This window comes from Rhamphochromis longiceps, linkage group LG23 (assembly GCF_057381845.1).
Source record: "Rhamphochromis longiceps isolate RC_006_pf linkage group LG23, R_longiceps_female_GT1.1, whole genome shotgun sequence".
Taxonomy (NCBI): domain Eukaryota; kingdom Metazoa; phylum Chordata; class Actinopteri; order Cichliformes; family Cichlidae; genus Rhamphochromis; species Rhamphochromis longiceps.
The window spans coordinates 25,849,630-25,921,718 of NC_140578.1; the positions used below are offsets into that span (position 1 = coordinate 25,849,630).

General features: G+C 41.0%; 2 protein-coding genes across 4 annotated transcripts; one reads left to right on the plus strand and one right to left on the minus strand.

The window, feature by feature from the left end:
- Nucleotides 1-3,334: 3,334 nt before the first annotated feature.
- LOC146642066 (von Willebrand factor D and EGF domain-containing protein) lies at nt 3,335-43,037 on the minus strand. Of its 3 annotated transcripts, none has more exons than XM_085397613.1 (34): nt 42,529-43,037; nt 38,142-38,326; nt 37,696-37,924; nt 37,366-37,431; nt 37,006-37,238; nt 33,757-33,846; nt 33,528-33,669; nt 32,875-33,092; nt 31,793-31,866; nt 31,412-31,688; nt 31,042-31,244; nt 30,016-30,920; nt 29,729-29,865; nt 29,486-29,647; nt 29,274-29,378; nt 27,214-27,328; nt 25,331-25,602; nt 24,987-25,206; nt 24,661-24,798; nt 19,147-19,617; nt 17,789-17,959; nt 14,467-14,792; nt 13,884-14,376; nt 11,543-11,638; nt 11,372-11,467; nt 10,404-10,499; nt 9,979-10,074; nt 9,800-9,895; nt 9,291-9,386; nt 8,989-9,084; nt 8,015-8,110; nt 6,858-6,955; nt 5,389-5,740; nt 3,335-3,974 (listed from the first exon to the last, which is right to left on the minus strand). In XM_085397613.1, exons 1-33 carry the CDS (start codon nt 42,629-42,631, stop codon nt 5,720-5,722), a joined length of 6,222 nt encoding a protein of 2,073 aa, XP_085253739.1. In that variant the 5' UTR covers nt 42,632-43,037; the 3' UTR covers nt 3,335-3,974; nt 5,389-5,719. The 3 variants fall into 3 exon arrangements, with proteins under 3 accessions (XP_085253739.1, XP_085253738.1, XP_085253740.1); XM_085397612.1 differs by having other exon boundaries at nt 13,884-14,379; nt 42,529-43,036; XM_085397614.1 differs by lacking the exons at nt 3,335-3,974; nt 5,389-5,740; nt 6,858-6,955; ... (2 more) ...; nt 9,291-9,386; nt 9,800-9,895 and having other exon boundaries at nt 10,006-10,144; nt 13,884-14,379.
- A 7,665-nt stretch (nt 43,038-50,702) lies between these two features.
- kynu (kynureninase) lies at nt 50,703-63,436 on the plus strand. The gene is made up of 14 exons (XM_085399061.1): nt 50,703-50,838; nt 52,683-52,877; nt 52,961-53,081; nt 53,157-53,239; nt 55,288-55,349; nt 55,465-55,536; nt 57,654-57,728; nt 58,014-58,160; nt 59,360-59,458; nt 60,649-60,722; nt 61,018-61,070; nt 61,316-61,401; nt 62,259-62,489; nt 62,984-63,436. The coding sequence occupies exons 2-14, from the start codon at nt 52,709-52,711 to the stop codon at nt 63,116-63,118; spliced, it is 1,407 nt and encodes a 468-aa protein (XP_085255187.1). The 5' UTR covers nt 50,703-50,838; nt 52,683-52,708; the 3' UTR covers nt 63,119-63,436.
- The last annotated feature ends 8,653 nt before the right edge of the window (nt 63,437-72,089 follow it).

Consider the following 72,089-nt stretch of genomic DNA (forward strand, 5'->3'; position numbering starts at 1 on the left):
TTGGACCAAAAGTATTTGGTGCATTCATCACTCCATCAGACCTGTTGCCACTGATTTTAAGTCCAGTTCTTGCGTGATAGTTTTTCAAGCTTGCTGCTTCTTCTTTTGTCCAGTTTCCTCAATTTCTTTAAGGACACACTGCACACCATGATGAGATATGCCAGGTTTTCAGCTCATAGCTCTTTGGGAATCACTTTGTTGGTGCAAAAATACTATTTTATGTCAATCTGTCTTATCTTTGTCATTTTCATAGAATTGTCTAAAGAAATAAAAACAAGTTATGTGTTTTTATGAGGCTGTTAGTAACAAGGTGCCTAAAGAAACACATTAAATGTGGTTCTGCCTCTTTTACAGATTTGATCCACTATGGAGCGTTTTCTCTTCCTTCCTTCTTTTTCATGGATGAATTATCAATGTTAATATTTACTGAAAGGAAACCATTTCACAGTGATTCAGTCTGGACCTCTTTGACTTTGAACTTTACTGTGTGTGTGTGTGTGTATTCACTGGCAGCTCTCCTGGCTTGGCTGTCGGCTCCGAGCTTCACTGAGTGAACAGTCCAGGTGTTTTCCTCCCTGTCCGTCCCGTCCCTTCCCGCTGTCTGTGCCCACCACGATGGACACACACACACACACCTCCTCCTCCACCTTGCCGAGTGCCATCTTTGGCGGTGGATATAAATATCTGTGAACACACTTGTGTGTGTGTGTGTTGCTGAAAAACCTCTCAGCCTATCACTTTCATTCAGATTAGACTTGAAAGGGGAAGTGAGTTTGGGCTTATTGATGAAATTTAATCTTAACATAAACATTTAAATTTCTCAGATTTTTTTGTTTTTGTTTTAAATAATCTTGATATATTTGTATTGTTGTCACCAGAGGGCAGTTAACTCCCAATCATCATTTCCACTCTTTTTGGGGGGGGGTTTTGGAGAGCGCAAATAACCTCCACAGATATGTGTGAGGCCCTGTTGCCACAGGAGGCCAAACAGGATTTAAATGAACATACTGGACTTAAAAGCCCCCCATAACCTTTTTTAAAAAAAAGTTAATATGGAACAATTGACTCAAAACAGCAGAAAAGTCAGCTGGCTCTTTTGCCTTTGGCTGAGAGAGGGAAGGAGAGGAATCCTAATTGGTGTTGAGCTAATGCAACCTCATTAATCTCTTAATCCTCCTTTCCTCGCAGCCTTTGTTGCCCCGACCTGCTGGCTGTGAACTTGTCTGGCCCCTGCAGCAAAGTCAAATGCCTCTCTGCTGCTGCTCTCAGCCAAAGTACTTATTGTAAAACCTTATCTTTAAGAATAGTTTAAAAGTTTACATAATTAACTAAACAATCAGCAAAATGTGAAGGAACAACTGGAGAGTTTATTTCCAAAGTGTTTATGTGCTGTGTTGTAGAGATAAAAACTAAAGGTGAACTAGGGCTGGGCTGTACATTCATGTAATACCATCTTGTACCAGAAGATGGTGCAGTGAGTCAGCAAACCCTTATTTTGCCAGACACCCTTTTCAGACGTTCTTATTTGCAATGACAGTCTGCCAGAAGTTAAGCAGCAGGTAAAATGCTGCCCCCGTGGTTAAAAAAATAAAAGAAAGAAAATGAAATCTTGAATTCAACAAAGCTTAATTACAGAAGGTACCTGTAAGGAAATTAACAAATTAAAAGCATCATCAAGTTAAAAATACACCAGATCAGTGACGTAGCTAAGGGGAGGGCCTCAGGTGCCCCCTCTAAATTCCTTCTGGAAGTCATTTTTTCTGGGAAACAGCCTTTTTCTCTTCCATGCACCATAGTAAATACAACTGTAGACTTATTTACTCTTAAACTCATATAAATATGGAGCCATCCATTTTGTTACATGTCACACCTAATGAATTTTTATGGAAGCAGGAAGTCTGTCCACAGTCTGAAAATTCAGCAACTTGTAATGATTTAATCACATATAAGTGATTTAGTTTGGTATTAATACCCCCCCCCCCCCAAGTTCCTGTGCCACCCCATCTAAAAATTCCTGGAGACAGCCCTGCTTCCATATATATGCAGGTTTTTAGGAAGGACAACAAGCGGTACCTCTAAAGGAGCTTTATTTTCTTACAAAACAGCCAGTAGCCAATGCTTTGATAAGAAATAACAGATTATACACTGATTAAGAAATGTACAACAGCAAATATGTGACAATATAAAACAACAAAGTAAATAAATAAATACTCTTACTGAGGTTTGGATTCACGGTGAAAAGGACAAACCCTGAAGATTTACTGTAAACTGCTGTAAATGAGTGAAAGAACCCAATGAGTCAGCACAGTTAAACTCTGAGGACGTGTTAATGTGTTAGGGTGACAAAATATCTTTTAGTGTTGGGACTGCAAATAATGTTGAACCTCAGGTGAGGATTTTTCCTTCTGAAGTGTAGGTTTTGTAGGTTTTAGATGTTAATCAAGTCTGGAAAATAGTTTCCCTCTGCAGCTTAAGAGCAATTTCTCATCGGTGTGACCAATTCCCCAAAACAAACAAACATAAAACAGGGGTCCGTTCTTCGTACCTCGCTTACTACATCCAAGATCAAATCATCGTGCTAACTTTGAGCTCGCTATTCCGGTTCTCCGAACACACCTGTTGTTGACGATTAGTATAGCTGGATGAAGTAATGTGAGATCACTGGGTGGCTTAACAGGGGCTACGCATCGATAGTAGAAACATTGATCGGCAACCCTTTGATTGGTCGGCGAAAATGTCGAAGGAGCGCGCTCAGTATTTTTCGGCAGCAGAGCAAGAACTCGATTGAGGGATTTCAGGAGTTTCAGAGTTTAATTAAAACGCAAGGGAACACTGCAAAGGCTGCAAAAGCAAGGAGGGAGGGCTGGCAGAAAGTTGCTGACAAATTAAACTCATAAGTAATTTATTAATAATAATAATAATAATAATAATAATAATAATAATAATGGATTGGATTTATATAGCGCTTTTCAAGGCACCCAAAGCGCTTTACGATGCCACTATTCATTCACTCTCACATTCACACACTGGTGGAAGCAGCTACAGTTGTAGCCACAGCTGCCCTGGGGCAGACTGACAGAAGCCAGGCTGCCATATCGCGCCATCGGCCCCTCTGGCCAACACCAGTAGGCGGTAGGGTAAATTTATTATATTACACCATATTATATTATATTATATTATATTATATTATATTATATTATATTATATTATATCATATTATATTATATTACATTATATCCTCTTTCACATTAGAGCCACAACAGGACCCACTAGAACATGGGAACAAGTAAAAGTGAAATATAAGAATATTCTACAGAATGGTAATATTTATCACTTATATTGCTTTTCGTCTCTTGGAAAGAGACCCTGAAATAATCTGTTTGTTTGTTTATAACAGCAACCAAGAAAAGGGCAGCGCACAAAAAGACAGGTGGTGGTCCTGCACCCCCTCGTCAACAAGTTGGTTAAGTGAATAATACCCTCACGGGAAAATCGACATCTCTCTATGAGCACACTGTCGCGCTGAGCTAAAGGATCCTGTCTGTCCCGCAATATACGCTGGATTCTGAAAACTCTCCTTATCAATCTTGCACCTTCCGCAATGGGTGGCTCGCGTATACGGACAGGACATGGCTGCGACAGGCTTCCCAAATCCACCTTCGCTTTTATAGCCGTGGTCTCTCATCTTGATTACATGAAGTAATTTACTATTACTACTCTAAAATACGAATTACATCTGAAATAATCAATTACATGAAATAGAATGATTAATAGTACATTTCCCTTTTTGTTAGGAAATGACCTGTATGTATCTGTATGGAATCAATAAAAGGATCAAATACTGCATTAACTTTAGTTACATTGATAATATTTATTTATGGTGAAACAGTGGTAAAATATCGCTGTTGCTTTCGTATACATGAAGCGGACATACCTGAGTGGCCGCGATCTAATCTTGTTTACATAAAGTAAGCCTGCTCCCGAGCAGGGGCCCGTTCTTCGTACGTCGCTTACTACATCCAAGATCAAATGACACATCCAAGATCAAATCATCGCGCTAACCGTGAGCTCGCTAATCCGGTTCCCCGAACACACCTGCTGTTGACGATTAGTACAGCTGGACGCAGTAATGTGACATCACTGGGTGTCGTAAAAGGGGCCACGCATCGATAGTAGAAACATTGATCGGCAACCCTCTGATTGGTCGGCGAAAATGTCGACGGAGCGCGCTCGGCTCGGTATTTTTCGGCAGCAGAGCAAGAACTCCTGAGTGAGGGATTTCAGGAGTTTCAGAGTTTAATCAGAACGCAAGGGAACACTGCAAAGGCTGCAAAAGCAAGGAGAGAGGGCTGGCAGGAAGTTGCTGACAAATTAAACTCGTAAGTAATTTAATAATAACAATAATAATGGAGTGGATTTATATAGCGCTTTTCAAGGCACCCAAAGCGCTTTACAATGCCACTATTCAGTCACTCTCACATTCACACACTGGTGGAGGCAGCTACAGTTGTAGCCACAGCTGCCCTGGGGCAGACTGACAGAAGCCAGGCTGCCATATCGCGCCATCGGCCCCTCTGGCCAACACCAGTAGGCGGTAGGGTAGATTTATTATATTACACTATATTATCCAATATTATATTACATTATATTATAATATGTTATATTTTATCCTCTTTCACATTAGAGCCACGACAGGACCCACTAGAACATGGGAACAGGTAAAAGTGAAATATAAGAATATCCTACAGAATGGTAATATTTATCACTTATATTGCTTTTAGTCTCTTGGAAAGAGACCCTGGAATAATCTGTTTGTTTATAACAGCAACCAAGAAAAGGGCAGAGGAAAAAAAGACAGGTGGTGGTCCTGCACCCCCTCGTCAACAAGTTGGTTAAGTGAATAATACCCTCACGGGAAAATCGATATCTCTCTATGAGCACACTGTCGCGCTGAGCTAAAGGATCCTGTCTATCCCGCAATATACGCTGAATTCTGAGGACTCTCCTTATCAATCTTGCACCTTCCGCAATGGGTGGCTCGCGTATACGGACAGGACATGGCTGCGACAGGCTTCCCAAATCCACCTTCGCTTTTATAGCCGTGGTCTCTCATCTTGATTACACGAAGTAATTTACAATTGCTACTCTGAAATATGAATTACATCTGTAATAATCACATACATGTAATAGAATGTTAATAGTACATTTCCCTTTTTTAGGAAATGACCTGTGTGAAATCAATAAATGGATCAGGTGCTGCATTGTCTTTAGTTACATTGATGTTATTTATTTATGGTGAAACAGTGGTGGAATATCGCTGTTGCTTTCGTATGATGACGCGGACATACCTGCGTGGCCGCGATCTAATCCTGTTTACATAAAGTAAACCTGCTCCCGAGCAGGTTTACGCTTACGGCTCTGTTGCTATGACAGCAAGTCCCGGATGAGCTTCGGGGAACCGAACGATCCAAGATCACGCGAAATCGTCAACAATCAAATCCAGCTAACCTACTTAGCGAAGTACGAAGAACGGACCCCAGGTTGTCCACGTGTTAGCTTAGCTTAGCACAAAAACGAGGGATAAGCTGCCTTTTTCTCCGTCTTGTATGTCGGCATCACTAGTTTCCATGCTAAGCTCAGCTGATGGTGACCTTTGGAGTCTGATTACGTCTTGGTGCTTTCCAGATCACCTGAGGGTTTTACCGCCGGCTGTTTGGTGTCAGCCTCGTGTGATAGGCAGCTGGAAAAAACAAAACAAATAAAAACATGAGGCTGGATAACTACACAGATCATCACTGAGAAGCAAAAAGACACAAACAGCAGAAATTTAACCTTATTTTGTATCTTTTAGTTGGTGTTTTATCTCCCTACACTTGATTATTTTCACTTTTTGTACTTTTTTTGTCTTTGTTTTGTTTTAACTTCTATTTTCTGCCATTTTATCTGCATCGTCTCTGTTAAGACTTTTAGCATTCCTCTGTTTTTTTATATCTTGTATATCTTTTCTATACTGTAAATAATATTGTTTTAACTTTTGAATATTTCATTTTAATTCACCGTGGCACTTTGAATGCCTTAGTTTTACTTTTTCACTAATAGTCCAATAATCACACCGTGACGCCTCTGCCTTTGTAAATGGAGGGACAGTAACTGCGTGTGCATATGTAAGCGTGTAAAACCTGAAGATAGTCAGATTAACAGTATTTTGTCTCTGTCATTCTGCAATTCATCTGATGTAAATGTGAAAAAAGGCACATAACTTTGACGTTGGATGACGAACTCTGTATTCCTCGTCCACACGTAATTTTTATTTTTTCTTGTAAAACAAAGGGGGGCCCAGCAAAAAAACTTTGGGAACCACTGGCCTAACCTAACACTCCTGCTCATCCTCCAAACCTCCGTAACTCCTGACTTCCTCTTTAAAGATTCGCATGCAGAACTTTTGTGTCTTTCTCTGCTGAAATTCCTGCACTTTGTCTGTCCTCCAGCTGGTGCAAAACAAACAAAACAGCTTCAGTTACTGGGAAGTTTGAAAAATAATAACAATGATACATGACATGTGATTGTAACGTGAGGCTGGACTGTGGCAATGAACTGCAGCTTGTAAAATCCAAACATATAGAGCAGCATTTGGCTTCAATACATCATCGTCTGTAAGTGGCCAGTTCATGAGGACGGACTCATGTGTTTCTGTTTTTCTTCATGTGAGTCTTCTGTCTCTCATCTGCGAATCTGACAGTCTGGAAAAAGTGACGTTCCTCCAAACAAGGAGTAACAAATAAGAGGCCAAGACACAGAAAACACTTAACAAGTAGATGCTCTCCTCTTTAAACTGAGGCTCCATGTTCAGTTCTTACCCTCCTGGCGCAGAACGACCCAGAGAATCCATTCTGGCAGGCGCAGACATTCGGCCGGATGCAGCGACTGCCGTACAGACACTTCTGCTCACAGAGAGCTGAGACACAACAGCAACAGATACACAGTTAGAAGATCAAATAAATCAGTCCTGCTACAACGTTCTCTGTAAGATCCCAGCTGAAGTTTATCATTCAAGGCACAAAGAAAACATTTCTGAAACAAAATGAGATTTAAAAAAAGCTCTTACTTTATATTTAGTGGGCCTGTGAGAGAAACATATCTGTACTAACATGGACTGCCACGTCATTTGACAGAAATGAAAATGATCAACCTACTGAATTCAAAGACACCCTGAAAATCAGAGTGAAGAAATGATGCAGTGGGCTGATCCCGTTTCTTGGAATTTCATTGCAACAACTCAAAACTGTTCTCTGTAGTTTTTATGCAAGACTGAACCTTGGATGGTGTCCCAGTCTGAGGTGCAACCTTGTGGTGTCAGATGGACCAAAACATAATGTCCAAGAGGAGTTCTGTTGAGTGTGACAACGAATCAATGGTATCGATGCCTACGTCCTCCATGCATCCTGCCTGTTCTCACCACATGATGCTGGGCTTTGTCGCGCACCAGGAGCAACCCGGGACTCACTGCGCCATTATATGGTCTGACAGTCAGTCCAAGGATTTCATGGCAGTCAGGGTACGGTTGTGTAGCCTGCAGTGGTCTGTGGGATATTCCTCCCCAGACCATGACTGACCCACCACCAAGCTGTTCATGCTGAACGATGTTACAGGCAGCCTAACGTCCTGCACTATAACACATCAGACCCTAAACTAAAGTAACTGTTTGTGTCCTGGGATCTCCTACATGATCCTGGACACAGCAAACTTTCTGACAATGGCATGTATTGATGTGGCGTCCTGGAGGAGTTGGACTACCTGTGCAACCTCTTTAGGGTCCAGGTCCAGCCTCAGTGTCACTACTGCTACCAGAAATGACACTGAGGCTAGCCAAAGGCAAAAGTAGTAAAAAAAAAAGCAGAGTAGGAAGGAAAAGCTGTGAGTGTCCTTCACCTGTAAGGCCTTTCCTGTTTTGGAGGTTGTCTTATTGTTGTCCCTCTAGTGTACCTATGAGTGTGTGTTTGGTTTTGATACTCACAGATCTGACACAGCGTGCCATGCCACCCTGGGGCGCAGTGGCAGGTGTTTGGACCGACGCACTCGCCTCCATTCAGACACTTCTGCAGACAGCTGGCTGAGAGGACACACGATGACAGAAAGCTCTGAACATCATCATCATCATCAAATATTTGTTCTGTTTTTCATTCACTTAATACATAATGTCAATTAACAAATTGACATCTACATTTTTAAATAGCTGAGGTGCAGGGCTGTGCTCACACCCGACATGTCAATCACAGCACACAGCCACGGCTCTCACAGCTGGAGTCCAACTGAAGGATGTGTCATGTGGTCTTTGTGGTCACAGAAGTCCACACAGAGCCCCGCCTTCACTCTGATGACACATTTAAATCACTTCGACCGGAGTAGGACTTGAGGGTAACAACAGTTCTCCTAAGAAAGCTTGAGCAAGTCAGCAGGTAACACTTATCTGTAATTAATCTCTTCTTCTTTTGAACTTCTGTCTCTTAGGTAACTGTTACCACTCTGCGAGGGTCAAAGGTCAGTCAAGTGAAACTCTGCAGGCACTACACCTGATGGTTTCCACATGTGAAGCACCTCTGCGGAGGTGTTGCCAGGTCAGTCTGAGAAACTCGCTGCGTGCTCAGGAGGTCGGCACGAAAGCAAGGCGAGAACAGAGGAACGTTTGCAGCGTTGTTTGTCACCTCACAAAAACTACAGAGCAGAATTTCATGAAACCTATTGGAGATGTGGATCATGGGTGAAGCAAGGACCTTAAACTGAGCAAAAATATGTTCTTATTTAATGTTTTTCATCTGAGGTTGTATTTACCTCATTTCCAGTTCTGCTAAGGATGTTTTTTATCCCCAAACATGTAAAACCTTAGAAGTGAAAGAGGCTGTACTCTGACTGTAGGTCAACATAAGAAGAGAGCAGAAGAAGTGTTCAGGTGTTCGTGTCTGCCTGAGCGTTACGGATCATTACACGTACGTTTGTCACATCTCTTCCCTCGCCAACCGGACAGACAATCACAAACATCTGGACCAACGCACCGCCCACCGTTCATGCACATGGGCTCACACACACCTGGAGAGGAGGAATGAGGGAGACAGTTTTAATCAATTAATTCTTTAGTTTGTCCAAAACATGACAGTAAAAGCACACAATCTGGAAATTAAAGTGACACAAGTTCGTCCACTTCGTCATCTTTAAAAGCAACTGAGTGATAATTAAAGTAACTGGAGCATCTGCAGACAAGGAAGATGACCAGGAGATGAAGAAGAAGTGCTTACTTCTCTCACACCGTCTCCCTGTGTACCCCTGCAGACATGAGCAGACGTTGTTTCTCATACACAGACCACCATTTTTACAGGGAGGGTTGCAGACAGCTGGAGGAGAAAAAATATATTAGAAAAAGTCCTGTTTTTCCTATATTATTGCACTCCAGTAGCTTTGCATGATTAACAGCTCAAAAGAATCCTTATTTATCTTCTACTGGGCCCCTCAGCTCATCTTTTTTCTGAAACAAGGCCTCTTAGCCCCTCCCCATTTAACCTAGCTTTCTTCTGATTGGCTAGTCCTCACCAACAGACATCTGTAATGTCAGTATTAGGATAAACAGTCTCTATTAATACACTACACATACATAACCTGATTATTTGAAAAACTGGTCATGTTTAATATGAGAATCAACCACTAAAACAGTATTTTTGTGATTTTGAAAAAGGTAAAAGCAGAATAGCTCCCAATTTAGATGCTTTTAGACACTTTAAGCTTTGAATCTAGCCTGCTGTAGATTTACCGTTCTGACAGTGTGCACCATAGAAACCGTGAGGACACTTGCAGGTATTCGGTCGAACACACGAACCTCCGTTCAGACAGACAGGGGAGCAGAGAGCTGGAAAACAAAATTTGCAGTTAAACTTTACCCTAAACTTAAATCAGATCTTTGCCCCCTACAGCATGAGTAACACAACTCACCGGTCTCACAGGACGGTCCAGTCCAGCCTGGTGTACACATGCACTCATCTGGAGATGCACACTGGCCTCCGTTTTGACAGTGACGGCTACACACCACTGCAACATTTATTTAATTCAATTCAGTGGATTTTTATGTTGATTTTTGTGGCCTTGACGAGTTTTGTCTCTACAACATTAAAGACAAAACTCCAACAATCAGACAATCCCCTTTGAACAGCACTTAGCGAAAGTGGGGAGGAAGACCTCCCTTTTAATAGGAAGAGACCACAATAACAGTTATGAAAGAAAAAGTTTTTAAAAAAAAATATTGTAAATTAAGACCGTAAAATTAGAAAGAAATACCCGAAACAAAAGAACAATGTATACAAATGTACTGCTGTTTTAAAAGATCTTCACTGATATTGATATAAAAGAAGTAAACTCACTTGTTTCACATCGAGGACCAACAAACCCGTAAGGACAGGAGCAGGTCTGCAGTCCCACACAGGTGCCTCCATTTTCGCATGGTGACCTGCACAAGGCTGCACACATGGAGTTTAGAAATGAGATGTAATACTGACATGTTTTTAGTGCATGCTCTTATAGACTGTAAATAAAAGTGGACATAACCACTGCGACATCAGTCATTGGTTTGTGAAGACTTATTTTGAGAGCTCAATATTAGCTTCACACCCACACTTACTTTGTATTGGTGGAGCTGGAATTAATCTGATCTACGTAGCTAGCTTGCATGGTGTTCAATTACATCTATCAAAATACATACCCGCTAATTAGCATTAAGTAACAAAAAGATAAAATAATGACGATTCACAGAACATGTGGGACTGCACAGCAAACCATATTACCTGTCTACTAAAAATGCCCCAACAGGCACCAACACTATAAACATAGTCCAGAGGTCCAGTTAAATGACTCTGATTAACTAAAGTGACGGCTAGTGCCTGTATTCACTGAACCCTGTGTAATTTTAAGCCTTAATACAGTTTAACTGGGTTACTTATAAAGAAATAGTTTTCGTTTTAGGCTGTAAATATTTTTTATTTCTGCTGTAAATTTGGATTTTTTAAACATGGGGCTCAATGGGATTGACATACTTTTTGGAGGCAGCCTCAAGTGGACATTAGAGGAAGTGTAGTGTTTGTCACTTCACTTTTCATCACCTCAGGTTGTTACTTGTATACATGAGGTGGTGTTATTTACAGTATTACTTAATGGTTAAGTGAGCTTCATAGCAGCTACCAGAGGTAGTTGAAGAATTTATAAGCTATTATAAAAGTTAATCATTCTTAAGTTTTAAGCCTTTAATTAATTTGTTGTCTCAGTATGTTATACTAAAAATGTGCATTAAATAGATCCTGAACTGGATTAACTTGGAAACAGAAGCAAATGTTACCTTCCTGACAAGTCTCTCCATGGTATCCTCTGAGACACTGGCAAACATTTGGTGCAATGCAAACCCCACCATTCTTGCACCCCGGATCACAGATGGCTAATAAAATATGGGAAAACAATTATTTTACACTTAAATTATTAAAAAATAAATTCTAATGCTATTGCTTTTTACCTTTTTGGCAGCTAGATCCAGTGTAGCCTGGTTTGCAGCGGCATGTGTTGGGCGCAGCACACTCCATGTTCCTACCGCATGCATGCCTGCAAACAGCTTGAAACACAGATGGGGAGGAGCGTTAAGATGTTAAACCTACATATATTTTTCTATTAGACTGGTTTATCTCTCTTTTGTGGCACATGGACTACATACTAGAGATGGCACATACCACTTTGTTATGTCTGATACTGATACTGATATCATAAATTTGGATATCGGCCGATACCGATATGAATCCGATATAGTGTGTTTTTTAATCAATAAAACAGTTTTTTTAATATCTTGCTGCATTTTGTATAAGTTCAAACTCAAGTTAAAAAACAAACAAACACTAAGGCTATTCTGTTATACCTGTATGCAAAAAATACACTACAACCAAAATATTTCATAGTTCAGCAATACTGATCAATCTAATAAAGTTAAACCTACTCCATCCTCCCTATTCTGGTATTTCAAAGAGTAAGCAACCTAACTAATAGGGTTGCAAACTTCCAGCAAAAAAAAAAAAAAAAAAAAGGGAACCACCCCCACCCTCCACCTCATGATGCTTAATCGACGTAATCAACTTTAATTTGATGCAGTGTCAAAAAAAATGCACAAAAATAAAAAAATTTTCAAGAATAATTAAATAGATTCAACGTCTTTCTTCAACAGAACTGCAGACTGCACAGATGGTACCTTCCCAAAGGAAAAAGTACTATAGCTTACTAGGGTATATTAGACTTAATAGTTACTATATACAGTAATGGACTTCTATACATTTTACATCATATTAAAACTTTGGGTGTAAGATTCGGATAATTATTTATTAAAAGCTAGACATTTTAAGTGAGAATAAGAAAGAAAAGTATGTCTTTGTGCCCCCTTTTCCCTGTTCATGCCCTATCGGCCCCCCTGGCTAAACTTTGCTAGATCCGCCCCTGCACAGTTACCAGCCGACAGCTACATAGAAAAAGATCCTGGTGTAGAAAGTAATATTAAATAAATTCTAACAACAGCTTATCAAGCTTAAACGTGCTGCTGTTGTTCAGCCGCTGGTTTCCTGTTTGTGGCGCGAAGTGGGCGATAAACAAACAAGAGAGTCTCTGCTTCCACTTGTCTTTGCAATAGGATGATGTCGGCGTAAATGTGCTGTCATATTCGTTGTGTTCCCACTAGTGCTGTCAGCGTTAATCTCGTTAAAATGGCATTAACGCCATAACGCGGCAAATCTCCGTTACCACGGATCGCCCCGTGCTTGGGGCTGGACGGCGTCAACACGTTAACAAGCTAACTGCGCTAACACTAGTTCCCACAAATTGAGCATTGCGTGGCACATCCGACATACTGTTTTACTTTTGTCCATGATGTGCTTACCATCAGGGTCATACTTCACATGAAAACCAAGATAGTTCCAAATGCCAGATCTGAATGAGGGTGGGGCAGGTTCAATTTTGGGCAGCATTGAGGCAGTTGCCATGTTGCAACGAGCTTAGCTTCTGTCTTGCTAGCTTGTGTTGTGCTCAGTGGATCTGCACTCGACAGTGCAACCTAGGCGGAGTAGTCAAACACAGATCCACTGAGCACTCAACACAGACAGCATCGTCAGAAGAAAAGTTGATAAAATAAATAAAAAATGTTGTATTGTTCAATACATATGCGTACCGAACCGAAAGTACTGTATCGAACGGTTCAATATCGATACGAGTATTGTTGCACCCCTAGTAAAGACCCTACAATAATACAACTGAACATGCTGCAAATTTTAGGTTTGCAAATTTGCATCAGAACTGTCAAGAGGGGTGATGATTTGGGCTTGTTCCCAGCCCCCGGACCTGGGTACCTTGCAATCAGTGAGTTCACCATTAACTCCTCTGTATACAGAAGAATTCTGGAGTCAAACCTAATGCTTGGCTAAAACTGGGTCATTTAACAGGACAATGATCCCAAGCACAGCAGCAACAGAATGGCTGAAAAAGAAATAGAATCAAAATAGTCAAAGTCCAGACCCCAACCTGAACCTGCCAATTTTTTTGGCAGACCCTATAATAGTCGTGCATTAACAAACCTTCAAACCTCAATGAACAGAAACACAGTGATCCCCAGTGACGTGACAGTGACAAATTAAGTCATATATGTTTACTTCATGTTATTGCTGCTAAGCTATTTCATGGGGTGTACTTAGTTAACACAAGATTGCTGCAGAAGAGTCCTGTTGAAAACTGTTTTTCATAGCTGTATCTTATATGAATAATAACACCATTAGAAATTGGTTCTGCCGATTTGAGATATTTGGATATCAAAGAGAGAACAAGTTTACCTTTACAGGTATGCCCATTTCCAGTATATCCTACTGGACACCTTCCACAGCGGAAGCCCCCATCCTTAGCTGGTTCACACTGGACACCAGGAAAACATGGCCGTTCAGCACAAGCCATCAAATGTTCGTCAGCTAGTGTACCACTTCCAGTTGATGACTGGCTGGATGTAGATCTTTGTGCCTGGGAGCTATAGACCTTGTCGGGTGTTGTGAGGGTCAGCACTGGCACAATCTTCGGCATCTCTGATCCTGGCTCAGTTTCATCCCCGTCTGCAGAGAACTCAGACTCAGAAAGGGAGTAGGACAGAGAAGTGAGGGCTGCTGTAAGGGCAGGTCTTGGTGGAGTCCAGGGTTTGGTCTGGGTGGATGTCAGGTGGTTGAGCTGATGCTGGGTTGTTTGTTTAGCTGCCGTTACTCTTCCAGGCTGAATGGAGAGCCGAGGTGCAGCGGCAGTTACTTTAACAGGCGTGGCACCAGTAAGAGCTCCTTCAGACTTCTGGAAGATGATCATAAAGTGAGTAAATGGACTTTAATGTCCATCTGTACGATTTTCTTTTAATGCTTTGAACAGTTACCAACTCACCTTGGAGACTGTTACATGGGGCATGACAATCTCCCTGGAGGCACTGGCGTATGTCCCAGTGTCTGATCTAGGGTTGGCACGTGTGATGTGAGTATTTGCAGCGACATCCCTCGAAGCAGAAATGATGGCCTCTCTTCTTCCTGTGCCACCCTCTCTACCTGATCCTGTAACTTGGTGCGACCTAATGAAGGATGAGGACAGGTGCTTGACACCATACCTGTTGGGCAAGTTGGGTAGGTGGACATGGACGACTTTGCTGCTGCTACTTCCATATGAGGATCGGCTGGACTTGCCTAGTGTCTGCTGCTGAGGCAGGTGATTGGATGCTGAGGAAAGGGATAACGGTCATATTAGCTTGTATATCACATTGATGACACAATCATGACTATAATTTATACAACTGCCCCTGGGATATTGTTCCTACACAGTTTTTGGACACTCCAGAACCTTCAATTTCCCAGATTACAAATTTTGCTAACAAAGCAGTCCATGTCCTTATTAAATAACCTTGCCTGAAAAGAGTTAAGTAATTTTTATTTCTGAACTTATATTTCTATGATGGAATTCATGGAGAAAATGCTGTATGCTCAGCCTTTTTCTTTTTTAGACTAAGCCACTGAAAATTTCCGATCACACCTCAGGACAAAATATGCTCTACACAAACTTTTTAATGATGACGTGCTGCCTTTAAACTCCAGTAATTGTGCCATTTTGTTTCCAGTAAGATTTAGATCTACTTTCTTGCGAACCCTCTTGAGGATTAGGCTAGCATCTAAGGCACTGTCCTGAAAAATGGGTTCTTCTCTTCATGTACAGCCCCAATTACTTATGGTGTGCCTCAAGGTTCCAGTTTAGGGCCTATTTTATTTACCTTGCATATGCTCTTGCAGAAATCTAATAGTTCATCCACTTCTTTGCTGATAGAATCCGGATCAAGCCAAAAAGGCATTACTTTTAAGATCAACTGCTTGTAGTTTTTCTACAAAATAAGGGAGATTTGGCAGTGCCTACTCGATAACTCTGGAACAATCAAATGTTAAGTCTCTAATGAAACGAAACCCCCAAAGACATGCATGTTTTTGATGGCCTTCACATATTCTTACTGTTTATTATATTTTAGTGTTACATTTCTTTCCTGTTCTGTCTTGTTTTTAGAATACCTTTGTAAATTTTATTTATATTTTGATTTTATACAACTGGATCCTGTATTCTGTCTTTCTTTCTATTTTTTCGATCTATTTATGTTCTCCACAGTGGTATGGACAGCACTTTGGTCATCTCCAGTGGTTTAAAAATATGTTACAGAAAGAAATATGATTTGGCCTTAACTAGAGTTAAGTAGAACAGCAGAGTGGCCTCAGTTACACAGGCCTCAGACTGGTGTGAGGGGTTATTGGCAGTTGCTGTGAAATAGATTGCCAGTCACGCACACTAGAGGCCTGTCACAAAGCTGCTTGCAACTACCAGTTACTAGGGAAAAATGTGTATTTTCCCAACTGATTGGTGAATGGTTGCTAGCTGTCTGTAGGTGAAAGTGGTCACAAAGAGAGTGCAGTATGAAAACCCTTGCCACTAGCAGATTGCTGCAGTCACATGTATTCTTATGACACTAACCTGCCTGCAAACAGTATGCAATTGCTCACAAAATTAGTGAAATTTGAAAAAAAAATTGTCTCAAGATGTAAACAGAAAATGTTTAACTTCAAAGTAAAAACTGCAACCAAGACATTTTAGAAGGTGCAACTTTTCAAATGACTGCCACTTCCTATTCATGTTGGATTTTTCACAGTCTCACCACTCTGTGAGTAGTTGGTAAGTATTTGTAGACAGCATCTTCCATACAAACAACTGGTGACAGCGTCCCAGTGACCAAAATAATTGTAAGGAGGTTTTCAGGGCAACATTATAAAGTTCTGTGTGACCAATTTCACCTAGCAACAGCTCGCAACCTTCAGCAACGACATGCCAAGCGGTTTATTCATTGGTGGTTAGCAGGGGTTTATTGATTGGTCTCTAGGCATGCATAACTGAGGTTTTAGCAATCAGTTTCATTGCAACCAGTCAGGGAATATAAATTTTTCCCTAGCGGCCAATGGTTACCAGGTCAACCAGCAACTAGATCTGAGGTACTGAGCCCTAAGATATTCATATTTCTACCCCAAAACGTAAATTTCCAGTCATAGCTTTGAAATCTTTACTGAGAAGCATTAGATTACTAAAATATGCTAAAGCAGCAGCTTTGGGTGCTACAGATCATGTCATTATAAAGCTGCCATTGATGTCATTCTGCTGTGTATCGCGTATGTGTCGCTGCGTACTAAACACAGCTTGACAGGCTTAACAGAAGTTTGACAGGAATCTGCAAAACGCTGCGTTAAATGATAAAATACAGCAAAATAAAACTAAAATTGAAAAGCAGAACATCTGGTCAAACGATGACATGCTGAAGGAAAAAAGCATGTCTGCTTTCAGTCCTTGGACAAATAAAAGTAAAGAGAAGAACAGCAAAGCAATTTAAGCGATTAATGTCTTGTTTGTGGTGATGTGACTCTCCAGACAAACACAGTCCACAATAAAGGGATTTAAGTTGGAATCAGACTGTCTCTTTAGAGTTGGGAGCCCCCCCACCATCTCCCCTTGTGTGAAGTCACATTAAGGAATCTGCTGTAGAAACTTTGTGGAACCGACTCAAAAAGCAATGCACCAGAGGTGGTTATTTCATTCAGGCAGTCTCCAACCACTTATGCTGATTTATCTCCTGCAATAAATGACATTCTTTCCAATCAAGAAAAACACATAAAGCAACATCAGGGAAACCAGAATATAACGAGTGCAAAATAAGCTCTTAAAAGCAGACCACAGTGTATGGAAGGATGCACATTACTGACAGATGTTTTCATCAGATTAATGCTTATTTTTGTCCTTTGAAAAACAACACAATGTGTTTTTGTACAAAGAATCGGAAGAATATGCTATATAGAGCAGACACCCCAATTTGGGCTGCTTTTGTGACTCAATTACAGCATTGACCAATCATGTGTGGGGCTAGATGTGACCCAAAGGTTATGAAACACCTGATGTCCAGCCAGTGTAAGTAGATCTATGGCTGAATTAAGTCAACAGCATTAGTTAGTTTAGGGTTAAAGGAAACTTCAACTGCATTCAACTGCTTTTTTTTTCTTTTCTTTTTTTTAAAATGTCCTAAAGGCCTGTGAAAAACTCTATAATCACTCTGGTTCCTGCAAAGTCCCTGACAAGACTTAAAAATCATGGAAGCTTATCCCCAAACGCATTAAAATATTAAATGTAAAAGCTCCCTCACCTTCCTTGGAGTTCTTCATGCAGATGCGACCGTTGCCATAAAGTCCAGGTGGGCAGCGGCCACAGACGTAGCCCACATGTGGCGGTCTGCGGTTGATGCATTGAACCCCAGGAAAGCAGGGCCTGCTGGCGCATGTAGCTGATAAACTGACAGCCAAAGACCTCACTGATCCTGGGAGATAAAGTTGTATGAGATCAATCATTGTCCTATAAGAAGGCTCGGATTGTAGCAAACACAATCTGCATCTCTGACATCTCTGAAAACATACAAATAAAACTGTTGCAAAGTTCATTTTTGCTTTCTTTCATTAGTTCTAGTCTTACAAGTATCAAATATTAATATACTTACAAATATCCTTGTGTGCTCTGTAATGGTTCAGACTAGAGTAGTAATAGGCAATGAGGAAAAAATCAACGATTACACTGACGGTGTTCCACCTTCAACCTGTGGGCGTTCACTTTTGATCACAAGGCACACAGGCCTCCTTGTGGAAGGCAACGTGTCTCCATACAGTCGCAGTCTGACCTCTCTCAAACAGATTGGTGAAGGTTTACAAATAGTTGCAAACTCATTTATAAATGCAGACAGACTGCCAATGAGTTTATCACAGTTAATCCCGTATTATCATAAACAGTAAGTAACTGACGCATGTAATTGCCAACTTGACTCCATTCAATTGCAACCAAGCCTGATTTGATCTTATTGCTTGTTTTATAACTATCTTGATGCACTGATGACTCATTGAAGACGGCAGCTGACTGCGAGTGATCACAGATCTGGTCCTCGTCTTTGAAACAACCATTTCAAGAAGCAGCAAAATTGAAAGTTGCTCACAAACGATCGCAATGATCTTGGGTGTGCCATGGTCTCCACTGATTTTCCTATTGTGACTGCAGCATTAGCTCTGTAAGGTAACATATCATTGAACTACAGTTTTCCTGAATACAGAGTAAAAAAACAATATTTTTTTTGTCTAAATTGTTTTTGTTTTATGTGAATTTCCCTGTTTCTGAATGGTTGTTCAAGCACACACAGTGGTAAGATCTCCAAAAAAAGATCACATTGGTCGGTTGTTCCTAACATCTGAAAACGACCTGTTTAAGTGTTCTCAAATTGAAATCCTGAATCCCCTTAGGGCAGCTTTTATAGCTAAACTAAAAAAAATATGTATACTACAGTATGTGAATTATTTTCCTGGTACTTATTTTAATGACTGTGATAAAACATTATGGCCAGAATGACTGAATGTTCCCTTTTAAAGTCTCCTTGTCTTCATACTTGCTTGAGGCTCAGCACAGTGTGATACCTCGCACATTAAGGAAAACTTAAATGGAATTTATTGGAAATTTGGGGCTTACCTGCAGCTGGTCTATCATGATCTGATGGTGAAGCTACAGTCGGAGGATTGCTTGTAGTGTTTCTGAATTTAGATTGCTCCTGTTTGACTCGGCGTGGAACAATCTCTGAGAGGTTCTTGAACATGTCTGTGTTAGTCCTGGATAGGTTTAGGTTAGCTGCTTGAGTTTCCCGTGAAGAATCAATATTTGTTTGGGGAACGGTTGGTGTTTTGCGCCTGCTGGTTTCTGCTATTGTGACTTCAGGGCTGGAGCTAATTCCTGCTGTCCTTGTCCAGGTGGTTGATTTCATTTGTGGGTCAATTCTTGGAACTGTTTTCCTGGCCTCAGCTGTCATCTGCGGGGAGCTACCGCTTGAGGTCTTCAGGAAAGCGCCTGTCTTTATTTTGGGTGGTTGGAGCAGAACATCTGGTGTCTCGTAGCCAGTCATATGAGGAGCAGATGTTGAAGGGAAGGCAGCTGGACTGAGAAATACTGTAATAAGAAAGCCACTAATTATGTTCTGGATTGCTATCCTCAATTTTTACATCCAATTGAGCATCAAGATCACCCACTTCAGAACACATTGCATTAAATCAATAATAAAGGACCAAAAAAGAGAAATGGTACAGTGAAGGATGTGGAGGTTGCTGTAAATCAGAAAACCTGGAAGGGCTCAAAAGGTTACGTTTAATGAACTGTGACTCCCAGCAAGAGACGAGACCTTGGGTCAAGTTTGTGTAAAGATATCTCTTGCCACAGTAGTAGCAGAAAACCTCAACAGGCTTCAGACATGGCAGCAGGTCAAATAATCTGACTCATCCTGCTTTACTACAGCAAAGACTTCTTACTTACTAGAATTAAGGCAGATTCAATAAGACTTTGGAGTCTAGTTTTGAATGCCTCTCCAAAACCTTTACCTTTGACACTTGACTTTTCTCAACTTTTTCATTAGAACTGAACTTCCTTCTGCCCGGTTGACTCGTCAAAACTACCAATGACGGTTGATTTGTCAAACCACAACTGATTAGTTGGAGAGGTTAAAGGGTTTAAAGGGTTCGTTTCATTAATCTCAAGGTAACTGCTTTGTAGCTTTGGGTGTGTATTGCTAAGTTTCTTTTCTTTCTGAATAACCTGTACTTAATGTGCAATTGTTGTGCAACTGATGATCTGGAACCTTCAGCATCAAATACTAAAAGACTGAAGTGAGTTTATGAATGTATTTGAGCCTGTATGTATACTTTTGAGCCTTTTTGGATTATAAAAAATCCAAAATAAATTCAAACTTCTGCACACAATTCTTGTTTTAAAGACATATGCTGTCCAATTATTCCACCGTGGAAATAGAACATTTCAAAGAAATCCTCAAAAGAACCACATTTACTATGACATTCATGCCATTGGTGAGTGGATCTAAACTTGTGACCTGCTTGTCATTTAAAATTTAAGGACCTTGTCCAACTCCACTGACACACAAAGTTATGCGTCTTAAAATGAACTGAGCGTAGAGGTCAAACAAGTCAAGCTGAAGGCCCTCAGTGGACATGTGGAGGATTAAAGAACAAAGGGGATTAGGAAATCCAACTATCTGTCCCTGTGAATCTTCTGCCACAAGGTCCCATAAAAATGGCAAATAATATGCTGCTGAGTTTAATTAATGTTCTGTGCTTTACTGTAGACCCAGATTTTTTTTCCTTTTAGGGGCAGAAACTCCTGTAAACACACACCACAGAGTTCTTCTGTTACTGGAAGGATAATGTGACTGCAGGAATGCAACATCAGCCCCAGTGCTTACGCAAATAATATAAAGCACCTTGAGGCAATATGGTTAATTTGGCACTATGTAAATAAAACTGAATTGAATAGAATATGGATCAACATGATGTCTTTTAGGTGAGAATTCTGGGGCTTTTTTTCTCTTTAGATCGTGAAAGCAACTAATTTAACCCTGTATTAATATTCACCTTGACAAGTATGGGTACGTGCACCAGTGTTGTGCTTGCAGCATGCTGTTAACTTCTCATCTTCAGTTAACAATATCTTTGTAGTTAAAATCCAGGAACCAAAAGTGAAACAATTCCCGTAGACACCCATAAATCCTGGAGTTAGGAACGTGACTGCTCTGCCTAACTCGGGGGTGTCGAACCCCAGACCTCGAGGGCCGGTGTCCTGCAGGTTTTAGATATCACCCTGGGTCAACACACCTGAACCAAATGATAAGTTAATTACCAGAGAACGTCTGGAGAACGTCAAGACATGTTGAGGAGGTCGTTTAGCCATTTAAATCAGCTGTGTTGGATCAAGGACACATCTAAAACCTGCAGGAATCGCCCACTACTGATCATTAAATAGAATGCAGGTTTATGGCAGGATTTGTATTGTGACAAGTATCTTAATTGAGATAGCATTTCTTCGTCACGTCACCATAGCTGCCTAAAGACACGGTTATGTTCCTTGAATGTTGGAGAAAAAAGACAGATCTCTGCATGCCTGAAAAATAATAACTGATTAGCCATTAGCCTTGAAAATTTTGGAAACACCCTCTTTGACCTAAAACAAAGTGTGCTTCAACATCGAGGCATTTCCCACCGACTGGCACAGATTGCAACAATATAAAGGAAACAAATAAAGCTGCAGGTTTGCAACAGCAGAAGTTACCATATTATGCATGTATTTTTATATAATTACTGAGTTTTGGTGGAAGCCAAAAGTCTTTCCAAAACAACGTGAGCAGTCACAGTACAAGGCAGCACTATCAGCCATCTGGTTTCCATTCACTGCTGAGTGCTCCTCCGGGACACACGGCTCCAATGAACGAATTCACTCTTTTTTTGGATAGCTGCTTTAATTTAAATGTAGTTGGAACAACAACAAAATTAGCTACAAGTTTGCTGGAATGCTCGAACCAATATCACAGCAACAAACAGATGAACATATGATAAATGCTGCTGGGAAATGAATAGAGAAATTGACTATTTTTTTATTATGTGAGGCTGTAAACTGTACAGAGGGGCTACACCCTCTCAGACAACAGCAGTGTCTGTTAAACTCAGGGCTGTTTTGGAAAGCAGGATTAACTATAGGAAAATAAGTGGTCTCGTTTGGGTGCCGTGACGCCACCTGACGTTACTTAATCACGCCTAGCTTCCTTTCAGTTTCTGCTCAAGACATATACTATTGTGTAGGGCTGGGCCATATTATACCGTTCACGGTAATACCGGTATAATGTTAGGCAACGATAGGAAAATGAAATATCGCGATAGAATGGGAGTAAAACGCGCATGCGCAGTGCCTTTGTTTTCATACGCACATGGCCGATTGTTGAGTGAAACAGATGAACCAGAATTGGTTTGTAAAAATGGTGCAACTTCCGTGATGTGGAACTGGTTTGGTGTTTGTCCGTCAGATACACAACAAAGCACATTTTTTTGCAGAACATGCAAGCGGCCGTTCTAAGATGCTCTTAAATCTGGGAGTAATCTGGGTCCTAAACTCCGTATTCTTCAGGTCAAACAACACTGCAGCATCACTTAGAGTTAAAAACTGTCTAAATTCTTTCATCTTTAATAAAACGATCAGCATTGCTGCTTTACCAGGTGTAACTATAAAGTTTAACTTCCAGGCATCCATGAAAACAAAAGTTATTACATTTAACGGAGTTAGAAGTTAGCAGGAAGCTAGCGGAAGTTAGCTCGCTAGTTTCGCTAGTTACCTAAGCATGATATTGCATGTTCTGACTGAGAGATTTCTGAAAAAATTCAAACGTACAGCTCTGCTATCACTTCCAACATAAATGAAGACAGGAAACTAAACAGCAGTGACGTTTGTAGGGTTACTGAAGTTTGGCTAGCTGGTATATAATGATGTGCTACGTGATCGCTAGCGACACAGCTATGTTAGCATAACATAAACAGTGAAGCTGGAGGACGAACACTAACACTTTTCCACTTATAAAAGTTAACGTGAAGGTTCTTCATGGTTAGAGACAAATGCAATCGCATGGCAGGATGCTGTAAACGGACCAAACTTCAGTCAGGAGAACAACTGAGATAATCCATCCACAATACGAGGTTAGTCATTAATATACTGCAACAACATGGGAATAGAGCAGCTACCAGAGAATTCAACATTAATGAATCAATGGTACAGAAGTGGAGGAAGCAAGAAGAATGAGTTTAATAAAGTTTGATTTATCTGACTGCTTTGTTTCGCTTAATGTGCCTTATAATCCCGTGCACCTTATGGTCCGAAAAATGCGTACTGCACACTGCAGTTTAATGTTGCAAAGCACCTCTTTTTAACTTCAGTGGATATTATACATGGTTATGCTCAGGATATGTCAGCCCATTTCTACTGGAAATGCCTTTTGGTTAAACTTTCAGCAAGGAATTTGCATTTGCACTGTTACATTTTTATAAAGCTTTAATGTACATAAAAACCAGCTTCTTGTTTAAGTGAAAATAAATGGAAGGTTGTCTTTTTGCGCTAGTAATGTTGTGGAGTTGTATTTTGTCTTGCATCAATTATATCGTCGGTTATATCGTTATCGCAAATTTTCAAATATATATCGTGATAAATATTTTTGGCCATATCGCCCTGCTCTACTATTGTGGTCAGAAGTTTACATCTACTCATCATGGGCACGAATGTCATGGCAATTTTGGGCTTTTAATGATTTCTTTGAACTGTTCTTTTTCCAGGGTGGAATGATTGCACAGCATGCAATGGGACAATGCTGTACAGCACTGTACAGTTAATGACTTCAAAAAAACAAGAACTGGGCGCACACGTTTGAAGTTGTGTTGGATTTTCTCTAATCCACACTGGGCCAAAAGTGTACATACAGGCTAAAATACAGACACACACTCCCACTAATATTTTGTCGGGTCCCTTATGTCATTTAGCAAGTTGCACCTCGACCAGATGCGTTTGGTAGCCTTAACCAAGCTTCTGGTTCAGTCTGGTTATCTGACCACTCATCATGGAAGAGTTGGTTTGCATTAGGGTCAGTTAGCCATAGACTTCTATACAATCTGGCTTCTTCCTGAAACCAGAGGGGTCACCCCCTGCTGGGTATTATAAATAATGCACAATTAAAGAACTTCCACACAGCCTTAATATTTCCAGACCTAGAAGCTACATTTTCTGTCACTTATTCTGGTGACAGGGGCAGCAGTTTAAGCAGGCATGCCCAGACCTTCCTCTCAACAGCCACCTCCTCTCTCTTATGGGGGGCAGAAGCAGATATATTCCCAAGCCGGCTGAAACACATAATCTCACCAGGTCTGCCTAGGGGTCCACTCCCATGCTGGGAAAACCTCAATTAGCAGGCATGCAGGAGGCATCCACCTCAATGGCTCCTTTAACCCTTTATTGACCATGGGCCCACCGGCGGGCCCATTTTACAGGTAAATTTGAAGGGCCGGTCAATAAAGGGTTAAATGTGGAGGAGCAGAGGCTCACGAATGAGTGTCTCTTAGTGGAGCTCCATTTTTTATAAACTGCCTATGGGTAGTAATGCAGTAAGCCCATACTTACCAGTGCACGAAGTCCCATTTCCCACCATTCCTTTGGGGCAGGGGCCGCAGCCATAGGAGCCAAAGCTGTTGAAGCACTGCACTCCCGGAAAACAGGGCTTCCTTTCACATTCATTGATATCCTCCAGACACGTTAAACCTGCCAAAAACACACACAGAGGATGTTGATTCTGTAATCAAAAACCATCACTGGGATTAATCCTCCGCGACTGCAAACATGTGATGTCAGAACAGCCCAGTGTGTCTAAACAAAACAGCCTTAAACATCAAGGGCTTTTATTTTGTTCATTTTTGATTAAAAATCTTTAGGTTTTTAATCATTCTTACCTCGCAGCCCTGCAGGACACTCGCACCTGTACCCACCGGCCACGTCGATGCACTTGCTGCCCAAGCATGGAGCCGACAGACATTCGTCTATGTCGTCGGCGCAGAGTTTGCCCTGAGTACCCTCGGGACACACACACAGGTACTTCCCACTGCCGGCGGGAAAGTTAATATCCGTCACGCATGAGCGTCCATTCTGGCAGCCACACGGCACCACGACAATCTGTGTTGCAGATGGGAAACACAGACACTGCTGAGGAATGTCTGGATTTTATTAATATCTAACAACATCAGTGTATCACATTTACATCAGCAGACTACTGCTTAGCAGCTTATCCCCACTCTACCTCCACAGTGAAGGTGCTCTGGGCGTTACACTCGTCAGACAGCGTAAAGCGGACAGAGCTGCTCGTCCGGAGCCCCTCCTTCTCTGGAACTGATGGGACCCTCCAGATAAGGAGGCCAGCAGGGGAGAGGACAGCACCGTCTGGTCCCTCTTCCAGCTGGAAGAGAAGGGCCGAGCCCTCGGGGTCCGATGCAGTAAACTGGAAGACGAAGTTCTCGCTGGAGAATGTCTGCAAGTCGCTTTGAGGCCGGTGGAAGGTCGGAGGCTTGTTGACTGATAATGCAGACAAAAACAGACTGAGATGCACTTCATCCCACCTCTTATTCCCACCGTACTATTTACTGTCTTCCTACTACAAGCGTTTGATGACAGGAGCTTCCTGTGCTGAAATAAGCTCTTTACAGGGAACCCTGGTTTGGCAAAAACACACCTCCAGGTTTGTTCTGGAACAATCATTGTAAGCACGCATGACCGCCTCTGGACTTGAGCTTTTCTTTTCTTTTCAGCTTTATTTCCCAGTAATGTTTTGGCTGAGGCTGAGGTATGCCACATTAAACAAGAGCTAGACTGAAAATCAGTGGCAACAGGTCTGATGGAGTGACAGATCCAGATTTGACTTTCTTGGTTGAAATCATTGTCAGTATGTACAGAGGAGGTCAGCAGAGAGCTACAACAGGGAGTGACTACAGCCATCTATAAAACACGGTGGAGGCTCTGCCATGGTTTGGGCTCCATTTCAGTCAGTGGTGTTGGAAAACTTCTCAAAATTGATCAATTATGAACACAGAAAATATTTTGAGCTACTATGCAATGCTATCTGGAAAGCATCTGATAGACAGTAGCTTCATTTTTCATCACAACAATGATCCCAAACACACTGCCAATGCAATAAATACCTGGATAGAAAAACACACAGTGGAGCACTATCAGTCATGGATCGGCCTCCCCAGAGCCCGGACCTCAACACTACTGAAGCAGTGTGGGATCATGTGGACAGAGAACAGAACAAAAGGCAGAAACATCCAAAGAAGAGCTTTGAATGTCCTTCAAGAAGCCTGGAGAACTATTCCTGAAGACAACTTAAAGAAATGACAAGAAAGCTGCCTAAGAGAGACAGACTGTGCTGAAGAATAAAGGTGGTCACACCAAATATTGACTTTCAAGCTTGTTAGAATTGTACAAACTCATATACCTCATATACTGTATGTACATACATGTTTATGCGTTTCCTGCCTTCCTAAAAGAGGATTTTCACTTTATTTTGTACTAAAGTGTAAACCGATATTGGTGGACAGCAGCGTCAGTATGGATCATAACTGTATATTTATTATATAAGATGAATATACAGCTTAATTTTTATAGATGCATTCAAGTTCATCTGTATATTGTGTTTTGTTCTTGTGCATTTATTCCTCTGTTTTCTACTTTGTAGTTGAGTTTTGAGACGTGAAAACTGAGAAAATAAAATCCATTTCTACATTTTAATCCTTAAAGTAAGACTAACTGTTACGCTGGTCATTTATTCCAGCGTCCCTTTGCTTTTTGCATGAATCTTGCCTGTCTGTGCTGCTGTGGAAACCAACCATGTGATTTACTCCCGCTCCGAGAGTGGTTAAGTGGCAGGTCAGGGCATGCTGGGAAACCTAAACCTCTGCTCCTTTGATCTGCTAATGGAGACAAACAGGACCACAGTTGGATGGCTACCACTGCACTGACACGGTGAGATAAATGCCTTTTTTCCCTGATGTTGTTCATCTCGAGTTGACTGGAAGGCAGATAGAAAACCAAGTACACGGGCAGAATTTAATGATGGTTCTGAGTTTGTTTAGGTAGAAAATGTTGTTCTCCTTTCAGACGGTGAGATCCACTTCGAGTTGTGTGTACCTTGGTTCACAGACCAGGTGAATTTGGAGGCGTCTGGGTCACAGAGGAGGCAAGGACTGCTGGGATTGGAGTCTCCTGCTGCAAAACACATCCCATCGATGTTGCATGTCCGCTCCTGACAAACAAAGAGAAGCAAACAGATCTGCTTGTGGACTCACTTTTTTTTCAATATTAGCATGTTTTCACATTTTAAAACACATTTTTTTCAGGTGTTTTGTTTAGTGATGAACAGGAAATCAGCTCTAAACACACATCTCTACTGAAGTTAATTCAGTTTAGCTCAGTCTTGGCAGCCACATGTCTACATACTGTTTGTCTACAGCTGTTTGTGTGTTTTTGCTCTGGGCTGTTTGTCTGTCTCCCATAAAACACAGTTCCAGGAACAACAGGACCCCTCACGTACCTCTTTTACACAGAATGTAGAGATTTAAAATAGCCAACTGCTGCTGCTGCTGTAGTCGTCCAAGCAGCAGACCGTCTCGCCCCCCCCAACAGCATGTAAAATGCCTCATCACACTTTTCCACTAAACACCCACTGAATCACATCTGCATCCTCAATCAGCATCCCCGACTAGCACGAACAAACGTTGGAGTGTCCAGGTTTTCATAACATGTCACCTGTTGAGACCATGTGAATAAGAACAGACCAGCAAAAACAGAGCAGGCTGTCTCACAGCCTAATTTATGGGCCTTTTGTCTCCTCCAGTGCCTAACAACTGTCCCTGTGCCCTTCTAGTACAAGAGTGTTTTGCCGTTCTTCAGCTGATGGCTCGGAACAAAGTTTATTTTAGCAATTATGATTTTGTGGATACTTACACACTATGGTTAGTCTTATTTATAAACTGTAAATGAAACAAGGGTATGCATTTTGGTTTTCAAAAAGAAGTTAAACCATTGTGAAAGCTTTGTAAACAAAAGAGAAAAATGATCATACGTCTCACTTGACCCATCCATCCACCCATGACCACAGTAAACATTTTATGAGTTTATGATCTTAACTGCTGGTTTCAAGTCTAAAGCTTCCATCACACGGGCCTAAGGACTAGTTAGCAATGATTTGCCAACCACTGGTTGCTAAGAAAAAGTGCAAATTCCTCAACCGGTTAACGAGTGATTACTGGCAGTTGCTAGCATAAAACTGGTTGCCAAGATGTATATGGTGCTTTCAAAGGGTGATCTACTGACCTGCAAGCACTGTCCACCCAGAATTGTCATAGGACCACTTGGTCAATGGGTAACATATAAGCCTATTGGCCCTTTGCAATAACAAGATAACAATAACAAGATAATAACAAGAAGTTTTTAAATTATAAATGTAACTCAATTACAATAAAAGTACGGTGGCCCCTAGAGACAAAGTACGTACAAACTCCAAAACACAAAGGAAGTGCTCCAGGACGCTAGGGGCAGTGTTGAGCTCGATTTGCAAAAAAAAAAAACCCGGCAAGTTTGTTGCAAACACATGGAGTTGCTGGAAAACACCTGCAAGGAAAGAACAACCACACTCATGTATATTCAAATAATTTAAAAAAAAAAGTTCATTTACCTGTTACTACCACACACCAAATCCGGTCGTTGGTACTTCCTGGCTTGTGTAGCTACTAGGTAACAAAAGCTTGCACGTGCTTCGGAGCTTGTATGTGCTTTGGAATTTGTATGTGCTTTGTCTCTAGGGGCCACCGTAGAAAAGCATATAAACCAAGATTAAAACTTCTGAAATGTATATAGTGACTGAAACTTTACAATAAAGCAACTGTTTCCTATGATCGACATCAGGGCAAATAAAGAATTTTAAAATTGTGAAAAGTAGCAAATGGGATTTCTCAAATTAAGGGCTCCAGATGGACAAACATCCATATTTTGGCATTTTTTCGACTTCCCTACCCTTTTCTGAGTGCTTTACAAACAAAAAATAAAGATGGCAAACAAATGATGCCAATTTTAATAATGAATAATAATAAAAATAATACTTTTCATTAAGATGTTATCCATCTTAATGAAAAGTATTTTTATTAGCTTCCCAAGAACAAAAACATTGCTCCGTCTTGCATGCGAGTTACCTTTAACTTACAGAGTCCAGAGCGTGAGGCCTCACAGACCTGACAAATACCATCGTAGATTGTCAGCGTCTTTGCCTGGCTGTACTGAGAGCCGTCATTGCTGACCTAGTACAGAAAAAGAGGAAGGTGATAACGCAAAGACCTTTAGACAAAGCAGTCAACACCTAACAAAAGAGATTTTAATTCCAAGTGAAAATGAGAATGAGCCTTGCCTTAATCTCCCAGCGTGCGTATGGTTTGTCATCCATCATAAAGTCTTCTGTATTGATGGCAGCAGTGCTCAGAGATGGTACAGCACAGTCTAAAACCTTGGAGCTGAGGAAGGTGGCTTTTGTTCGCTGTTTTTCCCCTGGAACCCACGCTTTGTTTATGTACTGCAGAAGGAATTCAAAGGAAAGGTGAACAAAACAGCACTTGAACTCTCTTAATTGATTTTAGCCTTAGCCTCATCTCACCTTCAGTCTAGTGGCATAGCAGCTTAGGTCAGGAGAGTCAATGAAACCGAGGCCAAAGACCCGAATGCTGCGACAGTCGAAAACTCGAATATCACAGAGGCCACTGTTCTCCAAATCGGTTATCTCAACCGGTTGGCCTATTAGAAGAGAGACTGCTCAAAGGCAAGTTTTTTTTGACTTGATATAACTAATTTCAAGTTTTAAGAGATTAGTATCAGTGTGACTTTTAATCTACTTTACTCTGTAGTTGTATGTTTGGTATATGTATAACTGTTCCTGATACTCACTGACAGCCAGGCTGCAGTCATGGAAGCTGTAGTTGGGAAAACACTGGCAGCCCCACTCTGTACACTCTCCATTTCCATTGCAGAAATTGGGGCATCGCAGCGCAGTAATCACTTCCCCATGCATTCCCGGTGTACTGGCCACCTCCAAGGCTCTGTGGGTCAGATTTTCCAGCAGCTTTCTCTCACATTCATTCTCCAGGTATGGCAACAGCGCCTCTTCCCATCCCAGGTCATCTTTAAGCTGTAGGTCTAGCATGCAGAGATCCACTGCCTCACCAAGGCGGCGTCCCAGCAGCTCCCGGCACACTGCTCCAACAGTGGAGTTGACCAAAGCCAGTTGGCATACTTCAAGGGCTTTGGCTGAGGTGAGACCACTTGGCGTGGGCCACTGGGGTTGCACCTCTGGTTGAGCTTCCACCTGGTGATCCTCTGGGAAAAAGTAGGCGTAGCTTTCCAGATCAGCCTGGCTTAGGCTCTGTGCCATTAACACAGGCTGGAATGACGCCTGTCTCTTTGGCCTGTCAACAGAAAGCAGAAGATCCTTTCTGAACTCATCGTCCAGTTCAGGATCCCTGTCACTGTTCTGATTATTCTTGCCGTGAAACCAGAGGTGCCGCCTCTCGACAGGGTGACTGCTGAAGGCAGATATATCCAGAATGCTTTCCTCTTTTTCCAGGCTCTTGATGTATTCGACTGTTGTGTCCATTGAGGGGAACACAGATGTGTAATCCACATTATCATATGCTATGCAGTCTGAGTGAGCAGAGGGATTGTACAAGTTTCTCGTCCCCCTTCCAGCTTCTTGAGAAGTGCTGGATCCTGTTTGGCACCGACAGAAAGGCCTCCTGAGGTCCTGTGTCATACCAGGAGGTGTTTTGTCAAATAAACTCTCACCAGGAGCTATCCTAACACACACAAAGTAAAGGAAAACAAATAACGTTGTGGAGACTTCAGCTGAATTATGGTGGCAATAAGGAAAGATTAGAATTCTGAAAATTAGAAATCTACACTGTGTCCCAGACTGACCTCCAGGTTTCTATGAAGCTGTGCAAGTCATCAGGGCCATAGAACCCACCATCAGAGGCCTGGAAGTCATTGTTGCCGTTCCGGTCGAAGGTGCCACAGAGGCCTTGAGTGTTTCCATAGTCTACGCTGGGTGCCCGGACAGACAGGCTCATCCCCCAATCACCAACATCAGCCCTAACAAAGGCCCCGGAAGGAAAGATCAACTACAAGAGGAGAGTCACATCCAACAGCTAGTTAACATAGTCTCCTCATGCATTAAAAATTCAACTTATATGACAGATCTGAATGAAGGACAGATCATTCTTGCATGATTTTACCATGAATTTAGCCAAATAACTAGACACCAGTTTCCAAATGTCCAGATACCTACGGTGACCTTCTTCCCTTGGTGGGACTCCAGCACCCTGACCCGACTCCCCTCACTGTCACCGAGGTTCTTAAGATCAAGCTGTGGCCTCGTTTCCTGCGGTTGCCCATTGCACATGTCAAAGATGGCAAGCTCGTTCCCCTCTCGCACTACAACGCCGCAGTTACATGCAACGGAGTAGTGTCGACTGCTGCAGTCCCACTGGCGAGAATGGACTTCGAATTCCCTGGAGAGGCTCTGGTAAAGGACAAATGTGCCAGTCTGGTGGTTCTCGTAACGCCTGAAAAGGAAATGCAGATTTTTTAATAAGAATTTGAAGACTTTAACTGTTGCACTAACTGCCCTATAAATGGATTCATTTAACAAAAGCTGGAGGTAAGTTACCTGCCATCTAGTGTAATGATATGCGGGTCAGTCAAAGAGTAGCACGTGGAAGTGGGAATATCCTGGACCGTGACCTGGGGGTGGGAGGTAGAGGTCACCAGAAGAAAGATTAAGGGGGCTATACCCTCTGACCCTGTGGTCTTAGGCTTTGATGTTTTCACTGAACACAGATGAAAAAGCTCCTCAGAGACAGAGTGTCTGGAGGGCTGACATCACATCTTACATAATGTCACCGCTTGTATGGACACAACTAATGACCGCTTAGAGAGGCGCTCTTTAAGTATTATGTCAAACCATCAAACAAGTGCATGTTTGGTCCTGAACCACAACCTCTCCTTCAGTGTTAAAAAGAACTGTATAATTGTGTGTATGTGTAAACAATATGATGGAAAAACCTGCTATTTGGAGCCATTGTAGTACTTCTCTTTAATTAAAGTAATACTTTCATTCGACATTTAGCTTTAGAAGCTGGTCCTCTCTTCCTGTTAGGCATAATGGAATCCATTGAAATGCCACTTGAAGACCCTCTATTTATCCTGAATAAGTCCAGGAACCCATTTAAGGACTGTGTTTATTGTAGGACCCTAGCACAAAGCATCCATGGTGCCACAAACCCAGCTTTTACCCACTAGTGACCCTATAGATCTTATTAAAAGCTCCTCAAGGGCCAGAGGAGAGCCTTTGTGTGACAGTTTTTCCAAAAAAGAAAGTCCTCTTAAGGTTGCTCCACATGCCACATTTAACTTGCATGCCTCAGATTCCAGCTGTCGCCCAAACCTCCTCAGGGTTTCCTTCCAAGATCCTCACGAATGGTTTGAAATTTATTTCAAAAGTGGAAAAATCGTCAAGCATCTCTCAATCTGCCTCAAGGATATTGTGTAGGACAACTGTAGCTGCAATTTCTAGCTCTTCAGATCCCAGCAGACTCTGTATTCACCACACAAACAAACCCATTTCCAAAACTTTGTACACATAAAATGTAAATAAAAACAGAATGCAATGACTTGAAAACTTCATATAATCATATTTTATTCTGTTTTTATCCACACGAACAATCTGTCGTTCTAAATGACCTCACTCACTTTGAGGGATGTCGGGACGTAGCTTCTCCAAAGGCGTGGTGCAGAGGGTCCAGGCGAAGCACCGATCAGGCTCATGCGGTTCCCATCACGTGTGAAATCAGTCACAGCAGTGACAAAAAACTTTGCCCAACCGCAGCTGCCTTCACTGCAGGTGTTTGGCTGGAGCTGCACCTGGCAGGCGGACAGCACCACGTTGGAGACCTCATGGCCCAGGCTGTCTGTGGATGTCAACACAGCAGTAAATTAATGTTAACAGACAGCACACAGCTGCCTGCACAACTGTAATGATGTCTTTCTTAGCCGGCTTCAATGCGATGATGTACAAGGTGAGTTTGGGAATAACAATAATAAGATCCCAGAGGAAATGAGAAATGCTTGAAATTGTTTTGATTGTTTTATTAATGCGCGACTGTGGCCTCAGTAGTTAATTCAGCTGCTCTAATTTGTGTTTGGTGATTTTTGTTAATTACCCAATAACGGGTACATTAATGCTTAAATGGGGGCAATATTTGTCCAACTGTAGTGGTTGCTGCAGGCAGTACTTAACTAAATTGCAGGTTAACCTTAAATATACTCAAGCTGTAGATTTATTATGTCCTTGCAGATAAAGGTGATGACACAGACTCTATCTCCTGTTTTCCCACAGGTCTGACCTGGATTGTTGACAGTCAGAGCCAGAGGGACTCCACACTGGTGGCCGATGTTGGAGGTGAAGCAGGGGATGGGGACGGTACTGTGGACAGTCACCTCGTGCTCCTTACTGTTCTCTGCTATGTGGAGCACATCTGGAGAGAACTGAGGAGAAAGGAATAAGAGTCTATGAGGTTCTCACTGAGAAATGAAACCAAACTGGGGTTTTAAAACAGTCAGAGGAGGCTTTACCTTCAGCCCAGCGTAGAAACTCTCACTGTCTTTTGAAGTCGATCTTGTGTGGCTGGAGTTGGCTCTGAAAGTCGACACACTGCAGGAGAACTACAGGGGAAATATCAGCTGAAGCATGAAGTCTGAATCAGCTGCTTTTAAATCATTTTTTCATCCGACTTAACAACAAAGCCAGACCCCAAAACCCCTTTATGGTTAGAAAACCATCTCATCTCTTTATCCATAACTATTGGTTTCTTATCTAAACCATTTATCCACTACCTTTAGTGGCTACTGAAGAACAAGCATGATGATGGGACATGAACAGCAGAAACTGTAGCTACAAATAAACGCATGCATCAAATAGATAAATAACCAAACAATGAGCAAAAGTGGTTGGACTATGTCTCTAAACCTAAACATGCTAGATACTGATAATGGACAACAAAAAAACAAAGAGACTTTAAAGCGATGGCTACAGTGAGTCTACGTAGAGGTCGGCATTCACTCAAACTTTAACCTCAGTCTGGCTTCTTGGCTAGCTTTGTGTTAGCATCAGCAAACATCGCTTGTTAAACTATGAATCTGAAAACTGAGAAACACTAAATCTGGATGTTTAAATGAATCATTTATCCAATTCTTTACTGTTAGCTACAGCAGTCGGTTTACCTAATAATGTCTAACATTTTATACATTTTAACTAGTTTTTCAGTTGTTTATCGTGCATGTTTGGCTCAAAATCTAAATGCGCCGCTGATTTCCACTGCTTTTAGTTTTTTTACACACTTACTAGTTTCATATTTTTAGCCAGCAATATCAGCTGTTAGCATTCTTTTAGTGACCAAGTCCAACGTATTTTCATTTTATAATTGTTTTCATTTAACTCATGTATGCATTTATTTTCTTTCAGTTGCAGTTTCTGCTGTTCAAGTCCCATCATCACATTTGTCCTTCATATACTTTTTTCTTGTTGTCTTTTTTCAGATCAGTTGAGCTAATCTACTTCTGCTACAGAAGTACACACTGGGGTACTTGTAGCCCTTTCTGTGAATCACTGATCTAAGAGAAGTAAAAGATGAAGGTATACTGGAGTTTGAAACCACCTTTCACATTTTGATTGCTCAAACAAACTTGAGCTATGTAACTGTCAACTGATGTGGATAAACGAGAGTGGAAGAGTGCATTACCTTTTCACACTGTGTTATGAAAAAGACCAGCAGTGTGCAACTGTCACTGTATTGGTGATTCATCAAAATGTTTCCAGATATAGCTCATAACACAACAAACCAATGCTCCAAAAGCACTAATATTTAACTCTCTTTCATGGTTTAAAAGAAATGAAGATGACTTCTGACCCTGCCCAGCTGCTATATCAACACACGCTAAAGACGAGCCCCATGAGCAAACCCAGCCCTGCATAACATCTGCTAGACCAAACTAACATAACCCCGGTGTACAGACATGGGAGCAACGTGGTCCACAGCTGCAAGATGACAAAAACTGGGAGTGACATCACCTCGGTGTCAAATGGTATCACGCTGAAAAATCAAATAACTTTGTGTTTCCTAGCAACATATCACTTCTCAAGGAAATGAAAGCTATCAGCAGCCTGCACAGTCTGGCTGTATGGAAATGAGGCTGTGCAGCAGCGTGTTGACATCCTGGAAAGACAAAGGTCAATCATAACAGTTTTTACTCCAGTGCAGGGCAGGAGTGCAGCGACTCAGCGTCAGCTTCAGCTGCAAGAAGGCAATCTTGTCGACAGCTACTCATATTTAGTTGTCATTTTAACCAATCTTCGGATTTCTTTATTCTTTTGCTGCTGTCTGGTTTTAGTGCTATTAGCAATTATTCTTCCTAGTAAATCTTCAGTTCTTCTGATTATTGTCTTGCATACTGAGCTTTCAAAACAAAGCTAAATTCGATCCTCCTAGGACACAAAGATGACGTCAAAGAACATCCACGTGCTAAGGTTTATTGAATAAACTCTTTCCATCGCCCTAAAGGCAACCTGGTAAAGAAATAAAGCTGCTGGCATTCTGATTTGATTATTAATAATAATTTGGAGCATTCTGAAAATAACCCAGAACTACAACAAACCATAAAATGTATCTGGTATTTTCGTGCTACTGTGAATCTGCTCTCTCCTAAGCCCTGAATGCAGATGGTTCTTGGTGCTGGACACTTTTTGTTTTTTGTAGAGTTTTGCTGAGGAGTCACAGTTGAGAAGGTGTTGGTAGCAAAATAGCAAACACTACCTGCGAAGGACAAAACAGGGTTTGCATTTGCTTAATTCAATCTTGAAATCATAAACTTTCATTTGGCTTTTTGTTGCCTGTTAAAAAAAATCTACATTTTTAAACAATGACCAGGAGGACATCTTGACCCACCTATCTGGTGGCTATGTCGCAAACCCCAAGAAATGACCAGATTACAAGATGCAGACAAGCCAGTGGGTACCCTGCGTTGGTGTGCAATGATACTGTAAGGTCTGCCTCTGTGTGATATTTTTCAAAGCCATTTTTCCCTTCTCAAGATAATTAAGTGTTGGGCTATTTTTCCCTTTGCTTTTTGGAACATCTGCATAAACACATTTTGTGGGCCTCCTAATAATGCAATCTTTCTGCTGAAACTGGATAAAAAAACAAACAAAGGAAAACTTTGGCAGCCCCAAAACCCAAGTACTCGAGAATTTTGAAAAAGGAAAGCCACATGGACAACTCTGGAACCAGAAAAAATACACATTTTGGGATTTAGGCAAATGATAACGTGCAAAACTTCTCTTCGTCTGCAAGAAGGCATCATCCAAACAGCTGACAAGATGGTATCTCACAAGAAATATCCATATTTAATGTCTATATTTAATATAACCCAAACACTTCCTTTATCGTTGTGCAAGAACAGCTACACTACTGCATGAATGAAGAGTTGCCAAGATTTCAACGTAAGAAACAGCTTTATTTTATATACGTGCGTCGGTTCATGTAAAAATAACTTCCTAGAATTCACTGTGAAGATGTGAATGGAGATCGGCTTAAATGGGACACATATGGAGCAAGGCTTTTCCAAACTGCAACTGATTTAACTTCCCCACCCTTTTCTTGCATTCTCTCGACTGCATATGACACATGTTGCTTCTCTGCGTTTTCTCTGTGAGCCTGAACTCATGAAAAAAAAAAAATCAGTTCAGCATGATCATGGGCCACTCGAGGAGGTCAAACCCACCACATGTGCTCCCCAAAACTTTCAACACAGTCTGGCAGGAATTACCGTTTCTCCAAGCCTGAAGCGAACGCCATCCATCTCCACCACAGAGAAGGGCTTCAGCGTGGCTTCCTGTCTGATCTCGGCCTTCATGCTATTGCTGATGTGTCTGGCCCAAACCACCTGGAAGCCCAGCGTCTGGCTCCATGGTGGCGAGACGAAGGAGCACCTCAGGTGGACGCTGTGGCCGATGAGCTCCGCAGTGATCACCGGTCGGGAGGGCAGGGACGGGACGGCCTCTGAAAGCAGATTTGGGCAGTTGCTGAAGTCACAATAATTGGTTTTCTTTTTAATTTTTTACAGTAAATTGAGGATGCAGGGACCTTCTTTATACAGAGATGAACACATATTTTAAGAGTCTTGTACCTTTGCATTGACCGTTGTTTTCCACCTCCCCTGCTGGGCATAGCCTGGGCCCCAAATCTGAAGCAACTGAAAGATGAGATTCATCAAATATCTTTCTACTATTAGGCTAAAAACATATACCATAATTCATCTCTGTAATCTAAGAATAAAGTTAATTCAGTGAGGTTTTCGTTTTCTCATCCAAATGAATCCCTTAGAGTGGCTTGGCCAAACCATCCAACCTCAGGTTTCCTTTATTAGGGTCTTGCTGATATTTCCATCTACATCAGCTCCAACACTTTCATTAAACTTTGAACTTCTACAGCAAAAATAAAGCAGATGAATGCTCACCTTTTGCACAGTATCCCATGCACCCCTGCGTTGGCTGCAGGTAGTAAACCATGAACTCTCCACAGTTTCGCACCTTGACAGGGATACGGAAAAGGCAGCAGTCTTTGGAACTTCCGTGGAAGAACTGCCAGGTGGCACAGGCGGAGAGCTGGCGGATCTCGCCAGGACGTGGCAGTGAGGTGTCTTTCAGTGACAGCCACACCGGAGCCTGGGTACCACAGCGGTTCATCTGCAAGAGGCCGCAAACAGAAACAGTCATTACCTTTATAGAGGTGGTTATTATACCCTGCACCTGTACTGGAGGTGTCTATTATATCACTTGTTTGAATGATAGATATTTAATGGTGCTTTTTGGCAGTGAAGGAAGCAGTCAGTGTAGAGACTTGAAGGAATGTGAGCACAGACACCTCTGTGACAGAACTTGCTTGTCATTTTGACCATTTTACCTCAACACAGGCGGTCGGCATCTCTGCTGGCTTGTTGTTGATCCAGAACCTGTACCAGCCTGGTGACAGCGAGTGGTCACAGATCAGATCCTGGATGGCGGTGTTCTGGATTTCAGTGGAGTCAAAGTCAACACTTCGATAAGGATTGCTCAAACTCCGATGACCTCCCGGGTAACACTCTGGAGCTGAGAACAAGAACGACAAAGATGTCAAACTGAGAACTCGTGAAAGGGGTAAAGACGGCAAAATAATGTGGAAAAGAATTTGTTCATATGCCTTAAACAAAAAGCTACAGAGAGCGTATGTTATGAGAACCTTAAGTTGATGATGTTCTCTTGGAAGCTTGCCTCTGCAGGAAAAAGCAGTGTTTTCAAACCTTAAACCCCTTCCTCTCAATCCATCTGCTTTGAGCTAAATTAAATGAAAACTGGACATGATTAGATCAGGTCTTTATCTGTGTCAGAGTCCTGCTGTTTAGTTGTGTAAAAGACAGACATTGCAGAGGTAGACAAAACAAAATCACAAGACTTTGGGTGAAAACTTTTAACTTTTACTCTTTTTTTGTTTCCTACGCCACTTCACACTGACCTATGAATCACTCAAGGATAAAAAAGGCCCCACCTCAAGTGATGCACCAGCGTTGTATCTACACATAATAGACAATTTAAAAAAAAGAAACTGATTTAAAATGTATCTTTAGGCACTATGTTACTAGCAGCCTTTCAGAAAAACACATCGTTTGTTCCCATTTTTTTAGTTGGATCTATAAAAAAATGCAAATGTTCAACAGTGAGTGTTTACAGGCAACTGTTAAACACGGTGGAGTCTATGTCATTGTTGATGCTGCATTTCAGTCTGTGGTGTTGGAGATCTTGTCAAAATTGATGGAATATGAACACAGAAACAGTGCCATCAGATTTTGATCCACCATCTAATACCATCTGGAAATCATCTGATTGGTAACAGCTTCTTTTTTCATCATGACAATGTTCCCAAACACACTGCCAATGCAGTAAAATCATACCTGTATAGAAAAACACACAGTGGAGCACTATCAGTCATGGATCGGCCTTCTCAGATCCTGAACCTCAACATTATTGAAGCAATGTGGGATCATGTTGACAGAGAACAGAACAAAAGGCAGAAACATCCAAAGAAGAGCTTTGAATGTCCTTCAAGAAGCCTGGAGAACTAGCGAACTCAAGACTTTTGCACACTAAAGTACACTCAATATCAAAGTTAATTAATTCTCAGTCTTGCAAAGCCAGAAAAAGGTGAAAAAACAATCAGTTATACACTAAACGGACATAAGCCTCGGTTTAAAGTTGAGGATGAAGGATTTAACTGAGCAGGCTTTAGTTTTAACTTCAGTATGACCTTCTGATTTGATCTCTAAACCCAGGAGTGAGAAAACAGTGTGTTTATTATAACAGAAGAATTATGTGACGAACCAGTAAGTGACCAAAACTCAAAGCTGTCTAAAGGAAAAGGTGACAAACAGAAACAATTTGCTGTTTTGTGTTAGGGTGTTGAACATCTCACCGCCACAGGTTATCTAAATTGCCTAGAATAACAGAAATTCCAGTGAGCCTCTCGCTTCTCTTAACTCGCCCCAGGAAAGGACGCTAAAACCAACGGCACATGACAGGCCTCTGAACACCGCCTGCAGCTGGAAGCTGAGAAGACCGGAGGAATTATTTCCACCAAACACGTACTTTTCCACACCGCCACACTCCCAAAAGCTCTACATCTGTGGAGTGAAATAGGTCAAACTTGTCAGCAGAGGTCTTTGTTAACAAACCTTAGAGGCAGATGAGTAAAGTCACATCAGGGAAAACAAATGTTCAGGGTATTTAGGATGTTTTAGGAGCCACAAAGTCATGATTGGGCAGGGTAAAGTTGCCGCCAGTGATCCCAAGCCTAAACAAGGGCTTACCGGCTGGTCTGCGTGCTGACAGCCTCTTGAAACCAAATGCTTTTGTTTACACTGTCGCCTGTCTGAGCGTCCACCTCGTCTGGAAGCTCCGCTGACAAGATTCGAGGTCACAGGTTGTCCAAACAACTAGGGCTTCAGGAAGGCGGTGCTGCTGGCTAAACTGTTCCAATTGGCGTCTTAATGAGTTTACAAAGAAGTGGGGGAGGTAAATGAGTAGCCCCCCTGGGGGGTTTAGAGTTATCCCACTGGGAGAGAAGACCCTCAGGAGCCCAGATGTGCAGGGACTTAACTGGGAATACTCCAGTTACTCCAGTTTCTCAGCAAAAGTGTTGTGTTATCACCAAGGGAGTTGTTGGCCTTTTCCCCAGAGGGCCCACAGTCAGAAACTACACAGTCAGACCACCAGGGAAAGGGCAAAGAGCCTGAATGAATTGTGAAAATACTAAAATGATAGGATGATGATGAGTTACTCTCACTGATGAAAGCATTTTTTGTGAAGGGTAACACTTATAATGCTTCATTGTCTTTATTTAAAAACACGGTTTGAAGCAGTAATGATAGATAACCAGAAAATACATATTTTGCCACAAGTTCCTTAAAGAGGTTGGAAAGTGGCATTTATACTACTGACAGACCCCGAAACTCTTTAATAAAACCTCAGACTTCAGGGAAAGTGAAGAAGTCTCGCATTGTGTTGGATTGTTAATCTCTAGTTAGTCTTGGGGAGGAAGAACTTTAAAAGACAGGAATTTCAACAGGATGTTTCAGGAAGAGGATGAGGACAAGTGGTTGTGTAAAGAACAGGTAGTTATTAGGACATTATTACATGACAACATGAGTCCTCTGTACTCACAGGTCGGCCTTCACCTGTCTTTGAACCCAACCTTCATTTGTTCTGAGCAGCACACCTGTAAAACCTTTTTATCACTGGACAGTGATGCTGTTGTGTTCATAAAGGGGACCAATCTCTCTCTCTGTCACACACACACACACACACACACACACACACACACACACACACACACACACACACACACACACACACACACACACACACGCTAAAAACCTTGAGACTTATAATTCACATATATACCTAATGATAACTTTATTAGGTACATCGTTTTAACTAATTACATAGCAGCAACTTAATGCACTTCGGTATGTAGCCAAGTCAAGATGAACGGTTAAAGTTCAGTATGAGCATGAGATTTAAGTGACTTTAAATGTGGCATGGTTGTTGGAGGTTCAGCTGGTTTTAACACTTTTTGTTCATGGTACATCTGCAAGGTCAGCAGGTTAAATGTACTTTTTTACTTGATAAGCTTTTTCTTTTCTTTACTACTGAATGTCACGTACAAATCAATAGAAGGCTGCTGTCAACAGGACAAAATGTGCTCAAATTGTGGTAAACTTTGCTTTGGCACAGTAATGTCTGGAAACCTCTGGGAAGACCCCACAGTGTTTCATTTTATGACTTAAAGTTTACAATGGTGTGCTTTGATCTGCTGCTGGACGCCCTGCAGACAAAGATGTGAGCGAGATCAAGACAGGGTGACAGGTTGGAGTAAAATGAGCGCATTTTTGTTACAGTCAGGACTCGTAATCGGCACAATTGCAGCTCCAAGATTTTCTTTGTTTTGGTCATTGCATTCACTCCCATCCTAAATTCTGACAGCTGGGAAAACAGCAGCTCACCAAATCTGACCTTTATGCGCACCTTTTTACAGTCCTCTTTGAAATCCCAGCAAGGGAAGAAGACCAGGGAGAGCAACAATCCCTTGAAATTACTGTATAATATTAAGTAACAGTGAATTATACTCTTTAATGAGTCATAACTCTGTGTTCTGATCTTGTTTCAATTATGACCACTTAACTTCCTGCTCTCTTCACCAGTTTGACATTTTTATTTCCATTTGGGTTCAACTTGCCACATTTTTTCCAAATGATAATCAGCTCCATGTTGGTGAATTAAAGCCCACACATGCATGACTTTATCTCTAAATGATGGGAAAAGAACCCCATTGCATGAAAGGGAAAATAAACTTGTGATCAGATAATAATTTCTGCACCAATTAAGAATCTTTTAAAAACATCTTTAGATCAGAAGGAGAGAAAAAAAAATCTTTTCTCCAGATTCAAACATCTAATTATTGTTTCTCTCTGTTTCTTTGTGATTGGCTTGGCTGTGTTCTGGTGCCTTTGAAGGGTCCATTTAACCCTTTGGAGCTGAGTGATGGGAATGCAGTCCAGGTCACGCAGATTTCTTTTCTTTTCTTTCTTTCTTTTTACACGTAACACTTTCTTATCTCTGCATTCCATTTAAGAACACATTTCGAAGTCCGCTCTCAGTCTCGCTTTTTGCATCTGCTTCTATTTCAGCTCAGATCACGGCAAAGTCTTCAAACTAGTCTTTAAAAAGACCCGGTGCGTTTAAACAAGGCATGCACTTACCATGTTGCGCTATTGCCGCTAATTGCACGACCCCCAGCAGCAGAGCGATGCGTAAAAATCCAAAGAAAGACAGGCGCACTGAACCAAATGCGCAACAGACCATGACTGCGGCTCCAGGTTAAACAGATACAGCAGGCTCGGACCAGTCCACGGGTCCCATTGAAAGTTTGGAGAAATGTGGCGAATTTGGGGCAAAGTGCACTTTGTCTCTCCTCCGCGCATTCGCGTTTTGGTGATTAGAGGAAAGCTTGCGCTCCGCTCGCGGGAGACTGGCTTTCAGATCACTGAGAGAGAATAAGAAGAGGAGGGGAGGGGGGTGAGAGTAAATCACGGAGATGGTAGGTGGGTCCTCTTCTCTGTAATTCCCCGAAACATCACGTGGCCACAAATAAATTAATCATCCATCCCATTCGTCTTCGTCAGAGCTGCACAAACACGCCGTGCTCCTTGCAGGCTGTTTAGACCTACGGCTGGAGAGCCTGGGGACGCAAAGCTGTGAGTCAGTGTGAGCAAAGTGAAACTAAAACAACAGTTTAAAAAGGGTCACAGAAGCCCACCAGGGAGAACATGTGCATGTTTCGTAACGTTCCCCTCCTCAACCACAGCGCAATTACTTTTAAGTCTTTAAATCCCATTTTATGTGTTTTGCCGCTTTCTGCACATGGATGAAATAAACACGCATTTTTGAGCAAAAACATCACAAATTTTCGCAGAGACAATATCTCTGCAGCAGACCGCGCACACTGTGTAACTGCAGTGCATATGTGCGCTCCTGTGCAGCTGTATGTACTCAGCGCATGCAGTGAGAGCACGAGTGAAGCTGCGGAGGAAGTGAACGTCCAGTCAGGCTTTACTTGAGAGGAACAGGATTATAAAATGATGCACGAGAAATGAACAGAGTTACTCATAACTCATAGGTTGTTAGCATCGGTTGGGACACTGCAGATAAACAAAGAATGCACTGATTTAGAAGCATATATCCAAGCAAATGCTTCAAAACTGTTGGAACAGGGGGCACATGAGAGCCCCAAAATGTTTTCTCATTCTTAATTGATATCAGATTTTAGGACCTGTTTTGTCATGTTTCTTGTTTTGCAATGTTTACATTGTTCCCTGAGTCTGGACTGCAAGAGGTTTGGCAGGAAATATGCTGGACTAAGAAAGACCTTCTGTTAAAAAACAAAACCTCAGGATGACGGCGCATATTGCTTCAAACCTGGATAAGTGTCGTTCAGCTTTAATGGTGCCTTCGCAGATGTGCATGTTACGTCTGGCATGCGCGCTAATGACACACCCACATACCAACATGGACGGTAGCTTTGAAGTGTGACCTGATGACAAGTCAGATCATCCCTCTCGTCTTATTAGTTTCCCACTTCACAGCAATCAGCTCAGTCCACCTAAATAAGGGGTTTCCTGGCTCAGAGTGGGTCTTTGGGGTTGACTTACGGACGATCCTCCTGTTGGCGTTGTTCCCACATCATGATAATAAATGTTGTTCCAGGTTCAACATTGCAAGTGACCAATCACCTTCTTGTGACGTCATACTTCTGCGACTTCTCGACCTTAAAACAAATTTTCTTCACTTGTGCCCGCCTCTGTCTGTCAATCCAGCGCTCCGCTTCACTTGCGAGAAACCGCCGCCTGTCCGCCGAATTTGAAGTCCTTTTAGGATAGTTTTTAAACGGTAAGCATTATACATATGTTCCTCACTTGGCTTGCTGTTTGTTTGCTAGTGATAGGCTACTTGACGACAGCATTAGCTAACCAGTGTTCTCTAGACCAGCGTTCCCCAACTTTTTTGGTGTTTCGTGGCGCAGGGGTTGGGTCAGGCAAAATTGCAGTAGCTTCCCTGATCATTTTACAAACATAAGTGAATAGAATTTGAACTAAAAGGGCTAGACTAATGGTTGCGTGCTGAATCTATGAATCAAAATATCACCTGGAAACATAATTAACTGGTCCACAGCTGTGAAACTGGACATGAGTTCTTGATTCCATGGAGATTAACAGTAATCCAGAAATTAACAAATTTGTCCTGGGCCATCGTGTAATTGTTGTCCCAGGGACGACATTTACACGGTGTCCCAGGGACGACATTTACACGGTGTCCCAGGGACGACATTTACGCGGTGTCCCAGGGACGACATTTACGCGGTGTCCCAGTTAATTACGTTTCCAGGTGATATTTTGATTCATAGATTCAGCACACAACCATTAGTCTAGGCCTTTTAGTTCAAATTCTATTCACTTATGTTTGTAAAATGATCAGGGAAGCTACTGCATTTTTGCCTGACAACATTTTTATGACAGCTATATTCACCTGTACATTTATTATATATCATAATACATTGACATGCAATTCTGTCTGGAGAACACTGGTTCGCAAGTAGCCTATCACTAGCAAACAAACAGCTATCCATTTCAGCCATTTCAAGGAAAATATATGTATAATGCTTACCGTTTATTAAAGAAAAGTATCTTGAGTGGAATTCAAACTGCTGGATCGGCGGACAAAAGGCGGTTTCTCGAAGAACATTTGTTTCTGAAGGCGGGTATTTTTCGAAGTCGCAAAAGTATGACGTCACAAGAAGGTGATTGGTCACTTGTAATGTGGACCCTGGAAAAACATTAATTATGATGATGTGGGAACAACGCCAACACGAGGATATCAGATCGTCCGTTGACGTTCATACCAAAGCAATCCTAGTCTGCATTGAGTTTACAGCTAACAACTCAATGTTAGCTTAGACCAGTCATGCAGGTCTAGAGACAGTTTGGCAACCTCTTAGCAACGTTTGGTCGCTAGGGAAAAATTTGTATTTCCAAAGTTTTGGAGTTCGCTGGTAGATGCCACAGATTATGGATAACACTGATTCCTTCAACAAGAAAACGAATCAGAGATCATTTCTTATCAGGACGTTTAGAGGCTCTGGAGTTACCCACAACGTTTTGGAAAGAGTTTAACTCTGCTTGACTGAAAGCATTTAAAATCCCAGTCTCCTATGGTAACCTGACTGTGGCGATTAGGAACAAACAGGCAGTTCTCAACAGGATTGTCAGAAGTACCAGAAAGATTTTTGGTCACCAACGAACTTCATTGGATAAGCTGTATCACCATGCTGTCTGTAAGGAAAGCCTGGTCTATTGTTGCATACCGAGGAAACACTCTTTATTCGGATTTTGAACTAATGCATCTTGAAAAAGTGTGAAATCAACAACTTTCAAAAGGTGGAACTTTTACTTCATAGGCGTCAGACACGTCACAGTTCCTCTACATCTTAGAAAGTAGTTTCATGAAATTTACGGCGGACAGTCTTATGGCAAGCAAAGTAGTCACAATGTAACTAACTAAACCATTTAAAAAATCAAAATACATAAATTTGTATTTTATGCCTGAGTAAATTGTGTAAATAATTGTTTTAAATAAAATATAAGAAAAAAAAAATCCTAATCATTGCTGGTGATTTTCCTTTGTTGGAAGGCTCTTTATTTGAATGTAGGAAACACTCAGAGAAGTTGGTGACTTTCCTGGATTCTTTTTCTTTTCTTTCTTTGTTTTGAGTTTTACCTTTGCATCTGTGGATGTGGAGCTCATGCACTGAATTACGTTATTCTGAAACCCCTAGACTCTCTCGGATTCTGTTTTTACTTAGTATTTTCTTCATTCTCTTTCCCATAAACACATATCAGACGAAAGGGATTGAATTATGTGGGAAAAGCCTTCAACTTCTTCTGGTGTGCCACATGATAGGAAAGCCCTTCTGAATAGCAGCCATTGGAAAGCCTCTGTTCATTATCTCTTCATGTGACTAAAAACAGTTTGTGACTGAGATGATTTCGCCGCGGGGGGGAAGCATGAACCCGGAGAGCAGAAACATAGAAGGTTGCCCTCCTGAGTTTAGAGTAAATATCAGGTGCTGGAGCCCGTGGAGACAGAACGACATACCTTTCCACTAAATCAAAGAGCTGAGAGGAGCAGCAGGTGTTCTGCAGTCCCCCTTTCATTGAGACTTCAGCTCTGTGAGAGAATCTCAGATCTTTAGCTTTCAGACTCACAGGGGTGGATGTTTGTAGCAGAAACATTGTGAAAACTGTATAATTTGTGTCTCTGTGTAGATGGCGAAAGAACGTATTATTTGATATATGGTGCTGCAGCAGTGAAGTATTACATTTAACTTAGTAACCTTTTAAAAATGGTTGCTGAGATTCAACCCAACAATGTTCCTTCAACACAAAACCTGCTTTAAGAGGAAATTTGTTGAGGTCTTTCTGCCTGTTATTTTCTGTTTATCCTGCCTCATTTGTGTGACGCCAATTTAAAGAAGAAAACAGACAAAGAAACTCGAAAAATACATTTAACGTCACAATGTGCCCAAACAGGTGTTTTCAATATTTTAATGCTTATGGCAAAATACATTAACATCCACCAGGGGGCAGCATTTTACCAGCATGTTTGTCGAGATGTATTGAATGCTAAACTGTTGAACAGTTGAATCCTTCCGCCTTCTGCTTTCAGGTAACAAGGAAATAATATAATATATAAAAAAAAAAAAAAGGAAATAATATACATTTATTCATCTGATTGGTGGCAATAAGTCGAAATTTTGACTCATTAATTTGAAATTCTGAGCTATGGATGACTTTTTTTTTCCAGTGCCCAAAAAAATCTTCCATAGTACGACCAGTTGATGTTTTCTTTCGCCTTCCAGCGACTTGCCTGATTAAATAAATACAACAGTAAGTCGCTGCACCATCTTGTGGCAAAAATTGGTATTGCATAAAAGTGCAGCCTGGCACTAATTTGCAGCACGTAGATGTTTTAGACATGAAGACGTCTCAGTGCTTTCTTCAAATTCTGTTATAGGTATTTTTTTACAGGTCTTTATGTATTTTTAAAACAAGATAGGACATAAGTACATTTAAAGTACCAGTAATATCACTGTGTACAGCATGTTGTCAAACATACTGTACACAGTTTTTGTTTGGTAAGTCATCTTAGTCTGACTTTTATAAACTCAAGCTTGGCTACTTCTAAACATGGCATGTTTTTCACACCAGATTACATCTTTTCTGTTGGGGAAAGAATCAAAAGCTTTACATCATTTTTAAGAGCGCAGTGAGAGGAAAATGTGATCACTGATTGCTTTGTTTACATCTGTTAGAGGAGTTACGACAAGCTAATTGGCAATTATTGCCTCCAGCCCTTGTGGGAAACACAAATGAGGAGCTCGTTTTCTAAAGCGTTTCATTGTAGCGCTGGGGGAAACGATCACAACTAGAAAGTTATTGTTCAGCATCTCAGGTCAGAGGTCAATCAGCTTGAGATAGGTGTTGTCTGAGTTGAACTGATGTGATTTTTAAGCCGCCAAGAGATTGTAACAGATTTTCAAGGATACAATGTTAAGTGATTTAGGTGACTTTGACCGTGTCATGGTTGTTGGTCTGAGTATTTCAGAAACTACTGATCTGCTGGAATTTTCCCATACAGCTATCTCCAGAGTTTACAGGGAATGATCTGAAAGAGAGAACCTACCCAGTGAACAGCAGTTCTGTGGGAGAAATTGCCTTGGATATGTTGGAGGAGAATGGCTAGACTGCTTAAATAACAGGTAACTTAAATAACACTTGTTAAAACCAGCGCAGAAGAGCATCTCAATAACAGCAGAAGAGCAAGCTGGGTGCCACTCCTGTCAGCTAAAAACAGGAAATTGAGGCTATAATTCACACAGGCTGACCAAAACTGGATAATAGAAGATTGAAAAGCGTTGCCTCGCCTAATGAGTCTTGATTTCTGGTGTAATATTTGTGTGGTAGGTCAGAATTTGGTGTAAATCAGTGGTCCCCAACCCCTGGGGCATGGAGCAGTACCGGTCCGTGAGTCGTTTGGTACCGGCCTACGAGAGTTGGGGCTCGGTTGTGAAATGTATGGTTTTCAGGGTTTTTATCGTTAACTCAGTTTCCCTGGGTCTTTTCCCGTGTTGTAGTTGTGTGTCTTGTTTTGCAAGAAATATTTACGCATTACCATAGCGACCAGAGCGCATTAAGGGACAGAGAGGAGGATGTTACTCTCATTGTTGTTGGCACATTTCAGGAGGACGCTGCTAATAAAGTTACACAATTACACAGTGAATTCGTGTTTATTATTATATTTACAAAACACCACAGGTTTTTTCTTGGTCGTATCATTTTATTTTGTTGTATTTATCTGCAACACCTTAAAGGCCAGTCCGTGAAAAATATTGTCTGACATTAAACCGGTCTGTGGCGCAAAAAAGGTTGGGGACCGCTGATGTAAACAACATGAAAGCATAGATCCATCCTGCCTTGCATCAACAGTTCAGACCCTTTTTCCCTTTTAACAGGAGGAAACCTCCAGTAGAGCCAGGCTCAGAAGGGGCATGTCAATACCTTTGTGACTACAGTGTACCCATCTTCTGATGGCTGCTTCCTGTACTCCACAGTCACCAGATCTCAATCCAATACAGCACATCTGGGAGTGGAAAAGGAGATTCATATGATTGATGTGCAGCTGACAAATATGCAGCAACTTTGTAATGTCATCACATAATTAGAGACAAAATCTCTAAAGTGTTTTCCAGCACCTCATTGAATCTATAATGAAGAATTAAAACAGTTCTGACGGAAAATTCACGCCAGTATTGACAAGGTGTACAAAATCATGAAATCTTCTAAAAGTACCAACTGATTGTTAGGTGAAAAGGAAAAACCCACCTCAAACATCTTCACATGTTGGATTTGATTCAAGAATAAAGTTGCGTCTTGCAGTGAAACAGAGGTGTACAACTTAACACCTTTAAAACATGACTTAGTGTTGTCCAGCCAGCACCCTTCCTGTGACACACGGGCCACTGCAAGGTGACTTTGACTAGTGTAGTGCCTATAAGAGATGTTTAAAAAACTCCTTCTGCTCAATGAATCTATCATTTGAAAGACTTCTGAACATGCTGGCAGAATGTCTGTTACAGAAAATCAGTCAACGGATTTGATTTAGTTAACAAAGCCAGAGAATCAGTAATTAAAACCCTGATTGCTTTTTCACTTCTGCTCACTGTCCTCACTTTCAGAGGGGATTTGTCTGCTCCTTTCTCCCAGACAAAAATCTTGTGTCCATTTTATTCTATCAAAATTCGTTAAAACCAATAAAACTTTAAAAGAGTTTATAGTTTTTACATGCACGCGATAACATTCAAAAACAGTGGTAGCAAGCATGTTTGGAAAAATTCCCAACACTGCACAACATTGGCCTGAGGCAGCATAAAGAAAAGCAGAAGTTTTGAACTCACACACACACACACACACACACACACACACACACACACACACACACACACACACACACACACACACACACACACACACACTTTTTAAAAATGGTTTATGGCATCTTAAAGGTACAGTCAGTAATTCTGTACTCAGATATACACACAGATTAATGTTTAATGATGTCTCCCAACAACTGAGTTCTCATAATACTTATAATCAATGTATGAATAATACACAGGAGCAGGTTTGCACTTTGTGGAAGCAGCCACGTTGCTCCACCATATTTGAATACAGTGGCTGTGAAGGACGCTGCTGTAGCCAAACTAAGAGACCTGTGACTAAACTTTCACCACTGTCAGAGTTTGAAGGGAATGGACCAGACATGGGACATATTGTTAATAATGATTTGCTGCCATCTAGTGGACAAATGGCAGAAGCCTGAAAGAAAAGGAATGACAGCCTCCAGCTCATCACCGTGCAACTCAAGTCAAACTTGGTGGTGTTTATACTTGTATAAATCAGCAGTTTGAGAGCATGCTGAAGGAAGAAATAAAAAAAAAATCTTTTTTTGCATGGACACAAAATCAATAAAGGAATGTTTACAGTTTGATTCCGGCGCTGGATGGGAGTAAATCCTCACACAGCCTGGCTTAGCATCCGTTGGAAAGTCTCAAAGCAGAAGAGCGGACACTGATGCAGCTACAGAATAACGTCTTTTGATCACATGGCCAGCTCTGTTTTCACGTGGAACTTCGCTCTGTAAGTTTGTTCCATTTTCATACATGAAACAGAAACCACAAAATGAGGAAGTCTTTCCTGCTCTGCCTTGTGTGTGTGCGCACAGGCGAACTTATGACAGGATATTAAAGAGCGTGTTTGAGTATGTGTCATAGTTCATGAAAACAATGATTAACCTGATAGTGCAAACAAAGAGCTCAAAGAGCGTTTGCAGAGGACACGATTCACTCAGTCTGACTGCTGAATGCATAGAGGAAGCTCATCTGCAGACCAACTGATCCAACTGTGAGTTACAGCTTTCAGAGCTCGAAAACTTCCACTTTACAGCAGAATGAATAAATAATGAGGCATGCAATGCTTTAACAAGAACAATTGTCAGCAGAAAAGCCTCTAAACTCAGTGTTTAATTGTAAAAGAACTGCAGTGTTATTGATAAGGAACGCAGAGACTTATCAGGCATATTAAAAGGAAGCTGCCTTGTGCTTAGACAGTGTGAAACAAAACATTTTAAAGGTGTTTGGGTGTACTAATCTTGCAGAATGTCATGTTACAGAAAAATCCTGGTAAAGGTTTTTTAAAAATTTGTGGTTTAAAAATGAAGAAACCAACTCTGGAAAATCAAAAATTAAATTTCTTTCTATATATTGTCTAGTTTGTTCTTTTGAGGACTCTTGGAGCCTAATGATCTCAGCTTTGATCAAAAGTCTCTGTCTATGTTAGCTTAGGAGGATATTGCAGACAAGCCCTCTGAAAAGATCTTAGTGATTCAGCTGATGGATGTTGATTATAGACAGAGGAAAACAAAGAGAAAAACAGAAGGAAATACGAGTTTGTATTTTAAATTGATTTGACAGACCAACACTTTAAAATATGAACATACAACATTTAATATGGTTGCTTCGTGGATGTGCAAGTAGTCACCAGTCTTTGCATGGATCTTCTGTCCTGATCTGCTGTTGACTCTCCATTACTGGCCAGTGGTCACACATTAACCCAGCATAACCCCGTTGTGTTCCATAGGAGACATATTGGGGCTAAATTTAGGCCAGGGAAATGTCTGGATATGCCCAGAATCCAGAGGATATGTGGGGGTAGGTACAGACAGGGTGGAGTGCTGCTGCAAGAATGGCACTAGGTTGCAGCACCTCATCTCAGTGCCTCTGTCCAGTCAGATTTCCACTAAGAGCAGTCAGATCAGAGACGGTACTCTAATGGCTGCAGGAACAGCTCAGAATTGAATCCAGCATGCCAGCAGCCCTGCCTTGGCCAGCGTCAGTCACTTGTAGCATGTGCATTGAATATAGAGGTGTACAAAGGTAAATAACCAATCAGACCAATGACTAAAACATAACATTCACATTTCAACAGAACAGGTTTGGGGTTCGTATGATATTAAAATGATGCAGAGAAAGAGATTTAAAAGAAAGACTGAAAATGTCCTTTACAACACAAATGATCCCATGTGGATAATGAATCTTTCCAGAGTAACAGTGTTGTGATTATAGGACAACCCAAACTAATTTGTATCTTTACACAATTCTACAGCAATCAGATCTAAAAAAAAAAAAAAAGGACCCTTGAAACAGTTTATTCCTTTATTACTAGCCACTCTAAAGAGTAGCTAATAATAAGCCCCTATAAAGGTGGACGAATCCTAAAGTTTGCACCTGGACCTTTGACATGAGCTCTAAGAAAAAACAAAACAAACGACCTGTTCTGCTAAGAACACTTAAAGTTTACTTTGGGTGTATTTCAGACCACAGATGATGTTTAACTAAGAGACCTGTGACTAAACTTTAACTTGCCCTTAGAGTTAGTGCTGTTTTCGGGACATTTGGTCAAACAAGGAATCACACAGTGTCTGTCTACATGTGAGCTTAACTACCAGAAACACCAGACTTGGGTTTTTGTTGTTTTTTTTGTTGTTGTTCCTTTACATGTATCTGTAACACCACCACAGAGGATTTTAAATTAAACCCTGAAGGCAGACTTTTAGCTTTAAGGGGAGGAAGGTCAGACAATGTCAGTAAACACCTAAAAAACAGATCTGGAAGTCTACGCACCCAGAGACTGCAACCCTATTCCTAATAAAGATAAAATGTCTTCCCTAACTGATGCTTTTCCTGCAGGTCAGCAGCCCACCGATCCCTCCACAATGGATGAGTTTGACGGCTCGACTCCCAGCGAAACTGTGAAACGAGTGTCTGACTCTCTGGGCTGCAGTCCAACCTCTGCAGAAGTGGCTGCTTACTTCGATAAACATGACAAACTGCGACACTTCAGGGAGGAATTTCTGGTGCCGAAAATTACAGAGCTGCCGCCTTGTGAGTGAAAAATGTTTCATTAAGGTTGATGGAGAAGAATATTTGTTATTAGCAGTTGTTTAATTCTGTTGATGTTTCTTTAGCTGATCTCTCACTGGTCAATGGTGCCAAGGACTGCATCTACTTTTCGGGCAACTCGTTGGGGCTGCAGCCTAAAAATGTCAAGAAGTACCTGGAAGAGGAACTGGACACGTGGGCCAAGATGTATGTTAATGCTTACATTTGATATTTAACCAAAGGATGAGGCACAGTGGCATGTATTGATGTATTCTTTTACAGTGCTATCCATGGACACACAATGGGTGCGAGACCTTGGGCATGGGCTGAAAACAACATTGAGGAACTGATGGCCAAAGTTGTAGGTAAGAAACACTGACACTTGGCTGGTCCCTCTAAAGTAGGTCAGGATTTTTGGAGAACACGATGTTTTCCAAAGCTGCAAATTTTGGCTCACCTGAACTAGTCTGACAATGGCTGTAACAGTTGACTGATTAAGAAAACCCAAAAGGCAATTGGCGTTTTTGAAGGAGTTTGGGAACTTTCTAGCACTGCACTTCTCACAGTTTTGATACCGTTGAGTAAATTTAGAATCAGAGTACTTTGTTAATCCCTAAGGAAATTATGGAAGACCATAATTTGCAGACAACTTGCCATCATCCATGCAAGCTACCACGGTCATGGGGTACACATATTGCCCTAGCAACTGGTGGTTACCAGGGGTTCACAAACTGGTCTATAGGCCTGTGTGATTGCAGCTTTAGCAAATACTTTCACAGCAACAGCCAGCAAACAGCTGAGGAATAACGTTTTTTCCTAGCAACCAGGGGTTTCAAAGATGGTCACTGACAAGTCTCTAGGCCCGTGTGACTAGGACCTAAGCTGCTTTAGCCTGCCCACCGTTGGAGCTCTTCTGCAAGTAGCTTTACACCCACGACTATTTTTCCCAATTTGCTCTGTTTTGTTCAACAGTCATTTCTGCGTCTTTGAAAGGACTTGAGAGGATCAAGAGCAGAACCTGCCAAAGGAAAGATGGTTATTTCCAACGATTTTAGTTGGAAATAAGTCTCCTTTTCACTGAAAATACTCATAGTGGTCCTAATAAAAATGTTTTCTAAAGCTTCCATTTTAACTTGAGCTAAGTGTTGGGTGGTTCAATCTAGAGTTTCACATTTGTGTGTTCTTCTGTGATGCTCACACACAGCTGTAGTTTTAAAACAGTCTGTCCCATTTACCTTAGCTGGTAGTCACTGCACTTTTCCATCCAGGCCTGTTTTGAAGAGTGCAAAGTCCATCTGTGATTTCATTCACAAGTTCTGGATGAGGAAGACAATGACAAGAATACATGTGATCATTTGAGTCCTTCAGATAAAGATGACTATCCGGTCGTTAAGTCTGACGTCACTAACCGTGTCTGGGCCTAAACTTGCTGCAGGTCCATATATCAAACAATCACTATGTCATTACTGAGAGTTGAAAAACTGTCTAAAGTCTTTCATCTTTAATAAAATGATCAGCGTTCTGCTCTACCAGGTGTAACAATTGAGTTTAACATCCAGGCATCCATGAAAACGGAATTTATGACATTTAACGGAGTTAGAAGTTAGCAGGAAGTTAGCTCGCTAGCTTCTATCTAAATACAATATAGCATGTCCTGACTGCGGGGTTTTGGAAACAAATTAAAACGTACAGCTCTGCTTTCACTTCCAACATAAATGAAGACTGAAAACTAAACAGCAGTGACGTTTGTAGGGTTACTGAAGTTTGGCTAGCTGGTATATAATGATGTGCTACGTGACCGCTAGCAACACAGCTATGTTAGCATAATATAAACAAGCTAACTTTTTTTCCACTCGATAAAAGTTAACGTGAGTGTTCTCGGTGGTCAGGAACAAATGTAATCGCATGGCAGGATGCTGTAAAAGGACCAAACTTCAGCCAGGAGAACAACTGAGATAATCCATCCACAATACGAGGTTAGTCATTCATATACTGCTGCATGGGCTGGGCTGTAGTTACATCCTAAGGTTTTAAAAACTGAGCTTAAATAAATGATTAGCGTAATAAAAGCCGAGGGAGGTCAACAGTGATCACTGACTGTTTTAGGAGCTTTTTGAGATTAAATAGAAGAAAATACATAACATTAAACATGTTAACAACACAAAAGCCATATTAAACGCAGACTACTTTAGGCCCGGAAGTAGGATTTGTCACGTCATCACTTAACGACCGGATAGTTTGACCATTTTGTGAACTGAAGGTTTCAACAAAAGCTACTATGCTTTAAATAACCTGGATTTCCTCATTTCTGCTGTTACTGAAATGAAATGAAAGCCTTGGGGAAATTTCTCAAACATTCACATATTAATTAAGAACATGACTCATATTGTCTTTCTTCTTTTGTTTTTGACAGGAGCTAAAACTGAGGAAGTGGCACTGATGAATGGTCTGACAGTAAATTTACATCTTCTGCTGGTATGATACAATCACTTACTGTTTCACCCCATTTAAATGATGAGATATACAAACATAACACACATAGTTCAACAACTTTCAAACTGAACAGTAATGTCCTTCAATTATTCGGCAGCTTTCCTTCTACAAACCCACTAAAACTCGACACAAAATCCTTCTAGAGGACAAGGCCTTTCCATCTGATCACGTGAGTACATCCACACATGATCACATTTTTCTCTCAAATCCTCCCTTTGGGGATTTTTCTTTCCCTGATCCATGAATTCAGCTTTACTAGTTTTGTCTAACTCAAAAGAAAAATTAAACTTCACTGGATGATTAGTTGGGGTCTGATCTTGTGTTTCGCACCAGTTTTAACACTCGAGAAACATTTCTAGCCCAAAGAACTGACATTAATTGAAGGAGGAAGGTTTTTGAGATCTGTCCAGAGTGTACATTAGAGATACCCTTGACCCTATGTTTGTTAAGTACAATACCAATTCTGAAAAAGCTGTGTAAAATATGAATAAAAACAGAATGCAGGGATTTGCAAATCTCATAAACCCATATTTTATTTATAGTTGAACATATGGACTGGTTCTCATACAGCACTTTTCCACTCAACTTTCTACTCAAAGTGCTTTATGCAATATGCCATACCAGCACATGTTTTCTACAGCTAGGTGTTTTCTATCTAACATTCATAATCTAATGGATGCATCAGAGAGGAACTTGGGGTTCAGTATCTTGCCCATCAATACTTTTGCATGCAGACTGGACCTAAAGGGTCCTAAAAGGGCTTAAACGGAGTCTTTTCCTGCACTCAGTGTTTCTCTTACTTGTCTATGGTGTAAATAATCTCTTGTCTCCTCAGTTCAAGTTGGTCATTAACCGCCCTGTTATGTTCGTTTCTCAGGAACACTGTTTGTAGGTCAACTTGACCCAGGGCATGTTTACTATGTTTATACCTGATTATTAACTCCATTACTAACCATTTCAAACAATAATTGGTGTAAATGGTGTTTATTTTTACCTCTCACAGATCGTGGTTCAGTGAGGGTAATTCACTTGTTTTTCATAAAAAATGCATTTTAAAACATTTTTAATGCACATTAGAAAGACCTGCATATAAAACACAATAGTTTTACATGACATTGATTATTTTAAAATTTTGTTTTATAATTTACATTTTTTTTCTTTGTATGTAGTGATGTAGAGAAAGTAACATGTGACATCTCTTCTGTTCTGGGTCAAACTGACTTAAAATCAAGACTAATGACTCAAGAGGATTTGTACTGAAAGTAAACTCTAGAAAGAAACAAAAGAACAAAAGAACAAAATAAGGGATAGCAATATGAACACAGTGTGTGTGTCTGTGAGTCTCCACAGCACACAAGTGACATGTCGTTACATGTTGCAATAGTAAACACTATCCAGTGTTTAGAACCAGAAATACACAAAAATTAATAGGTGGAAATGAACAAGGTGCATGTGTCTACACAGCACATGAGGGACATTTCATCACTCAGGAAAGATCTCCGCCCAAATGACAAATGTGTTGTAGGCTGATACATCGATGTTGTAAAAGATGACAAGTGGCCAGCGTGCAGTCATTCACTTGGTGCTGTAGGACCCTGTGACTTTGTCCAAGTTGTCAACCCACCCTTTGGTGGCACTGCAGTCTAGAGTCATTTCTGGTCCTCTCGTGTGCTGATTTCAGCATTTTTGTACAAAGTGCTCATGAGCACAACTTTTTTCCCCTTTTGGTGGCAATAAGGTATCAGGGCTATAGTGTCTGTGAAGGCAAATATGGAAGACTGAGGGGCCCTGTTCTTGGTTTTCAGCAGCTCAGCAGAGAGTTCTGTTCTTTCGGACTGTTCTAACCATTGTGAGCTTTCTCTTTAGAAGCTCCTGAACCAAGTTGTAGTCACAGGTTATGTTGTGCCCCTGAGACCTTGTGCCATATCAAGCACAACCTTTGTGACATGATTCTTCTCTGGGGCTCTTCCAGCCAGCTTCCCAGTGTTAACCTGCATGTTCAGTGTATAGCTGGTGTTTGCATCACATGCTGCCCATAAAAGGTTCCTGTCCTACCCACTTGTCCTGGGACATGTGGGTAACACATGGGTTGTACATATGTGAAAATGCACAATTTTTATTTTATATGTTGATTACCTTTATGAAGCCAAGCACAAGAAGTTTCATACTGAAAAAATACTTTAAACTATTTATTTTAGATTTTTACAATTTAAAATGGTTCAATTTGACTTGCAATATAACAGGAGGGTTAAATCTTCAGTGTCCTTCTTGAATCTCTTTCCTCAGTACGCTGTGGAGTCGCAGATCCGTCTGCGAGGACTCGATCCTAAGGACAGCATGCTGTTGCTGTCACCCAAGCCGGTAACACACTGCACACTTTTATCTAAACTAATTTCTCCATGGAGGAACAATTGATGGATAGTTTTCCTCCCCAAAGCAAATCCTCAGGTCATCTACTTCACGTCACGTGTTAGCATATCACTACTAAAACTTTCACAGCATCTTAACTTTCAAAGATGAAGAGCAGTTGCCGACCTATTGAGTGCATTTCATGCTGTTATATGAACAAACGTGTCTGTAGCTCTGTGTCAGTTAGAAACTAAACACCGTTTAAATGACAATGCTGAGCACTTTCTGTGTGTTCAGGGAGAAGAGACCCTGAAAACCGAGGACATCCTGGAGGTGATCGAGAAGCAGGGCGACTCTATCGCAGTGGTAATGTTTAGCGGGGTTCAGTATTACACCGGCCAGCTGTTCGACATGGCCTGCATCACTGAGGCTGGCCAGAGGAAGGTGAGGAGAGGATACTGTAACCCAGTGGTTCCCAAAGTGGGGGGCACATTACTGGGGGGCGCAGTATGAATAAAAAAAAAATGCTTGAACACTGCTAGCACAATGGACAAGTTTTTGACGGGGCTCCCACACAAACGCAAAGCAGAAGATGAAGCATCGCCAAATATGTTTCCAAACCAACTCCCTTCCAAGCCAAAGACTTGAAAATATGGTGAAGCATATCTTGCCTTTGGCTTTACCTGCACAAGTGCCAAGGTAGGTCTCCCCGGCAGAGTTTGTTTCCCCTGCATCGGGAACACGCGCTGGGCTGTCCAAATCACGGACAAACAGTATCCCACATTCTTGATTAGTTCACAAACACGTCTTATAATGACTAACTACTCCTGAAATTTTGGAGATGTTAGCTCTTTATACAGTAAAGCTACAGATTTTCTTGTAAAACAAAGGGGGGCCTAGCAAAAAGAGAAACCACTGTAAGCAAAAAATACTCAGATAAAAGTCTTTAATGATGTTTCAATGAGGCCTTCCAGTCAACAGAACTTTCCGATTTTCTTGTATTACTTAAATGAGAGTTGACACTTACATAAAGAAGCATGTATATGATTTCTCCCGGTGCTTTCATTATTTATTTCCAAAAAAGTTCAAAAGAACAGAACAGATGGAGAAAAGTACCAATCGCAGATCTGCATTTCCAGCTAGAGTTGGTGGGTATCACACCCACTGTGCGAAGTTTGATGGGCCAACAATAATACTGATGCACAATTTTTTAACTGAGTGAGTTTTGCCCACTGTGACTCTGACTGACCAACGTTAACAACAACGCTATTCCCTTTTTCCAATTGTGTGTTTACACCCAAATCTTTTACCCATTTTCATCTCAAATTTTCACCGCATCTCGCCATCATTTTATGAAATATTGGTGTTATTTGCAATAAATCCCATATTTTTTGATGCAACTCTTCAGTTGTGAAACTTTCCGGCCTGACCAAATGTTTCCTTGAATTGTGGAAAGAGTCAATGTCCAAAGAAAACTTAGAAGTCTCTAGAAGTCCTGGAAAGCTATTGCTCAAGACCACTTACAAAAATGTGAAGAAAGTCTGTTATCTTGGAAGCAAAAGAAAAATTAATCAGGGCCTTCTCGAGACTTTTGCTTTGTGCTGTATATTAAGTTGTTACTGTGTCCTCTGTTTGTCTGTCAGGGCTGTTATGTCGGCTTCGACTGCGCCCACGCGGCAGGAAACGTCGAGTTGGAACTGCACGACTGGGGTGTCGACTTCGCCTGCTGGTGCTCCTACAAGGTCAGCTGACAGGAGACTTCTAAAGTCCTGCTCACTGTTTCATCCAGACACAGTCCAGAGTGAATGAGACTCTGTGGAGCTGTAGGACAAATGTCCTTTCTGAGGAATATTAATGTTCTTTCTGGCAAAGGTTGAGACAACACAACCAGTTCCGATTTTAGACGCTTATACCAGGGTGTCAAACTCATTTTACATCGTGGCTCACATACAGTTCACTTTGATCTCAAGTGAGCCGGACCAGCAAAACTCCCATTTAATCCCTGAGATATTTTAATGTAAGAAAAAGAACTTCAACAATAGATCTGTTTTTCTATTTGATAAAGAAATGGTGCTGTAGTAAAGGAAAGAAGTGTGGCAGCATGACTCTTTGGGCTTAAAGTTTAAGAAATGAATTACAGAAAATTTCTGGTGTCTCATTGTCCACACTGTCCTGTAATTATGTAATTATTATAAAATCAAAGTTTTGTTGTTAATATACAGAATATTTCTTTGTTTTGCCAGGATGCACAAAGCAGCTCATGAGAGAAATTAAGCACACAAACCTATCAGGGTTAGATTTTTCTGAACTCAAGAGTAAGAAATCATGCAATTCTATAACAGATACTGAAAAAACTGGAACTACCTGTCATTTAACAGTTTATTACTTATTTATTTTGGTTTATGAATGACCATGGGGGATGTCTTTATCAAAAACCAATGGAAGGGGCCTTTAAAGATCAAAAGCCTTAGGTAATTCAGCTGATCTCCCATTCAATAACTTCTGTAGTGCTACTTTCTGATCTCTGTGCAGCAGTGATGTTACATCTACCTTAGCGCCATCGCTGAAAACTATGGATCATTTAAACTGAAAACTGCTTGTTAACTGCCATAATCCTTCACATGTAATCCAGGACAGTTTGAAAGAGAAATTGATGTAAGAGCAGAGCGAACAGCCTAAAAGGACAGAACGGGGCATGTGAAAATGTCCGAGATTATCTTAATTTCAGACAAATTTCACAGACTTTTTTATTCATGTATCATAAAGGCAGCGGTAAATACTTATCTCCTTATCACCATTCACTCCAGCTTACTGAGGACTACCTTGCTCACTAACTGCCCTGTTAATGAACTGCAGGCGATTTCAGTACAATTATCAGATAAAAGTATAAATGAGAAATGCTTTGTGATGACTGTGGCTTTTTTGTTTGCAGTATATAAACTCAGGTGCTGGTGGTCTCGCTGGGGCGTTTATCCATGAGAAACACAAACATACCATCAAACCAACGTAAGAAACATTCCTCACAGACATTTTAGCTGGTGGGGATTTTTGTTGGTAGGGTATCCCAGATATCCTTGGCCTAATTTTGACACTCTTGGTTCAGTCACAGCACTGGCAAGTGACACCTTGAGTCAGTCACGGCCAGATGTGGGACATCTAGGATAGTGAAACTAATATCAAATGATAAAATATATCAAACTCAAGTATCTTTCTCTTAAATTAGTCAAAATACGTTAATAGACATAGGATTAAAGATTGGATTAAATAAAGTAACACAGCTCTCTGTTCCCGTGTCCTTCAGGCTGATGGGATGGTGGGGACATGACCTGAAGTCTCGGTTTCAGATGACTAACGGTAAAACTCATCACAGATTCCTCACTGACCTCTGCCTCCTCAGTACCTCTCTCAAGCCTGCTGTGTGCTTTTAGAGTTGCTATTTGCTTCCATCTTGTGGTCTCATGTGAACATTACACCTGCAGTTCTGCCTATTTGGAGACCTTTATGTTTAGAGTGTAAAGAGCACACCTCTCAGGCTCTGAATGAACTGAATGGATCCTGAAGCTTTGAAAGGGTTCTTGACTTTTTCCTTCTGTTTTTAGTGATGGAGCTGCAGCCTGGAGTGAGCGGCTTCAGGCTGTCGAACCAACCAATCCTGCTGGTCTGTCCACTGCAGGCCAGTCTGGAGGTACTCCTTCTAGACATGTTAATCAACCTGAATGAAACGTATTTCATAAGCTTGCTAGGGTTCAAGGATTATTAGCATCTATTTAGTGTTCGGGAATTGTGAATCGTTACAAATTATATGTAGTTTGTGTAGTAAATGATCTCAAAACGACAACCATATTACGTGTACAATATATGCGCGCCATTGAAATTACACGTATGTTGTGGACATTATATGCAAACCATTGACATTACATGTGTGTTATGTGCAGGTTATTGAAGTTACATGTCCGTTATTAACATTACAAGTGTTATGTGTATGTTTTTGTCATTACGTGTATGTAATGTATGTATGTAGTGCACTGACACTTTGGGGTAACTGGAATTGTTGTCATGCATATCTGTAAGTAAGTGTTTATCAAACAGTGATGCTAATAGTGCCTGTAGTCGATTACAAGTTGAATACACAGCTTGAAAAAACTATATGTGTTCATTATTCATCTCTTTCATTGTTTAATTGTTGTACATGTCTATTTAATGGTTATTTAGTGTTTGCTTATTTCAGCAGTTTATTATTTATTATGGAAACTTGTTTCTGCCACTGAAAACAAGCATTTTTTGCCATACATAAGTTCAAAATTTGGGTTATTATCTCGCCTTAATTGCTCAAACTTATGGAAATAACTGAAAAATTGAGAAAATTCCTTTTTTAAAATTTGAGAGAGTAATCTAAAATCATGTCTTATGGAAGGGAAAAATGCTGTTTTCAGGCTTCCTTAATATATCAGCATAGTCTTGTACACGAAAAAAAAAAACATTTGCCTGAAGTAACATCTATTTTTCATTTTCTTTCCTCATACACGATTTAAATCTTGCCAGGTGTTTAACATGACCACCATGCAGGCTCTGCGCAAGAAGTCCCTCCTACTGACAGGCTACCTGGAGTATCTGATTAAGCACTACTACACTAAGGACCCGGCTCAGCCTCACAAACCTCACGTCCACATCATCACACCGTCGGACCCTCAGCAGAGAGGCTGCCAGCTTTCGCTCTCCTTCTCTGTTCCCGTCAAAAGAGTCTTCGAGGAGCTGGAGAAGAGGGGCGTCGCTGTGAGTATAAACCCCGATATCTGTTTCTAGTACAAGCCTAATCAGGTAAAAATACAAGAATGTAATTAATTTTAACATCAAATGTAAATTTTGTCTTTTTAAGTTCTGTGTTGTTATCATCAAAAGTTTAGAAAAGGGGTTGGTCACGTATTTGGCATCTTAGCCAGTTCAGTTTTGTATTTGTTTTCTTTTTTGGAGCCAGAAGTGTCCAAAGTTTGTGAATTCAGCTTGTTTTTATAAACCGATACCTGATCATTAGTGCCAAGTACATACAAATAAAACATTAGCATTTAACTCACTAAAACCAGAGCACAGACTGGTGGAGGATCTTAGCAACTAACTTCATAAAAACAACTATAGGGACATGCTCGCTTTTGTAACTTGCCTACAGTGGCCATTGGAGGAGCTCCAGTTTTTGGCACTTTAATTCCTTGTGCTTCAAAAAATGACCACCTGAACAATTTTGAACTCTTTTGTCATTTCCTGTCTCATAGTGTGACATGAGGGAGCCCACCGTGCTGCGAGTTGCTCCGGTGCCAATGTACAACTCCTTCAGTGATGTCCATCGCTTCATCAGAGCGCTGGGAGAGGCTCTGGCCGCCAGCAAGCAAGATTGGGAGAGGAACTGACTGCTACAAACTCCTGTGTTTTTTCATGGTTATTAGGAAGGTTGTAAAGCATCATGCTTTCTTTAAACGAACCATTTGAGCCTCATTATCTTCACTGTATTTTTAAACTTTTTTTTATCTGTTGCAGAGATATTTGTCATAAATTCTCAGAAGTAAAATATTTTTGGTGACAGTTTAAAATAAAGCTGAGAACAGCCTTCAGATTGAGAGAGAACCCTGACGTTCCCTTGGTCTTTGTTTTGTTCTCTAGGTCTCTCTTTGAAATTGCACATAAAATATGGCTTGTTTTGCATACCTACCTAACACACCAGTACTTAAAGCCTTATTGCAAATTTTTGCAATCTTATTGTTTTTTTGAAAATTATTTTTTATTATTTAATAAAGTATATTAATGTAATATGACACAGGGCTTTTGCATGAACAGTAACTGAATACATGACTAGCTGCAGTAAAATAAAAGATGGATGTACTCACCAAAGCACGACCCACTACTTTGGAAAGTCCCAAATTCGCAATTTTATCCATTGCCGTTGTGGTTTTCAGCCAATAAAGCTGATTCTGACAGGAGATACACTCTAACTGTGACTACTAGTACATCAGTAGTACATCAGTGCTTCACATACTTCTTCAACCTGCAGGTTGGCACAGTTACCATGTTGTCAACCAAAGACTACACCATGAAATCGGTATGTGACCAAATGCTACGAGACAACTAACCTTCAGTTTTAAAGCTGTGGCTTTAAGTAATGGTAAGAAAACTATTTACACAATTCTATGACACCACAGCGATGTGAAATGTATCGCTTGCATTTAAAATAGCGAATTGGATATAAATCCTTTGATTTTAATAATTCAAATTCAAATTCAAATTTTATTTGTCACGTACACACAGTCATACACAGTACGATATGTAGTGAAATGCTTGGACAACTGCTCGTGACCTAAAGAAAACAAAAAAGGAAAAGGCTATGAATAAGATAGGAAATAAATATGAAAAATTAAAAAGGGTAAATTTAACTAGGAAGGAATAAAATATAAATTAAGGTTAAAAATGAAATAACTGTACAACACAAATTAGAATGAAGGGTAAATTTAACTGGGAAGAATAAGATAAAATATATAAATTAAAGTTGAAAATAAAATAACTGTACAACAAAATACACAATACACAATATAGAACTATATAAGAATGTATGAAGAAATCTAAATATAAATAAATATATACACAATAACAGCAGCTGTACAAGTATTAACTGGAAATGAAGAATATAGTGACCAGTGTTGTGCAAAAACAATGTCCAGAAAGTCCAGTGTGTGTGTAAGAACCATATGTGTGGGTCAGTACTGTGTGGTGGTGTGATTGAGAGACCGTATCGCCTGCGGGAAGAAGCTCCTCCTCAGTCTCTCTGTGTTGGTCTTCAGGGAGCGGAATCGCTTTCCTGACCTCAACAGAGAGAACAGTCTGTTGTTGGGATGGCTGAGGTCCTTCACGATCTTCCTGGCCTTGGTCCAGCACCGCCTGCTGTAGATTGAGTGCAGGTCAGGGAGCTCGGAGCGGATGGTGCGCTCAGCTGACCGCACAACCCTCTGTAGAGCTCGTCTGTCCTGCATGGTGCTGTTCCCGAACCAGGTTAAGATGTTTCCCGTCAGGATGCTCTCTATGGTGCACGAGTAAAAGTTCCTGAGCACCTTGGAGGGCAGTTGGAAGTCTCTCAAGTGTCTGAGGTGGTAGAGACGCTGTCGGGCCTTTTTCACCACGGTGTTGATGTGACAGGACCATGACAGGTCCTGCGTGATGTGAACTCCGAGGTATTTGAAGCTGTCCACTCTCTCCACTGGGCACTCGTTGATGACGGGGGTCTGGTAGTTCCTCTCCTGCTTAGTGCTGAAGTCCACTATCAGCTCCTTTGTCTTACTGACGTTTAGAAGGAGGTTGTTCCTCTGGCACCAGTTCTCCAGATTCCTAATCTCCTTCACGTAGGCCGTCTCGTTGTTATCAGAGATCAGGCCCACCACGACGGTGTCGTCAGCAAACTTGATGATGGTGGTGGAGCTGGTAGTGGCCACACAGTCAATAGATATTTAATATATTTTCTTATACATATGGTGATGTGAAAAAGTGTGAAAAAGTATTTGAACCATTCTTGATTTATTAGCTTGTTGCTATTTGATCAAATAAAATGTAATATTAGACAAGGATAACTCAAGTACCTGGCCCTGTGTGAAAAAGTACATTTAAAAACATCAGTAATGATTTTTTCTTAGTTATTATTATTATTGCTATTTTTACCTGCTGGTTATACAAGTCTTTTCTCGTAGTATTTATCACATCTAAACAGACTATTAGTGTTAAGGTGTTAACACCGGTGTCACACCAATTATATTTCTGTATATTTCTTCTATATAAATGATCATAAACATCTCATTAAAAAAGTGACAATTCTCAAAAGTTCAATGCTATTCAAATAATGAACTATTTGTATAAGTAGGAGAAAACTAAGAAACAACCCCATGGTTGTTTATTGTACACTTATATATAATTTATTAATAATTAATGATTGATGAGTGATTTCTATGTCAAAAGGCAAATTAAAATTTAGTTTTTTTAAATTTGGAGGACATTTTTCTTATTGTCATGGCTTAGCGCAACAGCACATGGGGAAACACGATGATGCAGTTATATTGAACAAAAGTTAGATCCCACATTATGATTGCAAAAACACTTTCTTTGAACAGCCCGTATCAGAATGCTGCCGTAGCTCTCACTCCCCTCACCCCTGTGACCCTCCTCTTCGGTGGAGCATTTGGGCACGACACCCAGCGAGCTCACAGCATGAGGTTTGCAAATTACAGCATTTTTTTTTTCATTTGGGCTGTGAGGGAGGAATCTAATGAAACCCTTTTTTTCTCCCCCTCTCTCTTCCTCACCCGTCTGTACATTACACACATGAGTTAGCCGACAGTCCTCCCCTTACCAATTAACACCTACTTTATTATAACGTTGACTTCTCCCTAATGTTCTTGCATGTGTTTATGCACTATTACCTTGACGGATGCCTCTTCCACGATTAGACATAATTGGCATATCAATATGCAAAACCTAAATGGATTAACCTTCTTTAAAACTAATGAGCACTTGGATGCCCAGCTGGGGAATGGACCAAAATTAGCATTTGTCATCTTTTTGGGATGATGTGAGAATAAATAATTGAAGAGTGGCTGGTATTGTCTTTCCTGGGGCTACTTAACCTTACAGTGACTGTACTGTAAAATGGAGAAAAAAAAGAGAGAGCGAGAGAAGGAATATGCAGATTTACTGTCTTAATGATGACCGCCGGCTTGCTGGGTTCACACACACATGCAGGGGAAAAAAAAAATACAAAGTAGCTCCGTCTTTGCTGAGGGAAGTGGACAGTTTTGATCAAAGAATTGGCAAAGTAAGGTTTAGTTAGGCAAAACAAACTGTGGCACTTTTGAAAGGTTTTTCATGATCAGTAGAGGAGGATTAGAAATATACCCCAGATCTAAGCACTTATGGGTAGATTAAAACATTTTTAAACATCAAAACATGGGTGTAATAGAAGAAGTATTTCCAACATGTTATTGAGCTTTCCTAAAATTAAAAAAAGTTAAAATTATTGCAGTAGATTGTAATTTGTTGCTAAAATAAATTGCCCCAGAGGAAGGGCAGTGTATAACTAACTTACAGTGACTTACATATGAAAGTTTCAAATGTAAGTATTTAAGTTAAGATCAGGAAGTATTTTCAGGAGAATGAACATAAAATAAAGAGATGCAATGTTGTTCTAAAATACATTTATGAAACTGCTCCAATGGTTACAGAGCTTTTTTGCTATTACAGTGAGATATTTACACCTCTAAATACTCCAATTCAGGTCAGAGTTTTAGTCAAGATACTTCAGTACTCTTTGTTTTTAACATGTTTTCTTAGATGAGCTTCAGAAAAAGACTGAAAGCTGTAGGGGGCAAAAAACTGCTTAGCTTGGGTAGCACCAAGACAAAAATATCTCCCGAGTTAGTTTTAAACTTGTTGTTAAAATTTGGTTTCTAAACTGTAATGTCCAGCACTAAAAAGATAGAAAGACTCGCACTATGAAGTCTCAGTTTCTCAATGAATATGTCACCATGAGCCAGTGAATTCTGTGTACTGCTCAACTCTGTGAAAATTACACGGCTCCAAGAAAAGCTTGAGCATGGTGTGGTCTGGCAGGAGTTCAAGGTTGTGTGATCAACTGACAGTTAAAACATAACTTTTTAAGTCCAATATCCAAAGTACAAAATGCTCCAAAAGCTGCTTGCGTGTGGCTTAGTAGGTCAGAGAGCAAAAAGATAGTTTCGGCTTTTAGAGACAAAAGTGAACTTTGGAGTTTAACATCCAAAAGAAAGACTGCAAGCTGGCCAGAAATCAGATCAAACCTCTGACCTGATAGGTGAGGGAACATGGTTTTCTGCAAACACACAACTATTACTATTACTTGTGGATGACTTTTAATAAAATTACTTTGCCAAGTACTGAAGCCGTAGATGAACTATTAACATTGTTTGCAAATGCTGTACTTAAAAAAACATTACATTATCCCGTGGCGATGTAGCTGATGACATATTAATACATTGCCCATCAAAGGTGACGGACAGGTTGACAGATGAGGTCCGACAGGAGTCTCCATGGAATATGATGACACTGTGATCTGCAGTGAGTGTAGGGAGCAGGTGGAAGAAAGACTGGGGAGGTGGAGGTATCCTCTGGAGAGAAGAGAAATGAAAGTCGGTAGAATCAAGACAGAATACATGTGGGTGAATGAGAGGCAGACAGGTGGAAAGTTGAAGGTGGATGAGGTTAAATACTAGGGGTCAACCACTCGAAGCAACAGACATTGCAGTGCAAGAGAGGTGAAGAAGAGAGTGCAGGCAGGGTGGAGCGGATGTAGATGAGTGTTAGAGGCAGAAGTAGGTTCAGATGTGAAAGAAATACTTCATTTGCTATCTTCAGCTGAACAACAGAACTTGTAGGGTAGCATTTATTCTAGCAAACCTTTTAAACATTTAAGTTTCTAATAAATTTCACAAGTTAATGAAAGAGCTGCACATTCAGTCAAACCGACTTCAGATTCACATTCATACTTACCCAAATTGTTTTGTTTCCTTGTGCTTCACCCAAACAAATCCAGGTAAAAGGCCAGGCTGGCAAACAGGAAGTGGCAGTTGTATTCAGGGCGCAGGACTATACCAAGTGTGACAAAGTACAGAGGACGGATTGGCTGTTTTAAAGTTTCCAAAGTGGAAGAGATGTCCTACCCGGTACCCAGTATGAGTAAATGGGTAAATGCATATATTTTCTAAATCTTTGCAAACACATTGATTATACAGCAGTATACTGTATGTCGATTATATCAACATACAGTGTTGTGAGTTTGAATAGTACTTCCAATACTAAGAGTAGGAACGCATAAAAAAATCTTGCCAAATGATTAAAATTGCAGCACAAACTAATATTGGTTATCACATACAAAGATATTTTATGGATTCCAGTCAAAGCAGATGTAAAAGAGTCCGATATCCCCAAATGTTAATCTCTTTTAAGTTAAACTGGAAACTAACTCAAAGAAAGAACCAATGTTGTGTCTACACGTAATTAGATCTTTAGGTGTTGTAGCCAGTCACAAAAACGCATCATTTGTTCCCATTTCTTCAGACATAAAATAGTATTTTTGCACCAACAAGGTGATTCTCAAAGCGCTATTAGCTGAAAACTTGGCATATCTCAGCATGACGTGCTGTGCTTTCTTAAAAAAATGTATCTACAGCAGATAAGCCAAGTCCTTAAGACACAGGAAAAAAATCCAGCATCTTACATGGGCCATTGTTGAAGCAGCAGAGAACAGGACAAAAAGCAGAAACACCCACAAAAGAGCTTTGAATGTCTTTGAAGAAGTCTGGAAAACAGGTTGCCACTATTGCTCCCCGATTGAGAAGGTGACCCATATGCCAAAAACTACTACAATGACCCAGTTTGAAGTTCACCCATGTCCTGTGTGTCATTCCCCCCTCACTAATATCCTGCTTTCCTGTCAACTCTCTCTGGATTGGCCTACTTGTTAAACACAACAAAAGCTTGGAGAACTAAATAAATGACAAGAAAATCTCAAAATATAAAGAAATGTGGGGTGGCTCAAGAGTTTTGCACAGTACTACATGCCATGAATGAAACGAAGAAGAAACAACACTTTATAATGTCTCCTGACGGGTTGGTTAAGCAGAAAATAAACTTAAACCGTGATGTTCGGCTGTTTTATCCCATAAATGTCAGATTTTTAGGAACAGGAAGCTTCAGAATCCAATTTGATTAAGAGCACTCAACAAAAGAGCTTCCTAAAAGTTCACTCAAACACAATCGACCTTTATTTCAGGTTGACTGTACTTCTGCCTCGCCCAGACAACATCACTGGTCATATTTTAATAACCCAAACCTTTGATTGGATTCTGGCATCCTTCTGCTTTCCGTGCCTTCAGTCTTCACATGAACGCACACGCAAAGCTGAACTCCCCAGGCTGAACGCTGGTTGATGGTGGCAGCAGTTAACAGGTAATAGGGATTGAGAGCTGCATGAATCAGAACTAATTACCTTAAATAGCCACAGCCTCGGGCTTATTTTTCCAGTCCACGTCTCTCCAATTTGACAGCTGGCAAAGGTAGCTGCTGCTGCTCCAGAGGCGGCGAGGTGCTGTGTGGGACTTTTTCATCCCATTAATTAATTGTAGAGCAACTAAACCGTGAAAAGCTACAGACGGGAACTTTACTGACCGCTCTCTTGGCAGGTCTGCTGTGACAGCCGCCGAGGGGAAGCACCCACTAATAGAGTCAGGTAAAGAATGAAAATGGTGAAATAAAATTTTTTTAAAAAAATGGGACTAGATTAGTTTTGGGTGGTTTAACTTCATTTGAGGCAGAGCTGAACTCGGAGCTATCAAAGAATTCCATCAAATGGAGTTTAAAGTGGATAAAAGCAGCTTGTTGTTCAAGGGTTTTGTTTGAAGAGCAGGCTTCATGAATAAGAGACGAAATCACAATAGAGACAAAAAAAAAAAGGCAAAATATTAGCCGAAAAGAAAAAAGGAAAAAAGAAAGGAAGCAAGGGAAGGGGCGCTCTGTGCTCAGATGATTTGGAATCAGATACTACAACCTTGTTAGCATCGCAAGCTTATTTCCATATTAACGACCCCTTCAGAACCTTCAAAGTAATGAATAATTGACAACAAATGAAATGTTTTGATTGTCGTCAGCGCCCGGCGTGTTTAATGTTTCATATGTTGCTTTCCAGCTAATTATGGAGATGGCACATTTGTCAGAAATACGTCCCCCTCGCAACCCTGGCGCAACCCTCCCGCCGTCCTCTGCAGATGCCCTGTGTTTTCAGGCAGGAGGGAGGGGTGCAGACAGACACACGCACCCTGTTGTAATTAGCTAGCAGGGAGTGCTCGGCGACCTGTGAGGGGAGTCGAATGGCGTCCGCTGCTCACGGGTATTGTTTTGGCTGCAGACACAACAGAAGCTCTGCTGATGGGGTGTGTGTGTGCAACAAAATGGAAAGGTAGAGAGTGGGAATGCAAGTACAAAGGTACATGAAAGGCTTTTCGCACCACTTTTCCTTGATGGGGTTGTGCAACCTTGTCAGACTTCAGCAATGTTTTGATTGTAACGTCTGTGCAGACCTTTCTAGATTAGACTCACTGCATTTGTTTTAATCACAAAAGATCGCTTGTTGAAAAGAACTAAAACAAAATATAGCCTTATATTGTGTTAACCCCCACATGGGACCTCTGGGGGTCGCCAGCAGTGGGTAGCACCAGGAGGGTGGAGTTTTTGGTTGAGGCCTTGGAGGATTCTTATGCTCTGTTGGGGAGTTTGGTATAGCTGTCAAAGTAAGACCTTCACAAGGTTTCCCAGCAGAACATTGGAGTTTAAGAAGAAGCTGTCTGCCTCACCTGTCGGTGGATTTTATGTTTGTCAACCAGGTGACCCGAGGCTGCTCTCTGTTTACTGCAGATTTTTTACTACCATGTATTGAGCATGTGAGAGTTGGAGGGTCCCATGTTGCAGACTGACTGAAGAAGAAAGTAAGAACAGCCAGGAGGAAAAAACAATAAAGAAAGAGAGAGAAACAAAGAAGGAAAGGGATAGATGGAAGAGAAAAGGGGTGAAAAGAACAAGAAAGGAAGAAAGTTCAAGAACATAAAGAGTAAAAAAGTAAGAATGTAAGAAAGACGAAGAAAGACAGAAAAGGAAAGAAAAATCAAAACACGAGGAGAGAAAAAAATCAGCAAAGAAAAAGTACAGAAATGAGAAAAGCAGGGACAAGCAGTAAGTGAAAAAGATGAAGTTAGAAGGAAAAGAGGTTAAAAGAACAAAGAATAATGGAGAAAAAAAGAAATAAAAAGAGAAAATGTGAGAAAAATTAGAAAAAAGACAAGTAGAGAAAAAGATAAAAAGAATAAAAGAGATAAAAATAGATATGGGGAAAGAGATAGAAAGGAAGAAAGAACACAGGAAAAGTAGAAAAAGAAAGCGTGAGTGCAACAAAGACAAAATGTCATGGTCCTGGGCCATGTGGGCCCAGTATTCTTAGTTTCTTGTATTTTTGTATTTCGTTCCTTATTTAGGCCATGTTTCCTAAGTTGTCCTGTTATGTTGTTCCTTATTTGACTTCCCCTTGTGACTTTTATCCCCTGTGTGCCCCTCTATGTATCTGTGAGCCCTCATCTCCCCTCCTTGTTTCATTCCATGTTTCCCCAGCCCACTATGCCCGTGCTCTCTCTCTCCTCCTGTTTGCACCTGTGTACTTCCTGTTTTACTTTGACAGTCTCCCGTCAGTGTTGTTTACTCCTGCCATGTCTTGTTATGTTTATCTGTGTCAGCTGTGTTCCCATGTGTGGCCACTTCCCCTGATCATCC

Coding starts and splice junctions, on each gene's coding strand:
- LOC146642066 (XM_085397612.1), bottom strand. CDS start 42,631: ATGGTCTGTTGCGCATTTGGTTCAGTGCGCCTGTCTTTCTTTGGATTT. Junction 17,960..19,146: donor TCATGATAGACCAGCTGCAG/GTAAGCCCCAAA, acceptor TTTATCTCCCAG/GATCAGTGAGGTCTTTGGCT. Junction 14,380..14,466: donor CCCATGTAACAGTCTCCAAG/GTGAGTTGGTAA, acceptor ATCATCTTCCAG/AAGTCTGAAGGAGCTCTTAC.
- kynu (XM_085399061.1), top strand. CDS start 52,709: ATGGATGAGTTTGACGGCTCGACTCCCAGCGAAACTGTGAAACGAGTG. Junction 57,729..58,013: donor TGTTGCTGTCACCCAAGCCG/GTAACACACTGC, acceptor CTGTGTGTTCAG/GGAGAAGAGACCCTGAAAAC. Junction 61,402..62,258: donor CACTGCAGGCCAGTCTGGAG/GTACTCCTTCTA, acceptor AAATCTTGCCAG/GTGTTTAACATGACCACCAT.